This window comes from Staurois parvus, unplaced genomic scaffold, assembly GCF_062004578.1.
Source record: "Staurois parvus isolate SC_StPar_1 unplaced genomic scaffold, SC_StPar_1.0 ptg000969l, whole genome shotgun sequence".
Classification (NCBI taxonomy): domain Eukaryota; kingdom Metazoa; phylum Chordata; class Amphibia; order Anura; family Ranidae; genus Staurois; species Staurois parvus.
This window is the reverse complement of record NW_028318765.1, coordinates 33,888-105,976: the sequence shown is the minus strand read 5'-3', so window position 1 is coordinate 105,976 and position 72,089 is coordinate 33,888.

Here is a 72,089-nt window from a genome sequence, read left to right as displayed (position 1 = left end):
TTCTCCATCCTTCTCTCGGAGGACTCCTCCCCCTTAGATCTCTCTCTAAAAAATCCCCTTGTGGATACTCAGACCTCAATGGGTCAAACCTATTGAACATTGGGATGGGACTCCTTTCTTCATGTCGCTGATAATCCCACCTCCCATCAGGGTAATGCCCCTCATACATATTTGCATTAGGCATCCTAGGATAATATGGTCTGGGAAGGGGATATTGATTAGGTGGTGGATAATAATTAGGCCTATAGTTCTGAAAATATGGCCTCTGATTGTATGGTGGACCCTTCCCTTGAGCTTTCCTATAACCTTTGTTCCCATTCTTAGGTTGCCATCCATTTTTAGGTGTATAGTGTGTCTGTGAATGATAATTAACTGTCTGGTTGTGTCCTCTAGCATTTTCTTTATGGATAGGTGAATTATTACTGTCCCTCTCCTCTTTACTTTTGACTGGAGTCGTATTAGTGGAGGCTGTTTCAACTTCATTTATGGAAGACTGCCACTTAAAACTTTGGTTCTTTTTCATGTCATTCAAATCACGTTGGTATTTTTTTGACTTCCTATATTTGATCTCCTGATCAACCTTATCCAAATCCTTATTCAGACGTTTGGTCAAATTTTGCATTTCTACGGTGTCTTTCAATGGTTCAATGGCATACAATCGGTCCTGGCTAGAATGGGGCAATACATTGATGAGTTTTTGCAACCAGTAGTAAAGCAAATGAAATCATATTTGAGAGACACGAAGCAACTCATTCAAATATTGAAGGACTTTAAAGGTGGACAGAAGCTTTTTCTGGCCAGTGCGGACGTATCCTCACTGTACACTATCATTAGCCATGATGATGCAATGGAAGCAGTAACTTGGGGGCTCAGGACTTACAGTGAATTATCCTGGACCCAGAGAAAATATATATTAGATTGCCTGGAGTTTTGTCTGAGTCACAATTATTTCTGGCATGACAACAAATATTACAAACAGATAAAAGGAGTAGCGATGGGTGCAAGATATGCGCCAAGTGTTGCAAATATTTTTATGGGTTATTGGGAAAGTAAGGACTTATACCAAGATTACCCAGAGGAGTTGAAAGTATATAAAAAGGTACATCGATGATGTGATCATAATTTGGGAGGGGGAGGAAACCACCTTATCTACTTTTTTGAGTAAACTTAATGATAACGGTAAAAATATTAGATTCACGTGGGAAATTAGTACTAACGATATAAATTTTTTGGATCTTAATATTAGGTTAAGTAATGGCCATATTACCACTACAACTCACTTTAAAACGGTTGACCGTAATGGTTATATCCCTAGGGGGAGTTGCCATTACCCACCTTGGATTTTTAATATCCCTAAAGGTCAGTTTGTTAGAATTAGAAGGAACTGTACCTATGCACACGATTACTTTCAGCAAGCTGAAATATTGGGGTCCAGATTTATTGAAAAAGGATATTTGAAAGAAGATATTGACTATAAAATTAAGGAAGTAGGTAATATGGACAGGGAGAATTTTTTGGTAGACAGGAACAAGGATAAACAGATAGAATCACAGATTGCAGTTATCCTTGATTTCAATACGCATTATAAAAAGATAGAAAGCATTTATAAAAAGTACTGGAATATTCTTAAATTGGATCCTGTCATAGGAGAGTTGTTACCAGATGGTCCCAGATTTATCTATAGGAAAGCACCCAATATTAGGTCAAAGGTGGTCAGGAATGTATTAGACCCCCCCAAAACTAATCACATCACTTTCCTCAATGAAAAAGGTTTTTTTTCCGTGCAGGAATTGTTTTACTTGTGTTGCTACAAAACGACAGAATAAACGAAGGAATAATTTTACTGCCACTGCTACTGGTCAGGCTTATCAGATCAATGAATTTATAACGTGCAAAACCGAGGGGGTTGTGTATTGCCTGGAGTGTGATTGTGGACTCCAATACATAGGCAGAACTAAGAGGCCTCTGTGGAAAAGACTCAGAGAGCACGTCCAGAACATCAATAAGGGATTCCCGAAACACAGTGTCTCTAGACATTTTGCCAAGTATCACAATAAGGACCCCAGTACATTAAAATTTTGGGGGATTGAAAAATTTAAGAGGCAATGGAGAGGGAATAATAAAATAAAATCCCTAAGTAAGGCAGAGTCTAGGTGGATTTATCATATGAATACTCAGGTCCCTAAAGGGTTAAATGTCGAATTTGATTTGAATTGCTTCATTAGTGATTTTTGAAGTCATAGCAACATTAATTACTGATTTTAGACATTTTTATGAACATGTATATTGGTACATAGAGATGGTACTTGTTTGAGTTCTTTATCTGATTTTATCTGATATTTCTTTTTTGTTTTATATTCTATATGAAATATTCTGTATTGATTGTTATCAAGGCCATTGATTATTATGTTATATGAGATTTTTAATAAAGGGAGATTTTACTCTGTAAATGTGTGGGTAGATTACATGTAGAAGGGATATTATATTAGTAATTTATTATTCAATATATATTTTTTAATTAATTAAAAATGAGTGTTGATTTTATAGGATATTCCCCCTTTTGGAATTTTTATATGGATTTTTGTCATAATTAATTTTTAATATACATTTGTCAAAAGTTTTTTTTTTTTTTTTTAAAGGGATCAGATGATTGAGATACATTAAAGGTTGTCATCCCCTTTTTTATTATTATTTAATATTTTTTATTTAATATTATAGTAATAAAATTATTAGGGCTCCATGGTTTGTGGGTTATCTCAGGTAGTTTTTTCATGTGAGTAACGAGGTTTTATAATTATGTCCCCATTTAATATTGGTATAGGATGACACCAATAAAATGGCCGCGGTCAGAATGAGATTAGTCCTCTAAAAAATGGCGCGGGCACCGCCGAGTGTGTAAGAGGCGGGCCGCGATTGATGAGGGTGGAGTTGTCCAGTATATAGGGAGGAACTGCGTCTGATATGTGATACCCCGAGGAAGTCACGAGTTGTCAGTGACGTAACGCGTAGGTTTACGAGTCCGCAGTCTCCGGTGCGCGGTGACGCACTTCCGGCGTACGACGCCATCTTGCTATACCCAGGAAGTCCCAATTCACATGCAGTGTACCCACACATCGGTGAGGAGGGAGGACTGCTGAGCTATGTGAGTTTTGCCACTTTTCATTTGAAAATAAAGGAGTCTTTAATACTACACTTAGAGGGTGTTTTCTTCTTTGACTCACTGGATTGGTGAGCCACTGTTCTTCAGAGGCACCTTGGCTGAATAAGGGAAATAGGAGGCCCACCAGGAAATACAAAGAAGGAAGAAAAAGTTGTTGGCCCATTTGATTTTAGGATCCAGGTTGATCCTACAAGCCTGTTGGCCCTTAGGGGTCGCAGGGAGGAGGTGAGGAGGAAATTTAGCCACTGTTTGGAGAAGATTTTGGCACAAATCACTTATTGAGCATCACCGTATATTGCATGAATTGATGTATCACTTAAAGAACATTCTATATATTGATTTGTAGAAGGATCAGACATATATATATATTTTTTGCACTATCTTTTGGCACTTTAACACTGTTTGATCTATATATAAGTTGTTACAACTTTTTGGTCACTATTATGTCAATTATGAGCACGTGATTTATTTAAAACACCTGATCCATTTAGAGTGTGATCACTTGAGTTATTTATTGATGCACTAATTTATTGATTAAATGATTCAAGTGTCTCAAATAAATAACTAGAGTGTGATCACTTGAGGTATTATTGCACTTATTTATTTATTGATTATTCATTTTAGTTGATATTAGTCATGATTTTTATATTTTGTATATGAATTGATCACTTATTTACATTTATTTATTTATTTATTTTGAGCGCCACACTATACATTTATTCATGTACTACACTAGGTATTAGTAGGAGAGTGTTGGCAGCTTTGTATTAGTAGTTTACCATTTCTAGCGCAAGAGGATTCTCTAGATCATTTCAAAGATTCTTTCAAATAGCCCCTACGCTTACCCCCCCTTCTCCCCCAGCAAGTGTAGTGTCAGTAGGTCACTGTCACTTGATACATTGCACACAAAACCGCAGTGGTCGCAGAATCAGGCCTGATCTCTGTTAGCTCTTGCCGGTAAACTTTGATGACTCTCATATGCAGCAGAGTGCCAGTACTAGTGCCGCTCTACCTTTTGGTGAACTGTCGAGTACCAGCGGTCTAGTACATCCTTGTCTTTCACATACCTCCTTGATTTTTGGAGCTGTTTTTCACGGAATATCTGTATGCGTTGATTGTGGATCAAAGAAGTTTATATGCATAACAATTTATTGCCGCCAACCCAAAGTCAAACTTTTGTCAGACCATTCGCATGGAAACTCATTACGGTTTTCAAATTTACATTTTTTTTGGGCCTAACCCTCAACATGGGCATTACTAAAAGAAATGAATTGCGGTTGTATTGGTCCGCAGACCCGATTCATCATATGCCGTGTTCTCTGCTGCCATGGCCAGGCATAGATATGAGAGTATAATGTGTTTTATGCATTTCAGCGACAATACACTGTCATCCTCGGGGTAACCCTGAATTTGACCGACTCCACAAAATTCAGCCCCTTGTAAATCACCTTAACCAAAAATTTGCAGATGTCTATACTCCCCAGCAAAACATCTGCGTTGATGAGTCTCTTATTAATTTTTTCTGGCCGCCTTGCATTCAAACAATTTCTCCCCAGCAAGCGTGCCAGATATGGGGTCAAGATGTAGAAGACCTGTGAGAGGACAACAGGCTATACTTTTTGGATTTACGAGGGAAAAGATAGTCACGTGGAGCCCGCCCGGATGCCCAGACTACATGGGGAGTAGTGGCAAGATAGTTTGGGACTTGGTGTCATCATTTCTCCATATGGGGTACCACTTATACGTGGACAATTTTTATTCAAGCGTGCCACTATTTAGACATTTGTACAATCTTGGAACTGGCACTTGTGGCAAAGTGTGACCTAATGTGTGCCCACCATTAGAAATGGGTGGATGCAGGGTGGTATATTCTAATGGTGGGCATACCACAAACTTTTTCTGGCAGAGATTTCTTATTTTTTCATTCAGTCCACTGGCTGGATACAAAAAAAAAAAAAGAACATAGCATGTATAACCAACAAGAACCAGCGATGTACTGGTACATCACTGGATTTGAATGGTTATACCAGGATGATGCCTATAGCTGCAGGCATCATCCTGGTGTAGTTTTTTTCAGCCGGCTTTCATGTAAAAGCAATCCTAGTGGCTAATTAGCTGCAAGATTGCTTTTACAAGCAGTGGGAGATGATGTCCCCCCTCCCCCGCTGCCTTCCACGGCCTTCTCGGGCAGTCCCGTGCCATCGGGAACCTGAGAATGCAGCCGGTGTTTCTGCCAGCTTACCATAGAGCTGATTGGAGATCAGAATGGTGCCAATCATCTCTATAGTCTAAGAATTCGGAAGCTACAAGCATTTCATCACTTCAGTTTCGCAGGATATAAACAGCGCCATTTGTAAATTGGGAAAGCATCTAATCACACCGATTTTGGTTTGATTAGATAATGTAAGGGCAGAGGAGATATCTAGAGTCTGATAGACCCCAGATTTCTGAAAAAAGAATATGACAATGCCCATTGACGTTATAGGGGTTATTTGCATTCCCTGTTATAGCATTAAAAGTGCTAAAAAAAAAAAAAAAAAAATGAAAGGTACAATGTAAGAAAAAAAAATTGCCCCTCCCATGCGCGCACACCTGTGTGCACAAGCCTTGACCCTGTGCCGTTATGTAAACAGCGGTTGCACCATGCATGTGAGGTATTGCCGTGAACGTCAGATCAAGGGCAGTAATTCTAACACTAGACCTCCTCTGTAAATCTAAAATGGTGGCTTTTAAAGCGCTGCCTATGGATATTAAAAATGTTTGCAGTTTGTCACCATTGAACGGGGCATGCGCAGTTTTAAAGCATGTCATGTTTGGTATCTATTTACTCGGCATACCATTATCTTTTATATTTTACCAAACAATTGGCCAATATATTGTGTTTTTGTGCATTAAAAGTAAAAAAAGTGTATTTTTTTTTTTAAAAATTGCTTTTGAAAAATCGCTGCGCCAGTACTATGTGCCATAAAAAATTGTAGTTCCCACCATTTTATTCACTAGGGTGTCTGCTTTAAAAAAAATATATAATGTTTGGGGGTTTAAATTAATTTCCTAGCAAAAAATACTGATTTTTTTTTTCATGTGAACAAAAAGGCTTAGTCTTCAGGTGGTTAGAAGAGTGAGTGATGTGTGGCATAAACTTCTAATGCTGGGCATAAAACGCCTCCACCCCCCAAAATGACCCCTTCACCCCAAACTATTTGCTGAGAGGAATGTTGAATCAATAGAAGAATTTATTTTTTTACCACAAGTTTTTGGAAAATGACAAAAATAAATATATATATATTTTTTTTTTACACAAAATTGTCACTTAAATGATTTACTGCTCACACATGCCATGGTTATATGTGGAATTACTCCCCAAAATACATTTTGCTAGTTCTCCAGAGTATGGGGGTACCACATGTGAGAGACTTTTTGGCAGTCTAGCCAAGTACAGGACCCCAAAATCCAATAAGCACCTTCAGGCTTTTAAAGGGCTTTATTTTCTCATTACACTTCCAGACTACCTATCACAGTTTCGGAGGCCATGAAATGCCAGGATAGCACCTAACCCCCCCAAATTACCCCTTTTTGGAAAGTAGATGCCCCAAGGATAAAAAGCACGGTAAGTATTTTGCAGATCTCATTTGTTGCCACAAGTTTTTGGAAAATGAAGAAAAAAAACAAACATATTTTTTCTATTTTCTTTTATATTTCAAAACCTTGTGAGAAAAAAATGAGATCTGCAAAATACTCACCATGCCTCTTTTTAAATTCCTTGAGGTGTCTACTTTCTAGAAAGGGGTCATTTGGGGGGGGGTTTGGGGCTATCCCGGCATGTCAGGGCCTTCGAAACTGTGATGGGTAGTGAGGAAGTGTAATGAGGAAGTTACGCACCTTCAGGCTTTCAAAGTGGTCATTGGATTTCAGGCTCCTGTATGTGGCTAGGCTCCCAAAAAGTCTCACATGTGGTATCCCCATACTCAGAAGTAGCAGAATGTGTTGTGGGGTGTAATTCCACATATACCCATGGCTTGTGCGAGAAATAAATCATTTAAATGACAACTTTGTGTAAAAAAAAAAAAAAAAAAAAAAAAAAATGTTTTTGTCATTTTCCAGAAACTTGTGGAAAAAAATAAATCTTCCATGGACTCAATATGCCTCTCAGCAGATAGCTTAGGGTGTCTAATTTCCAAAAAGGGGTCATTTGAGGGTGTTTGTACTATTCTGGTATTTTAGCACCTCAAGAAATGTGATGGGCAGTCAGAAAGTAAAAGCTATGTAAATTCCATTATCTATACCATAGTTTGTAGACGCTATAACTTTCACACAAAGCAATCAATATACACTTATTGGGATTTTTTTTACCAAAGACATGTAGCAGGATACATTTTGGCCTAAATTTTATGAATAACTTTGACTATTCTATATATTTGTTATAGCCAAAAGTAAAAAATATAGTTTTTTTTCAAAAATTTTGTTGTTTTTTTTGTTTATATTGTGAGAAATAAAAAGCTCACAGGTGATCAAATACCATCAAAAGAAAGCTCTATTTGTGTGAAAAAAGGACATAAATTTAGTTTATGTACAGCCTAAATTTATGACAAAATTTTAGTTTTTTTAGATATTTTTTATGACCAAAATGAGAATGTTTTTTTTCAAAAAAAAACTTTTTTTCTTCAAACTTTTTTCTGATTATAGCGCCAAAAATAAAATAAAAAGTGCACAGGTGATCAAATACCACCAAAAGAATGCTCTATTTGTGTTAAAAAAAGGACATAAATTTCATTTATGTACCGTATTGCATGACCGCGCAATTGTCCGTTAAACTAGCGTAGCGCTGTATAGCAAAAAAATGTCGTAAATTGCAGTATCTATACCATAGTTTGTAGACGCTATAACTTTCACACAAAGCAATCAATATACACTTATTGGGATTTTTTTTGCTAAAAACATGTAGCAGAATACATTTTGGCCATTTTTTTTTTGTTTATAGCGTGAAAAATAAAAAGCGCACAGGTGATCAAATACCACCGAAAGAAAGCTCTATTTGTGTGAAAAAAAGGACATAAATTTCGTTTAGGTGCAGCATTGCATGACCGCGCAATTATCAGTTGAATTAGTGCAGTGCCGAGCAGCAAAAAAGAGGCCTGGTCATTAAGGGGGGTAAATCCTCAGGAGCTCAAGTGGTTAATCAATGTATTATATATTTCCAAATGCACCCTGCTGCATTTCCTTCAGAGAAATAGACTTCTGACTGGGGAAGCTATAGGTTGGGCCTCCCCTTATATAGAACAAGACTGTGGCACTTTGAATAATTTTGAGATCCTTTTGACCGCGTTGAATCAGGTTTTTGATGATCCCAACCAATGTGCTACTGCCGAAGCAAAGTTGCATAGTCTACAGCAGGGTAAATGCTCTGTCTTGGTATACACTTCAGATGTTGGATCACAGATACCACTTGGAACCCTGCAGCACAAAAAAGTCAGTTCCACCAAGGGCTTTCTGAACAGGTAAAGGATGAGCTTGCCAGAGTAGATACTCCAAATGATCTTGAGGCCTTCATCCAATTATGTATCCGAATTGATCAAAGACCTACAGAAAGGAGGAAAGAGGCTGGGAATTTTTGGAAATAATGGCATGCATCTCTCTGCTACTCCAGCAGGACTCAAAAGTCTCGCTGGGTTCTAACACTCCCGAGCCTGTGCAGGTTGATGCTATCAAAAGATCCATTTCCATTCAGGAGAGGGAGATAAGACGTTCAGAGAACCTATGTCTATATTGTGGGGACTCTGGTCATTATGCAGTTAATTGTCCTAGCAAAGTTAGAAGAACAATTGCTATGGCTGATGTGATTGTGCCTGAACAAATAAACTCTATTAGCCAGTCTGCCTCCCCACTGTCTCATTTTGTCATCCCCATTAAACTTGTCTCTGAAGGCCGTGAAATCTCCTGCTCAGCTATAGTGGACTCCGGGGCTGGGGGGAACTCTATGGATATATAATTTGCCCACAGCAATAATATTCAAGCAAGAAATGCATTTATCCCTATCTATATGGAGACAGTTGATGGTTCACCCTTGTCTTCAGGACCTGTTACCCATAAAACAGTTCCCCTGGTACTGCAGTTTGAGGCTGACCATTGTGAGACCATCAGCTTTCAGCTGATTACGTCACCCAAGTTTCCTATCATCCTGGGCATTCCTTGGTTCTCCACTCACAATCCCTCCATCAACTGGGGAGCACGGACTATAGATTTTACGTTTACCCCCACCCCTCCCCCCCCACTGTGAAAAATACTGTAGGGAACTTTGTCGACCAAGTTCTTCACCAGTCAAGGAATCGCAAAGTGATATGGTACCTATCCGGTCATTTGACAACTTGCCTCCACAATACCATGAGTTTCGGAATGTCTGTGACAAGAAAAATGCCGATCAATTACCTCCTCATCGCCTTTATGATTGTCCCATTGAGCTGTTCCCAGGGGAAGAAATACCTTTTGGCCGCCTTTTCAATCTGTTGGAACCTGAATTCAAGGTGCTCAGGGAGTGGCTTGATGAGAATTTAGAGAAGGGCTTTATTAGACACTCAGCATCTCCTGCAGGAGCAGTCCTGTTCTTCGTTGAAAGGAAAGAGTCCACCTTGCGTCCATGCATTGACTACAGAGACATGCATAAAATCACTATTAAAACCACTATCCACTACCCTTGATATCTAAAATGTTGGAAGGACTTTGTTCTGCCAAAATCTACATAACTTGATTTACGAGGGGCATATAACCTTGTCATTCATCAAGGAGATGAATGGAAAACCACCTTTTGAACCAGCTATGGGCATTTTGAGTACTTGGTTATGCTGTTTGGACTTTGCAACGCCTCTGCAACTTTTCAGCATTTCATCAACGATGTTATTGTGATCTGTTGGACCAATTTGTAATTGCTTATCTGGATGATATTCTTATTTTTTGTGATAATCAAGAGGAGCACCGAAAACATGTTTGTACTGTCTTTGAAAGCTTAAGGAAGAATAGACTTTATATTCAATTGGAGAAATGCGAGCTTGAACAAACCCAGATCCATTTCTTAAGCTATATCATTTCTCCAGAGGGAGTGAGCATGGATCCTGAGAAGATCAAAGCAGTGGTAGATTGGTCAGCCCCTGGAAATGTTAAGGTAATTCAACGTTTTGTCGGGTTTGCCAACTTCTACAGAAAATTTCCAAGAAACTTTTCTAAGGTGATAGCTCCAATTACACAGCTGACAAAGAAATGCTTTTGGAAAGCTAAAAACTCTTTTCACTTCTACACCAATTTTGGTACATCCCAATCCTGAACTACCCTTTATAGTGGAAGTGGATGCTTCTGACTCTGCCGTGGGAGCTATCCTGTCTCAACGAAGTGATGAAAAAATGCAGCTTCATCCTTGTGTCTACTTCTCGCATTTGATGTCCTCAGCCAAAAGGAATTACGACATTGGGAATAAAGAGTTATTGGCTACTTGCCTTTTCTGAATGGAGGCATCTGCTGAAAGGGGCTAATCATCCTGTAATTGTTTTCACTGATCATAAAAATCTGAAATTCATTCACTCGGCTAAGAGATTGTCTTCTATTCTTTTTCAGATTCAATTTTATTATATTGTATCAACCTGGATTGAGGAATGGTAAGGCTGATGCCTTATCAAGGATGTTGTCTGAGCCACCCCAGAAAGGCAACTCTGAATGTTCAATCCTAACTCAAAACTTACTAGTGCCCAACTGAACTCTCCACCGTGGGTGACTATGATAGAACTCCCGGATTAGCCTGGGGGCATGAACATTTTGGGCTGGTTCCCATGAGTTCTCCTCGGGACCATAACCCTTCCATTTGATCAGGAACTGAGTCTGGCCCCCCCTTTTCCGGCAGTTCAGGATTGCTTCCACCTCAAATTCCTCCTGTTCCTCTGGAGGTCTGGACTCCCGATCCGGGAAGGAGTCTGGCACAGCTGGCTTCAGAAGTGACACATGAAAAACTGGGTGGATTTTGAAAGTCTCCGGAAGAACAAGTTCATACGCCACCTTGTTAATCATTCGCTTCACTCAGAATGGACCCACAAACTTCAGTCCCAGTTTCTTCGATGGACAAGATTTTTTTCAGATTTGTTGTTGCCAACCAGACCTGATCCCCAGGTTGCAACACTAGTTCCCCCCCTTCGCTTCCTATCGAAGGCTTTCTTGTTTTCTTGAGCTCTTGTAATAGCTTCCTGAAGCACCTTGTTGTTGGTAGAAAAAAAATTGAGCGTGCTTTGAGTGGCAGGAACTGAACTTTCAGCAACCAGATCGGGCAGGAATGTGGGATGGAACCCATAGTTCGCAAGAAACAGAGATTGCCCCGTGGCTGAATGGTTCGCGTTATTGTAGGCAAATTCTGCCAGTGGTAGGAGTGCCAGCCAATCATCCTGCAGGAAGGACGTGTAGCATCTCAAATACTGCTCCAATGTCTGGTTTGTCCTCTCCGTCTGCCCATTAGTCTGTGGGTGGTAAGCGGAGGAGAGGGACAATCTGATACCCAATACTTCACATAACGCCCTCTAGAACTTCGAGGTAAACTGGACTCCTCGATCGGAGACGATGTCTTCAGGAACTCCATGCAGCCTCACTACTTCTCGTATGAAGATTTGCACGGTTTCAAGAGCTGATGGCGTATTCTTCAAAGGTAGAAAGTGGGCCATTTTTGACAAACGGTCCACAATCACGAAGATCGCGGTGTGGCCCTGGGATGGAGGAAGCTCGACTATAAAGTCGATCGCAATCATTTGCCACGGTCGATCGGGTATAGGTAGTGGGCGTAGCAAAACCCAGGCCTTGCTCCTGGACGGCTTGTTCCTCTGACAAATGGCGCAGGACTTAACATAGAGTTCACAATCCTTGATCATGCTTGGCCACCAGAACGTGCGCTGAAGCAATTAGAGAGTCTTCGCCAGCCCGAAATGACCTGCCATCGGATGATCATGGCAGTGTCCCAGGACCAATGTTGGGACATCTTCTGGCACCACGATTAGTCCTTCCTTCCATACGAGCCCTCCCTTGCTTTGGAGGGACACCCCAGGTAGGGTTGGCATGCCCACAGATGCATCCTGCAGCCTAGAACGTACCTCTGTCTGGAGGGCAAGAAAGTTTCCCAAGGACAAGATGGTATCTGGCTTCGGAACTTCCTCAGCATCCTCAAACATGCGTGAAAGGGCATCGGGCCTTGTGTTTTTGGAGCCTGGTCTGTACGTAATGTGGAAGGAGAACCGGGAGAAAAAGAGTGCCCACCTCGCTTGGCGTGGTCGTAAGCGTTTTGCCGTTCTCAAATACTCTAGATTTTTGTGGTCGGTGAAAATCAGAATAGGATGCGTGGCTCCTTCCAGCAGGTATCTCCACTCCTCTACTGCGGTCTTTATGGCCAACAGTTCTCGATCTCCAATTTTGTAGTTCCTTTCTGCCGGTGAAAGTTTCCTCGAGAAGAACGCCACTGGGTGCAGAAGTTCTTTGGTGCCCTTTCTCTGGGACAGGACGGCCCCTACTGCATTTTCTGAGGCGTCCACTTCCAGAACATAAGGCAGAGAGGAATCAGGATAACTGAGAATGGGAGCGGTGGTGAATAATTTCTTTAGAGACTCGAATGCTGCTTGAGTCTCGGGCGTCCATTTGAAGCGGACCCCTTGTTTGGTCAACTGGGTAATGGGGGAAACCAGACCAGAGAAGTTCCTGATAAACTTTCTATAAAAGTTAGCAAACCCAATAAAGCGTTGTATGCCCTTCTTATCTGTGGGTACTGGCCAGTCCAAGATTACCGAGACCTTCTGAGGACCCATCGCGACCCCCTTGGTGGAGATGATCAGCCCCAGGAATGCAATACTGTGCTGCTCAAAGTTGTACTTGTCAGCTTTGGCATACAGACCGTGTTGGCGTAATCGTTCCAATACACTTCTCACATGACCCCTATGAGCTTCGAGTGAGGAAGAGAATATTAATATGTCTGGACGACATATTTGGACAATAGACAACCACGAAAACATCAAGATAATCTCTGAATACATCATTAATGAAATGTTGGAACGTGGCCGGGGCATTGCAGAGTCCGAATGGCATGACCAAATACTCGAAATGGCCAAATCGAGTACGAAACGCCGTTTTCCACTCATACCCGTCCCTTATACGGACCAGAATATATGCACCCCTCAAATCTAGTTTTGTAAAGATGGCTGCAGATTTCAGTCTCTGGAAGAGTTCTGGGACCAGGGGCAGTGGGTAGTGATTTTTTTATCGTGACCTTGTTTAGCTTGCGATAATCTATGCAGGGTCTTAGGGACTTATCCTTTTTTTCTACAAAGAAGATTCCGGCCCCTGCTGGTGATGTGGAGGGGCGAATGAACCCTTTTTGGAGGTTCTCGTCAATGTACTCCTTGAGAACCCCTAATTCTAGCTCTGACAGAGGAAAAATCCAACCGAATGGAATCTCTGAGCCAGGTAGAAGGTCAATGGGGCAGTCATATGTTCGGTTTGGAGGAAGGATGTCTGCCCCCCGTTTGCTGAAGACATCCAAGAAACTGTGGTAGGCCGGAGGGACGACCTGCCTTAGAATGGAGTCTCCATCCGAGCATGGGAGGAATTGGGGAGCTGTGGGGCCTGAAGCGTGGCAGTGTTCCTGACAATATGGGGATAGGAACTGAACGGAACCGGTTTCCCAATCAATCTGGGGGTTATGGGCCCGCAACCAAGGAAGCCCCAGAATGACTGGGAAAAGAGGGGAGGCTATAGCGTCTAGTCGGAGAAACTCCCGATTGATGACCCGCTAAACATAGGAGGAGTTTCCTGATCCACCAACCCCGACTTAATTAGTGACACGTCAGCCAAAAATATGTTAAGGCCCTGTTCTCTAGTCTGGAGGGGAATTTTCTGCCGATGAGGAAAGTTTAAGTCCACGAAGCAACTGCATGCTCCGGAATCAATTATAGCCGTCACCTCCACGGTTCTTCCTGGCAGCTGGAAGGAAATGGGTAGGGCTAAGTAATTGGACTGTTTAATACTTTCAGCAGATATAGAAGAAAAAATAGAGACAGACTTACTCGCTTTCAGTGGACAGGAACGCACCATATGACCGGCTTCTCCACAGTACAGGCAGAGGTTTCTGGACCGCCTCCTCTGGCGTTCCTCGGACGATAGTGACAGCCGAGCCAGTCCCAGCTGCATGGGCTCGTGGGTATCTTCAGGTTCTGGAGTCCGGTTTCCCTCTAGCGTAGGTTGGACTGCTCCCCGGGGGGGTACCCATGTTCTTCTCTGACCCTGGCTGGTTCTTTCAAACCTGCGTTCCCGCAGCCTGCAGTCTATCTGAATAGCCAAGGCAATAAGATCCTCCCAAGGACTCGGGTAGACCTAGCTAGCTCGTCTTTAAGAGCCTCGGAGAGCCCTACGTGGAATTGGTGGCGTAGGGCGGCATCGTTCCACCGGGTATCTCCCATCCACCGTCTAAATTCCGACGCATATTCCTCCGCTGCCCGGCGGCCCTGTCTAAGGAAGTATAGGGCAGATTCTGCGGAGGCTGCCCGCTGCGGGTCATCATATAGTATGGCCATTGCCTCAAAAAGATCTGTTACTGTTTCTAGGTGGAAATCGTGGTTCTCCATCAATTGGTAAGCCCAATCCTGGGGTTCATCCTGGAGCAGGGATACTATGAATCCCACCTTGACTGACTCCGTGGAAAACGTGCCTGGCTGCAGGTTGAAATAAAGGAGGCATGCATTCCCGGAAGGCCCTGAAGCATGCTCGGTCCCCGCGGAAGCGTTCTGGTAGCGGAACGTGGGGTTCGGGAGTAGGCGGTGCGGCTAAAGCTCCTGTAGATGGTCCTGGAGATTCCCCGGAAGGGGCAGGGGAGGCCGGACCCTGGGAGGTGGTGACAGGTGCAGTCAACGTCTGGATGCGGCTTTCCAGATGGGTGTATCCATCTTGCAGGGTCTTGGCGGCTTGGGTCAGGGCCACCAGGTGCTGGCATATGTCCTCCAGTGGGGATGGTCCTCTTCCAGACTCTGTCATGGCCGTTTAGTACTGTAATGAACTGCCTGGCGGTACCTCTAGCAATCCACCGGTTAGGATTCCCCAGAGCACGTAGTCTAAGTCCCGGTCTGCTTGTTCACCAGGACCCCTGATGGTGGGGATGGACTTGGAGCGAACCAAGAACAGGTCGCGGCCCCTGAGTACACCTACCCGTCACGAGAATCACGAGTATGGAGGATCAGGAACACAAAGTGACCAAACGGCAATTCATGTCAGCGCAGGGCGGATTTAAATACCATGCCCTGCGCTGTCATTAATGCCAGGTGCGCACCCGCGGCTCTGAGTGTGCATGCGCGGGTTCCGTTTCCGCCGCGGCCGGCCAGGACCTAGTGCCCGTACACCAGTGTGAACGGGCACACTGCACCTGCGCCGAGCCGTGTGTCACGGTGGCTCCTGACACTTACCTCCTGCTGGGGTGATCCTGAGGACCGCGACCTGGTGCTAACACGCAGCAAAATCCATCTCCACCATCAGGAGCTCTGGTGAACGCCGGTTGGTACTTAGACTCCGCACCTCGGGTGAGCCCACTCCTCTGCCACAGTGACCTGCCTGTGTACCTATCCTGATGGTTTCAGGAGAGCCTTTCCACTGCCATAGCAACTGTTTTTTTAGCCTGAGCCTGACGGGTGAACTTATCCTGTGGATACTATTGAGGCTAAAGACTTCTTGTTCAGGAATACCAACCTTAATGACACATGTATTACCCATTTAGGGCACAAGATGGCCCTATTTAAACATTCATAAAGATCAAATTAACAATGTATATTATTTATAGATTCAATATTCCACAAAGAACAAAAGTAGGGGAACACAAATCCATCCCCTCACTAATCCACCCCCCCCCCAACCCCACCACTCTCCCCAATCACACATCCCTGCTTGCAATATATAACATATAAACACATACAAAAGTGCAAAGATATCTGTCGGAAGATATATTTTAATTTTAACTTTTGTATTTTTCCATATAAGGTGAAAACCTCTTAGTGTAATTATAGCCTCCATTCTGAATCTAAGAGAAAAAAATGTATATTCATATTTCTGCTTTAAATTATATCAAAAAGGGAGAAAAACATATAATCATTGAGGCTGGGTGGTCTGGTTACACTCAGCTCCCGGATCCACCAGGTCTCATGCTGTAAAAGTAGTTTATCGAAGTCATCCCCCTCTCCCACCCCGATTATTCTGGGGAACAACCTTGACTACCCAGTATTTAACTTAGAATAGATCCCGATCATGTTCCAGGTTACATAGCGTGCTAAGGGAGCTCTTAGATGGTATCAACATCATAGAGATAGTCTTGGAACAGTCTCCATGTTGACCGTCAGGTCTTGCCAACATAGAAGGACCCACAGGCGCAAGTAATGATGTAAATAACTCCAGTAGTATCACATGTAACCCTCTGATTGCACCTGAAGGTCCTCCCACTGGGCAAGACCAGCCAGTCACCTTCCACCATATACATACAGTAATCATATCCACATCTGAATAGGAGGAGAATGTAATGTCACTGTGAACCAAGAGATTTCCTTTGTGATGTATGAATTTGGGTTTGGTAGATAACAGCTTACCCACTAGGGGGTCCTCTGACAATAGGTGCCAATGTCTGGCACATGTCTTCTACTCCATGTGTTAATTCCATATATTGAAAGCACAGTTTAACTCCACTTGTCCTGTCCATATCTTTAGGCTTCTTTTGGCCAAACAGTAAGCTGTCTCGGTCACTGTCTTTGGCCTATTTATAGGCAGTGGTTAACCATTTATATTTATATCCTCTCCTATGGAATCTATTTTGTAACTCCTTCGCCTCAGTTTCAAAGTCAGTCAAATCCGAACAGTTCCTTTGAACTCTTAAATGTTGGCGAACAGGAATACCACTCACTAAGGAGCGTGGATGAAAACTTTTTACATATAATAAACTGATTTTCTATACAAGGTGGTTGTAATTGTTAATTGTCGTGTTATTTCTATTGACAAATCCAAAAACATAACCCTGTGAAGGTTATAGGGGTTCACCAAAAGTTGTTCTACGAATTCCCCTATTTCTTCCACGGTATCGGTCCAAAGAATGAGGACGTTGTTGATGTGTCTGTACCAGGACATATTTCTGGACGGGCAAACTGAAGACCCCCCCTCCGCAAACAACTGGGAACAGTCTCTCAAGATAAAGGTTGGCATAGGTCGGGGCACATTTATTGCCCATAGTGGTGCCTTGGGCCTGGCAATAATATTTGTCAGGGAGCGAGGAGCCAGACACACAAGGAGGTGCAATTAAAGGTAGGTTTATTAATATAAAAATAAGACAAGAGTCTATGCAAGTCCAACAGCGGAAATCGTAGCCAAAGCCGGGGTCAAGAGCCAGGAAGAATCGTCACCAGAGCCGGGATCAGAAGCCAGGAAGAATTGTCGCCAGAGCCGGGATCAGGAGCCAGGAAGAATGGTCACCAGAGCCGGGGTCAGAAGCCAGGAGGAGTCTTGGCTAAAGCCGAGTCGGTATCCAGGAAAGCAATAAGTAGCTAAACAGGAGCTTGCTGTTGTGCAACAGACAGGACACAAATGCAATGGACAGCCACAAACAGCAGACTTTTATATGTGATAAGCTGCCGACTCCTGGGGGAGGAGCCACAGAGGGCTGAAAGCATAAAGGATCCCACAATGCTTTGCAGACACCTAAGATGGATGCCAGCACATGCATCAGCACAAGGTCTGAGGAAAGGTAGGACCTTGACAGTAACCTCCTCAAGGACCCCTCCGCGGCTCAACATAAGGCTTCTGTGGAAAGCGGGCGTGAAAAGCGCGGAGGAGGGCAGGAGCATGAACATCCACGGAAGGAACCCAGGAACGCTCCTCGGAACCATAACCACGCCAATGGACCAGGAACTGCACCCGACCGCGGACCAACCAAGAATCCAGGATGCGGCTCACCTCATGCTCATAACCGTCGACCCAGATAGGACGAGGCCAAGGCGGAGAGGCAGTAAAGCGATTACAGACCAGAGGCTTCAACAGGGATACGTGGAAGACATTGGAGATACGCATCCCAGGAGGAAGAGCAAGGGCATAGGCAACCGGGTTCACCCTGCAAAGAATGCAGAAAGGACCAACAAAACGGGGAGCCAGTTTCGGTGCGGGCACCCGAAGATTGAGGTTATGAGTGGACAACCACATCCGATCTCCGACCTGGTATGAAGGAGCGGGCAACTGTTTGGAGCTTCTGGCGCTGAGCTGAGTCCTTCAAGGACCTCTGGATCTGCCCCGATGAGGAACGCAGGGCAGCAAGATGGTCCTGTGGTGAAAACAACTCAGGCAATACAGCGGGTTGGAACCCATAGTTGGCCATGAAGGGAGACATCCCAGAGGAAGAGTTGACAGCCGAGTTCCTCGCAAATTCTGCCCATGGCAGGAGATCGACCCAATTGTCTTGATGGTCAGAGATATAGCAGCGAAGGAATTGTTCCAGGGCCTGGTTGGAACGCTCTGCGGGTGGTAGGCCGAAGAGAAGGAGAGCTTGATACCCAACTGGGAGCAGAAGGCGCGCCAGAACCTGGACACAAACTGGCTCCCACGGTCCGAGACAATCACCTTAGGCAACCCATGCAAGCGAAAGATCTCCCTGAACCGTAGCCAGTTCTTGCGCAGTCAGAAATTTCTTGAACGGAACACAATGGCACATCTTGGAGAAACTATCAATGACCATAAGAATGACCTATGGCCTTGAGACGCAGGGTGGTCTACAATAAAATCCATGCCCAGGTGTGACCAGGGATGCTCCCCGTTGGGAATGGGTTGCAGAAGGCCCAATGGATGATGCCGAGGAAATTTATTCTGGGCACAGACAGAACATGCCGCTACATATGAGGCGATGTCAGAACGGAGAGATGGCCACCAGAATAAACGAGAAACGACCCAGGACAACTGGTTCCTACCTGGATGACCAGCGGTCTTGGAATTATGGTAGGCCAGCAGCAAATGGATGCGCAATCCCTCAGGTACGAAACATCTACCAGCCGGTCTCTCAGAGGGAGCATCAGTTTGAGCCGTCAAAATCTGCTCCCCAAGGGGAGAAGTCAGGCTGGTACGAATGGCAGCCAGGATCTGATCCGGATGTATGACCGAGGTCGGCTCAGAGTCCTCCCTGGACAGCTCAGAGTATTGCCGCGACAAGGCATCAGCCCTGACATTCTTGGAGACAGGCAAATAGGAGACCACATAGTTAAAACACGACAAGAACAGAGCCCATCTGGCCTGACGGGGCGTCAACCTCTTAGCTTCCGAGAGATACGTCAGGTTCTTGTGGTCAGTGAGAATGAGAACCCTCGTGCAGGTGCCTCCATTCCTTGAGAGCCTGAATAATGGCCAACAACTCCCTGTCTCCAATCTGGTAGTTGCATTCTGCGGAAGAAAGCTTCCTGGAGTAGAACCCACAGGGAAGTAGAGGTCCATCGGGCAAACGACGCTGAGACAGGAGGGCGCCTACTCCCGTCTCAGATACTTCAACCTCGAGGACAAAAGGCAACCCAGGATTAGGATGAGACAGTATCGGAGCCAAAGCGAAGGCGGATTTCAGAGCTTCAAAAGCTAAGATGGCCTCGGATGACCACTCATGGGGATTACTGCCTTTCTTGGTAAGATCTGAGAGAGGCTTGGCCAGCGTGGAGAAGTACCTGATAAACTTCCGATAATAGTTGGCGAATCCCAAAAAGCGCTGAATGGACCGAAGACCACTGGGAAGAGGCCACTGCAGAACCGCCAAAACCTTCTGAGGGTTCATGGAAAATCCCACAGCGGAAATGATGTAGCCCAAAAAGGCAACCTGGGGATTGGTGAAATTCACACTTCTCGAGCTTACAGAAAAGCTTGTTCTCACGTAATCGTTGCAGCACTCGCTTAACATCCTGGATATGAGACTCCATGGACGCAGAGTAAACCAGGATGTCGTCCAAGTAAACCACCACGCACTGCTGCAACAAGTCATGAAAGACATCATCAATGAACTCCTGAAAGATCGCGGGCGCGTTACACAACCCGAAGGGCATAACCAGGGATTCATAGTGGCTGGTTCTGGTGTTTGAACGCGGTCTTCCACTCGTCGCCCTCCTTGATCTGTACAAGGTTGTACGCAGCCCTAAAGTCAAGTTTTGTAAAGACCATTGCTCCCTTGAGGCGGTCGAACAACTCGGTTATCAACGGAATTTGGTAAGCATTCTTAATCGTGATTCGATTGAGACCCCTAAAATCAATGCAAGGCCTCAATTCACCGCCCTTCTTTTTCACAAAGAAAAAGCCAGCTCCTGCTGGAGAAGTAGACTTGCGAATGTGCCCCCGGAAAGCGCATCTGCAACGTACTCCTCCATGGCCTGATTCTCCGCAACCGAAAGAGGATACACCCTGCTACGGGGAGGAGTGGCACCGGGTTGTAAGGTTATGGCACAATCGTATGGACGATGAGGCAGAGCACCGGCGTGCACCTTGTCAAACACGTCCAGGCACTCCCCATAGTCAGTGGGCAACACAGAGTCCGAGGAGGCACACAACACCTTAACAGGTCCACGGATGCAACCGGCCCCACACTGTGGAGACCACAAGAGAATCTCGGCTGACCGCCAATCAAAGGTCGGATTGTGCTTCTGAAGCCAGGGATATCCCAAAACCACGGAGTAGTGCGGGGAAGGAATTACCTGGAAACAGGCCAACTCCCTGTGAACAGCCCCAATAGCTATTTCCACCGGCAGGGTCTTGTGGGTAACCTGCGGTGGTTGAAGGGGCCTGCCATCTATCGCCTCGAGGACCAATGGAGTAACTCGAGCCTGCAGAGGAATGGAGTACTGGGCAGCAAACGAACTGTCCATAAACAACCCTCCAGCAACTGAGTCTACCAACGCCTGGGCCGTCACCGAGCCTTCTGCCCAAGAGAAGACAACGGTGATTAGTGGGAAACCGGGGATGAGGAAACTCCACCCAAGATCTGCCCCCCACAGGATCTCAGGTGCGAGCGTTTCCCGGACGGACCGGACAGGACTGCCGAAAATGCCCACTGAGACCACAGTACAGGCAGCGACCCTCCTGACGCCGAGAGGCCCACTCCCCCTCGGAAAGGCGAGCAAACCCCAGCTGCATGGGCTCACCGCCAGACAAGCCATCCCCAGGAGGAGAGGGAGGAACGGGTGGGACAGAAAACGTAGGCGCCATGCGGTTAGGAGGCCTCCGCAGACGCTCCTTAAGTGAAGGCCTCTCCCTGAGCCTGGTGTCAATCAGGATTAGGAAGGAAAGGAGTGCTTCGAGCTCCACAGGCAGTTCTTTGCCTGCAATCTCATCCTTCAACGCATCTGAGAGACCATGAGAGAAAGCAGCCACCAGAGCCTCATTGTTCCAACCCACTTCTGCCGCCAGGGTACGAAATTCTATGGCGTGCTCGGCAACGGTTCATGAAACCTGATGCATGGACATGAGCAGTTTAGCAGCAGAGGCGGAGCGAACAGGCACATCAAATACTGTACGGAAGGAGGCAACAAAACCGGCAAACTCGTGAATCACAGGGTTATTGTTCTCCCATAAGGGATTGGCCAAGGCCTTGTCCGAGAGCAGCGAGATTAGGAAGCCCACCTTTGACATCTCAGTAGGAAAAGTGTGGGGTATTAATTAAAAATATATGCCCACTTTGTTAAGGAAACCCTGACACTGACTCGGTTCACCCCCAAAGCGCTGTGGAAGGGGGGCTGAACCAGTCATACCTCTGGGCACTGCAGGTGCAGCAGCAGATGCGGAGGTAGGCGCAACAACCAGAGCAACAACGGGAGCGACCACAGGAGTGACAACCGGCCTAATAGCACCAGGAGCAAGGTGCGCTGTGCATACAAGCAGCGTCTGCAATGCCTGAGCGAACTGAGCCAACAAGAGAACCTGCTGATAAAGTCTGGCAACCAACATAGGGAGCGGGGGCGTACCTGCACCGTCAGGATTCATGGCATTCGTGTAGTGTCAGGGAGCGAGGAGCCAGACACACAAGGAGGTGCAATTAAAGGTAGGTTTATTAATATAAAAATAAGACAAGAGTCTATGCAAGTCCAACAGCGGAAATCGTAGCCAAAGTCGGGGCCAAGAGCCAGGAAGAATCGTCGCCAGAGCTGGGATCAGGAGCCAGGAAGAATCGTCGCCACAGTCGGGATCAGGAGCCAGGAAGAATGGTCGCCAGAGCCGGGGTCAGAAGCCAGGAGGAGTCTTAGCCAAAGCCGAGTTGGTATCCAGGAAAGCAATGAGTAGCTAAACAGGAGCTTGCTGTTGTGCAACAGACAGGACACAAATGCAATGGACAGCCACAAACAGCAGACTTATATGTGATAAGCCGCCACCTCCTGGGGGAGGAGCCGCAGAGGGCTGAAAGCATAAAGGATCCCATAATGCTTTGCAGACACCTAAGATGGATGCCAGCACATGGAGCAACACAAGGTCTGAGGAAAGGTAGGACCTTGACACCATTGAATTGAAATTTGTTGTGTCAGCAAAAATCTCAAGTGTTACTATAAATTCACTGTGTCCTTTTTTTACTAATAGGTCTACTCCCGTAGGGCCTTCACAATTACCTGCAGGTCTTTACAGTAGGGTATTGAAGAGTACAGTGCTTCAATATCGAGTGTAAGCAACAGTGAACCAGGTAGTATTGTCACGTCATGCAAAAGGGTCAGCAAGTGAAGGGTATCCCTTACATAAGAGAATTGGTTAAAGACAAATGGTTTTAATATCTTGTCCACATACCTACTAATGGATTCTGTCAAAGACCCATTCCCCGAAATAATGGGTCTTCCTAGGAGGTTCAGTTGCCTACTTGTGCACCTTTGGTAGTGCGTAGAAGATTGGTACCTTTGGGTATTCAACTTTCAAATCTGCTGTTTCCTTATCTCTGGCCAAAGTGATAGGTGGAATGGTGTATACCACTCAGGATTACTAAGAATAAGTTTACACATTGTGATATATTTATCCCTGTCCATAAGGACAATGTTTCTGCCTTTATCTGCGGTCTTAATCACTATCTCCGAGTTCAAACATAATTCTTGCAAAGCAATTCTTTCCAGCTCCGTAAGATTGTCATGTATATCTTTCCTGAGATGTTTAATTGACTTCACATGCCTGATGAAGGGGTCCTGCGAGACTCTGAAACGTTGCCTTGCTGTAACTATGTGATCGTTCATTAAAACTTTTGGACCCATATTGGGATCCTTGGTGTGCTGGTGACATTCTTCCTTGCCGATTCTGTTCAGTTCCAGTCGACGGTCGCTGTAGCACCCAGTTATACACACAGCCATTTTTAACTCAGGAATGTGGGTGTTTGTATTGTACACTTGCTCCCTAAAAGGCACAGTCTCCACCGATTAATCTGGATTCTCAAAAGATTCTATTTTTTCTATACTCACTTCCAATGCTAAATCCAGCATATGTCTGGTGAAATTGTCCTCGTCATTTAGTCTGATCAACATGTCCCTCATCCCAAAAGTCAATAAGATCATGCAGGGATGTCCAATTTATATCGCCCGACGCCCAGGACATGTAGTTCCTGGTGCCAGGCAGGTAATTTTTTTTAAACTCATCTGTCGCTCTGCCGCCCGATTGCTTCCACAGAGCCGACTATGGTGCCAGCCTCCGCCCCCCTTGCCCCCTATGTCTCCCAGGTTCATCTTGCCCATCTGCAGGCCCGGGACCAGTTCAGTGGGTGCCGGCAGGTATAGGGGAGGGAGGAGAGCAGACATATCTGCTCCCCTTCCCTTCTTTTCCAGACTTAGATGTGATGTGACGTCACTTCCGGGTCCCCATTGACAGATTTCCCGGCCATTGAGGTTGGGAAAGAATGTAATGCAGTGTGATGTGTACTTAGCAGATGGAACATGAACAAATTTTTGGTAGCTAACCAAACTCTCACCCATGTGAAAGGTAGGGAGTGATCTACAGTGTCTGTCAGCTATGTTTCTGTAATAATCCTGAGCCGCCTTTAAAATATCAATCATTTTGCTTCTGAATCTCCTGTATTGTAGTTATCTGTTGGTAACAGCAGGGAATGGAGTTTAGATAGGGAGATCAGTTTGATATAAAAACTGGATGATATCTAGTATTTAAGAAAAAAGGGCTTTGGAAAGTAGAGCTATGTTTAGAATTGGAATAAGCAGAAAGAAGAAAGTTAAACCACTCATGCTGAAGATAACTGACAAAATATTGAACGTACTGGTCCAAAGTTTGATTGGTACTCTGACCATTAGACTGAGGATGAAAATCAGAGCATAGATTTACACCTAAAGTTGAACAAGTTTTTCCAAAATGTCAAAGTAAATTGTGCTCCTCTCTCAAACCAACTCTGCAGTTTATTCTGCAGTGGGTACCTTCTTAATTGGTATAAAATGAGCCATCTTAGTGAGATGGTCGATGACTACCAATATAGTGATAATTTCTTTAAAGAGAGGAAGATCAACCATGAAGCCCATAGAAAGTAACCCCCTTGGTCTTGATGGATATGGGAATGGTTGGAGTAACCCAAAGTAGAATATTAGGTGTATGGGTCAGATACAAGGCCACATAGCTCTTGACATCTCTTTTTAACCAGGCCACCAAAAGGAACATGATATAAGTTCCTCTGTCTTCAAAACCTCAAAATGTCCAGCAATTTTAAAGCCATGCACCAACCTGAGGGCTTCTATCTGAACCAATTCAGTTACATAGAGATGAGCCAAAAGCTGTTTTTGTATTCAAGGTTAAAGTCCTTAGGAGGATGACTGAGAAGTTAGCCCTTTTGAGGAGCCTCAAGAATATCTTGTAGTTCATTTCTCAGTTCTTTTGAGGCAGGATTGTACTTTCACAGTTGCTATCCTGGAGAGGGCCAGACGACATCCTCGATAAGACATAGGCCTTACCATTCCTTGATACATAATAACAAAATTGAACCTATAACCCAGATGGTCCAAGATGTCTAGAAGATAATCATAGTTACATCGCTACATAGTTGGAAAGGTTGAATAAAGACACCAGCCCAGCATGTGTATATCTACCACTTCCCATATCCCTGTATATCATGGCTAAAATGCCCATCTAAAAGTTTTTTGGGTTTTTTTTTGTTTTAAATTATCAAGCACTTTCTGCTGACACCACCACCTGTAATGGTAAGAAAAAACCCTACGCAGTTTAAAGTTAAACTGCTTCTCATCCAACTTCAAGTGGCCACGTGTCTTCTTGAGTGACCTGTGACTGAATAGTTTCCTCCCACGGCTAGTAAATATTACTATGGTGTTGGATAGTGCCATCATCCACAAATATAGAATATAGGAGACGACCCTCTTTGGTTGGGAATTTAACGGCACATGTTAGACACAAATTGTAAAAGTAGTAAAATAAATTTTATTATACAAAATTAGTTAAAATCACAAGGCAAAGAATAGGCGGTAGAATATTTTTACATAAATCATAGTTCACATTAGGTACAAGCTCAAAAAAGAATTGCATCAATAAATCTATCAACTGGCACATTTCGAGACAGAAATGAAATCTCTTCTTCAGAGGTGCCTAGATACAGAGCATGATAAACTGCAGTGATAACACATTCATAAATATATTATTTCATCAGACATATAAATCATTATTATGGACTGCATGCAATATTCTAAACTGACCCTGTATAGACTGATGGGGAATAACCACCATAGTTTAAAACCGAGAAATATTTACTGTTGCCCGATGGGGCCACAGAAAATATTCACTGCTCCAGACCACTCCCAAAAGTGGCCAGAGGGGACACAACTGGAGGGTTCTCATATATGGATCCGATGTATACTGCCAAGATTGCAACAGAAAATATATATTTATATATGTATAGATAAATATATGGAAATTAATATACCAATGCCGGTATCAAGGCAAAAGACTTACTTGTACAATCGTAAATGTGGGTCGGAAGCTGAACAGGTGCCAAACTGGGTTTAAGGTGCCTTTTATATGCAGGTCTGGTGATAATTTGTTCAAAACCAAGCATATGGCTTGTGCTTATGGCATTCGCTGTAAAAGAAGCATGTACTACCTCCATAGAGATTTATTAATATCTAAAAAGAAAAGACTGCAGGCTAAATAAAACAGTCGAGAGTGTCAAAAAGGCATAATCTGCAAAAACCAATGCACCAAGCAGCATGCAGAAGTGAAGTGGGTGGGCAGACTGAGCAGCAGGCACAGCAGCATCAGAGGCAGGCTGGGCAGCAGGCAGAGGAGCATCAGAGGTAGGCTGGTGGGCAGCAGAGGACCAAGAGGCTGGGCAGAAGAAGACCAGGCAGGCAGGCTGTTGGGCACAGGACCACCAGGGGCAGACGGATCATCAGGCATAGGACCTTCAGAGGCAAGCAGATTGTTGGACACAGGACTGTCAGAGGCAGGTGGGTCATCGAGCACATGGTTGGGCATCAGGAACAAGACCAAGGCCCTCAGGCTGGGCATCAGGACCCTCCGACTGGGCATCTGGAACAGGATCATCTGGCTGGGAAACAGGCAAAGGAGCATGAGAGACAAGCTTGGCAGAGGATAGCAGCTCACCAGAGGCAGATTTGGCAGCGGACATCAGGGCACAAGCGGCAGACCGAATCCTTTTGGCAAGCATAGAGGCAGGTTGAACCCCATCAGCAGGCAATATGGAGGGGAACTAGATCCCATTAGTAGGCAGCATGCCAATAGGCTGGGCAATGGTTAGGGGGATCGGTGAGGACAGTTTGATTAGCCATCAAAGTGTCTATGGAGCCAAACTGGATGGTGGACAGGGAACCAGTAGTACGGATAGCAGGTGACATATAGTTGAGGGTAAGCTGGGCCGCTGGAACACAGGCTGGATGCAGGATGGTGCTGCACTGCACTATCAATAAATATATAAACTTCTTAAATCATCCAACAAATGATCTATTATATAAGTGTATATGCAAGATCTGTGGTTATTTTGCGTCCACTGTTATGTACACGTATTGCTTTTGAATATATCACATGAGGTGAACTGAGGAGCATTTCATTTCTACATAACAGTGGGTGCAAAATAACCACAGATCTTGCATGAACACTTATACAATAGATCATTTGTGGGATGATTTAAGTAGTTTATATATTTATTGATAGTGGAGCACGGCACCACAATGCTATTTAAAAATAACACATCTGTATGGGTATGTGTATGGTGTGAGCAATTCACAATTATTTATACATGATTATTATTTGCACTTAGAATAGCAGCTCACAAGATTTTTCTATTTACTGGATGCAGGGTGGCTTGGAGAAAAAGACGAGGAACCGGCTTATTTGAATGAGGCAGTTTGTCCAAAGGAGGGATGATATTTCTAAGACAGGCTTGAGCAGATGGAATACCGTAGGATGATGCCTGGTTGCTGAGAATCCCAGATATGAAGAGCCAGAAGGCAAGACTGAGGATAAGCGAGGAGTGGACTGGCCCACAGTTGAGGTAATAATAGGCAAGTCTGAAGCAGAAGGCTCAATTATCATGGGCTGGACCAGAATGACAGGTAAGGTGGCAGGCTTGATTGGAACAACTGGCATGGTGGCAGGCTTGACCAGAGCAGGTGGTGTTGTAGCAGGCTTGACTGGAGCAGGTGGAATTGCAGCAGGCTGGACTAGAGTAGCTGGCATTGTGGCAGGCAGGAACAGAGCAGTTAGCATTGTGGCAGATGGGACCAGAGCAGCTGGCATTGTGGCAGGCGGGAACAGAGCAGCTGGCATCTTGGTAGTGATTTGGCGGTTTTCTCTACCCACACTTATTTACCTGGTTCTATACAGATTATAAATGTAATAAGTGATTATAACCTTTTGTCTATACCTGAATTTAGCCAATCCTCAGGTGGCTAATACCAACAATGTTAATAGCAAAGGAAAAACTGTGCAAAAATAAAGATCTAATTTATTTATACAGCAAACAAGCTGTCTACTAATCAAATACAACAAAAATATAATACAGAATGTTACCAATACAAAGACTACAAGAAAGAGATAGTTACAAGAAAAAGACAGAGCAATGGTGATACATTACAGCCATCCTGATGTTCCGAGGTCTGGGCCCTGGAAGGCACATGGCACAAAAGGGGGGTGCCTCTTTTGTTTTTGCTGTTTTATACACTTTCCAAAAGACCATCCCCAGACCAACCCACCCAAGTAAATTCACACCTCAAATGGGTGGGCTTCAGAGCAATGGTCAGTTCAGTTCAGCCTTCCATCCCCCTCAACTCCATTGAGTCTTTTTAAGTGTAATCCCCCCCCCCCCTTCCACAGTCACAACAACCATCATGGAGGTGTGTTGAGGTGATACAACAGATGATAAATATGTTACATAAATTGAGACCCCGAACAGAAGTTCACAATAATATTAAAATTTTTATAGGCCCAAAATAGCCACCACAGTAGGCAGGAACAGAGCAGCTGGCGTCGTGGCAGACTGGACCGGAGCAGCTGGCATCGTGGCAGATGGGAGCCTGCGTGGAGGCAGAAGAGGACAGAGGTAGAATTGTACATGTTGTAAAAAACGTCCTTTTCTTTTTAGGTTTAGACACAGGAGTCCTGCAAGTGTGTCAGGGAATGAGAAGATTGCCACGACGCATGAATCTGCACATGCGTAGGATTCCGTCAAGACATAGAGGCACGCGGGCACTAGGACCCAGGCGCGCCTGTCACCAATGATAGTGCTGGCAGGCACTAGGACCCAGGAGCGCCTGTCAGTGCCGGGCGGGCTATTTAAACCAGCTCTTGCAATGTTCACATTGCCGTATGGTCTTATTCCTGTGTTCCTGTTCCTAGTACCTGAGATTGCCTTTGTTGCCGAACCTGCCTGACCCAGATTATCATGACTCTCTCCTGCCCTAATCCCTGGCTTGTCTGACCATTCTTCTGCTTTCTCCTGTTTACCTGACCTCCTGTTGCAGAACCTGGCCTGTGACCCATTTATCCTTTTGCCTGCTGATCTGTACTGTCTGCCTCTGCTGTTACCAACCTGGCCTGTCTGACTACGTTACACACTACCTCTTCACATCTGGCTCTCACTTGTTACCTACCACTGGCAAATCCACCTCTACCACAGCTGGTTGAACTCGGGGGTCGCGACCTGGTCTCAGGCTGCTTCAAGTCCATCCCCACCATCAGGGGCTCTTATGAAACAGCAGACTGAGGCTTAGATTCCACGCCCTGAGGGATTCCGGCCTGTGTGTCGCTAGAGGCTACTGCCAGTCGGTCCTTAACGAAGTGGCTGCAGGGCTATAACAGATTATGCAGTAGATGGAGTATCAGCAGTACTGGGAGATGGTAGAAAAAGAGGAGCAGTTGCGGAGGAGGATTTCTGAGGGGGACAATGTAGTAATAGAGGGAGTTTTTACTGGATTAAATGCAGGAGATGTGCAGAAAGTGGATACTGACATACAGTTGGAAGCAAAGTATACTGAACTGCAGCAGTGGGTGCTATGGGTAATGGAGAGGGGGGGGTCTCTGAGCAAACTGGTGTCTAGAAGCAGAAGTGAATTGGTGCATGTTAGCTAAAGCTGAGTAGGATATATCTGACCAGGCTTGGAGTACAGGCTGAACAAAACTCAATTTATAATTCCCGTGTCTGACCAAAGAGTGTACTGCATTGATATGATTCAGCAGAGACTCTCGTGAATATACTGAGTAATGTTAAAAAAAAAAAAAAAAAAAAAAGTAGGGCTTGTCATCTTCAAGTAGCCGCACCAGAGATTATATCTGAGGCACACTAAAAGGAGGAGAATAATCATTACCACCTTTAGGGACATAAGGCAAAGTCAGCTCTGTGCAAAACCCGGATTAGGGGCTGAACTTTACCAAACAAACCTCTGCCTTGACCGACAAGAGAATGAGCCAGAAGGATGCATTCGAACAAATGTTCCCTTGTCTGCTCCTTCAATATTTGGTGGCAATATTCCCCGTCCCCTAGTCTGCTCCTTCAATATTTGGCTGTAATATTCCCTGTCCTCTGTTACAAGCAGTGCACAATACAAAACATCCTCTGAGTGCATCTTTCACCAATCAACAAATGCTGAGACCTAATTCCCAGGTGCAGCCGATCTGATTGTTAATGGCTTCAATATTATGTCAGGGATACCACAGGCAACTAGCAAGGATGACCAAATCAGGAAGCAGGCTGAGTAAGGTTAAATGAAGTTTATTAACATAAATATCACTTTTGCAATACCAGCACCAATAAAACATAACAATGTAAAGTGACAAAATAAACGTGAAAGTGCAGCAAACCAAACGATAACCTAACTATATACAAATGGAGGGAGCACACATAAGCAGGGCAAGGTCAGGACTAAGACAGGAAAGAAGAGGAGCAGGGAGAAATGTACTGGGAGAGCTGGATGCAAGGTATAGAGAGCAGGTGATAGGAACAGGTCTCAGAGTCAGGTGCGGGTATAGGAACAATGATCAGGCTCAGGCACAGACCTGGCTTGCAGGAGGAATACTGAAGCACTGAACCTTAGTTATGGGCGGGATTATATATGCCCACATCAGGTTCAGCCTAATTACTGGAACAGCCAAGCTGCTGGGAGAGTCCCCCTGGAACTGCGCCCTTTGACTCTGGGAACCACCGTGACACAAGCAGGTGACCCAGGTTGATGTCCTTAGGCCCTGATTTACTAATGTGCCTAGACACATTTCCGTGGGATAAAGTCTACTTTTCAATAGAGTCCGTCTACTTTTAGACGGCAAAAACATTTACTAAAGAGAGTCTAACAAGTACACTCGAAAGCGAATTTACTAACTAGGCACAATACAGGAATCAATCTAAGAAAGCAGACGTGCTACAAGCACGTCTAATACAATGAAAAATCACTGAAGAAACAAGTTCACATTGAAATTTGCTTTCCCAAATATCTGAACTTCACTTTAAATAATATCTTACATTTTAAAAAATGTTTTCAATGGGTAAAAAATAGTTTTTTTAAGGGAATTCATGACAGCGAAGAACTAGATGCTTTTCCAACGTCTATGCAGGGATAGAAATGCGCATGTGCAGGACACAATTTAGCCGTCTGCTGTGGGCACTTTCTTTTTAGACACTGTTTAATAGTGAATCTCTGTGTGGAGTCCTCTGCAAGAAAGCACTCGATCGCGTCTACTATGTTTTAACAAACAGCACTAATTGTAGCTAGGCATGTCCTTATGTATTCTAATTTGATTTCCTTAGTTCTATTAATTCTGTTTTTGTTTCTTATCCTTTATAATTATTTCTGTAATGGTTTTACATATTTTGAAGGTCAAGATAATATATATTTTGACAGCTGAATCTAAAAATAAAGGTCGGCAATTAAAAAGTAATTTTAAAAAACGGAGTGGGGTCCCCCCTCCCATCCATACCAAGTCCTTCGGGTCTGGTATGGATTTTAAGGGGTAACCCCATGCCAAAATAAAAAAAATGGTGTGGGGTCCCCCCCAAATCCGTACCAGACCCTTATCCGAGCATGCAATCCGGCAGGTCAGGAAAGGGGGGGGGATGAGCGAGCGCACCCCCCCTCCTGAACCACACCAGGCCACATGCCCTCAACATGGGGGGTGCTTTGGGGCAGGGGGGCTCCTCCCAAAGCACGTTGTCCAAATGTTGATGGGGACAAGGGCCTCTTCACAACCCTGGCTGGTGGTTGTGGGGGTCTGCAGGCGTGGGGCTTATCAGAATCTACATGGTACTGCTACTCCATTCACAAAAAAACAAAAAGTGTAGTGTAAAAAAAGACAGGACACAGTCTTTGACAAGTCCTTTAATAAAAGAAAAATCTAAAAGAATGTCCCCCGAAGTACATCCAACATCAATCACGATGTAAGCCACCGGCGACCCGAAAAAAGAAAAAAAGAAAACAAAGGTTCCGTTCCCAAAAAAAAGGTTCCGTTGGGATACCATATACCCCATACTCATTCACATAGGGGGAGCCAGGATCTGGAGGCCCCCTTGTTAAAGGGGGCTTCCAGATTATGATAAGCCCCCTGCCCGCAGACCCCCACAACCACCGTCCAGGGTTGTGGGGAAGAGGCCCTTGTCCCCATCAACATGGGGACAAGGTGCTTTTAGGGGGGAGCCCCCCTGTCCCAAAGCACCCCCCCCCATGTTGAGTGCATGTGGTCTGGTAATTGCATTTAAAAATCAGCACCGACATATACTTTGTATTATGAAAAAAAATTATTAAAAAATGTGTAAACTGAGGCATTATTTTCATACGTAAACCGAAAATTACGTTAACCGAGGCGTTGGTAAACCGAGGTATGCCTGTATTAGTGTTGCAATCCTTTGTATTGGGATACATAGAACCAACATACATCTGCATTGGCAAAATAGCACAACATTTGTGTCACATTTGAGATATCTGGCTAGTTACACTGACCTTGACCAGGGACTTAGGGTTGATTCACACCACAGAAATACAGGCAGGATTAGTGTCACAGCTCAGTGGATAAGTGATTAGCACTGCTGCCTCAAAGCACTAGGGTCGTCTGTTAGAATCCCAACCACGGCAATGAAGTTGCATGTTCTCCCTGGGCGGCTGCCCTAAAATAGATGTGCTTGTCTAAATGATCCCTAGAATGTGAATTAGAATGAGGCCTTGTCTGTTCAAACACCTTCAAAGCTGCACCTTATGTGAATGTCAAAGGATGGGGTGAGATAAGGGCCTGGACTAATGATTGATTTGATAATGCTGGTTTGCACTCCTCCCCCTTTTGGGAAGGGTTTGTCAAGCCAAGCGCTGAGAGAGCGAGAGAGAGAAAAGGATTTTAAACATTTTTTAAATAAAATAATGGCATGGAGTCCCCCCCCCCCCCCCCAATCCATAACAGACCCTTATCCGAGCATGCAGATAGCGCATGCCTTCAAAGATTTATTTCCTTTGTTGAATTGCCTGCTTGGTTCACACTAGATGCGATTTAAAATTGCTCTTTTTGTTGGCAATTTCACCGTGTTTTCTGTAGATTTACCAACAAGTTATTGCGTTTTCAATTGTGCTTTGCATTGCGATTTCTAATATAGTCTATATGTGAAATCGCTGCAAAATGCAGAAAAAGTTAGCCAAGAGCTACTTTTTGAAATTGTGCTGCAGCAAATCGCGTATGTTAAGACATTCACGTTCATTAGATCCGATATCAGGTATAACTTCAATTCCCAAATCGCACCTGAAATCGCGCACCCTGGATGCGACTTGGCATGAGATTTGTATGCCCTACGACTTGCAAATCACATGTCAAATTGCACCCGATGTGACCGGGGGCTAACGCCACAGTCACATCTAATCCGATTTGGAAATCGGGCAACTTACAGTGAAGTCGTACTATTTCAAATTCAGATTGGATGTGAACGGAGCCTATAGTGGACAATAGGGTGCGACTTTTAGGGCCTACAATTTGCAAGTCGCCTGTCATGAAAATCGCATGCCAAACCACACCCGATGGGACTGGAGGCCACCCCAGTCGCATCAAAGCAGATTTTGAAGTGGTGCAACTTACACTGCGGTCACATCATGTGACTTACAGTGAAGTCACATGATTTCAAAGTCGGGGGACATGCTGATTTAAAGTGCATTTTGCAAGACATCTGACACAGATCTATCTGCAAATCGTATGAAAAGTAGTGTATATATTACTTTATAAATCGTTGCGGCTCTGACCAAATTTGAACCACATCAATATGAACGCTCTAATAGCGGTCACATTGAGTGCGACTTGGCATATGATTTGCATGACACGCGACTTGCAAATCATATGCCAAGTCGCACCCTATTGTCCGCTATTAGAGCGGTCACATGGGTGCGTTTCCGACACTGATTTCTAAAGTAGTACATGTACTACTTTTGTGTCAATTTGCATAGATATCTGTGTCCGATGTCTTGCAAATCGCAAGGACAACGGCAACTTCACTGTAAGTCGCACGATTTCTAAATCGGCTTTGATGTGACCAGGGTGTGAGATCTTTTTATGTTTGATTTCCGGAGTGTTTTTCCGATTTTATGGTAAATTCCGCATACTAGCAAATGTGAATTGACATTTTCAGTATTGCATGCGAGATGTGATCATATGACTGCCTTAACTCATGCGATAATCTGGAGTGAATTGTGCCTATAGTGCCAATAAATGTTGCTATGGGGTTCCCCTTCACATCCCTGTTCAATTTTCTGTTGTATGCTGCACAGGTACACTTCACTGTGCATTTTTTTCTGACTCTGATTTGTGGGGCCTGTATACCAAGGGTTAATGCAGGTGAGAAGAGGATTGGTGCTGGATAATCCGGTGCAAACACTTTCTCTGAACAAATGAATGACAGTGGTGGGTGTGGCCTTCATTGGGGGTGGGGCCTTGTTTGGTGTGCTCCAATTCCAACCTATGTTCTATAAAGACCTGCAGTAGGGGGTGATTTTTCGTTGTTACTAGGTCAGGTTATTTTCAGCAAGTCTGTGCTTGTGGTGGTTTGGGGAGGAAGAGATATTGTGCTGAATTGCCCCCAGACCCCACTCAGACTGTGTTTTGATGTGGGTTGTAAATGTTTTGCATTGTTTTCCTTCTAAAGTGTATTATTGTACAATGATTGTGTGTTTATTATCTTTGCATTGTAATCCTAACACATGTCAATTGCTCTGCTCTTCCAACTCTGCATTTGGCTGTAGTTTGCTTATTTAAACTGAAATGCAGTTTTAGGACAAACCTGATGAGAAATGTATGTGTGGGGGATTTGGGGAGGTGGGAAGCGTTTGGTATTTTGGCACTGGTTTATGTATTTTTATATTGATATTTTGATCTGCAGCCTGTTTTGTGGATAGATAATCCTACTAATGGTAGGTGTGTGTTAATTTTATGACCCTGAAAATGTTCCTTGATTCATATTAACCGTTTATTTCCTGCTGTAACCTGTGAAAGCACAGTTCATTAGAAGTGTAATCTTTAGATTGTAAGCTCTTATGAGCAGGACCGTTCTATTTTAGCAATCCTGCTTTTCTTTTCTTTTCCCACCAAGAAGTTGACTATACCTATTTGTTGCTGCTGTCCAAATAAATGTGCAATATGTATTTGATCAATAAATGTTTGGACTATGTATTTTTTGGGGGGTTATTTCATGTTCAATATATTAGCACCCCTAACCGTTATATTTTGCGAGCTATATAATATGCCCAAATCTAGCTTGTTAGAGCGCACATCTGCAAGTATGTCCAAACTAACAAACCAAAAGCCCCCTATTGCACCACAAGACCATATTATGTACCAATGAATAGGTCGTGTTCAATGTGCAGCTAGCTATTCTTTTTCTACAATCCTCTTAACAGTAATAAATTAGGCCCCCAATTTATGTTGACTTTTGGCCTTTACCAGCAAACATATATTCACCAATGCCAAATACACAATAGAACTGAAAACATATATTCACCAATGCCAAATACACAATAGAGCTGCAAACATATATTCGCCAATGCCAAATACACAATAGAACTGCAAACATATATTTGAGAATGTCATATACACAATGGAGCTGCGTGGAAAATTGCACAAATAAACGCCAAGATGGCTGTTGGAGGAGGCGCTTGAGCAGCTGTCATACCGGAAGTACGTCATCACGTTTGCAGAAGGACGTTCGCAGGTACCCGGAATAGGAAGTGGGGAGTGTTGGTGGATGGGAGTGTAGTTAGGAGAATTTAGTGGTAATTTGCAAATCTATTTTTTGGATTTGTGAATTGTGCTTTTGTGGAATTCCAGACCACATCTGGACATGGCGAGATCGCTGTTCTCGACCAAGCTGATCCTCATTTGCAGGGGAAACATTACTAATAATTGTTGTATTTTCAGTTGAAAACATGTCCGATTCCTAGATACATTGAGGTACATAGCAGAGGTTCAAAGTATTCCATAGAAAAAGTTATTGTTCTTCCTAACTATACAGGTGGCACAGACACAAGCATACACCCAGGGCCACTGTTAGATATCACGGGGCCCTGTACAGCATACCTGACAGCCTCCCACCACCAGAGAAAATATCCAAATTATATTTTTGGTAAAAATACACTAAAAACATTATTAATGGACACAATCCCAACCAAATTCCTGTAAAATCTAAATGATAAAACTGTACTGAGTTCATAAATAGAGCTGTGTGTGTAATTGAGGTCTTGGGGCTCATTCACATGGGTGCTGTGGCCTGTAGAGTGTGAATCAGTGGTTTGTTTTTGTGGCTGTCACCGTTTGCAGGCAACCTATGTTACACTATGGAAATGCTGCAGGTCCTAACTTCACAAGCATTTTGGTGCAGGTGTACAGCCCTGTATATGTGAATGTACAGTGAGCATTCAGGGCCACTTCCCCACGCCTGCACACCTGTCAGATTAAAACCTGTGTTCATACAGCTGCTGTGTCCCCAAAGGTGTAACAGGTGGCTCCAGCCACATGAACAACCCACTCATTCATGCTGTACAGGACAGAGGACCTGTGTGAATGTGGCACTTTTTACTTTTTTTTTTTTCCTCAGCTCATTAATTTCAATGGGCTGCCTAATGTGTGGGAACATACAAAAAAACTGCAGGCATATTATTTTACTACCGCATAGTAGTGTGGTGCCATGTGTTTTGGTGGCTGTGAATGCGTCTGTGTTTACTAGACGTGTGGAGGTGAAATTAAGTTTTCATCATGGTGCCTGCACACATCTGCAAAGGGCATTGCATTTCTTTGCTGTGCAGGAAAATGTGCTGTGCACCACAAATATTGTGAACAAGTCCTAAGGGCCATTTCACACTATAGAAACACAGTCTAGATGTGTTCCAGATGCGTTTTTGCATGCACTTTTTTGATGCATGTTTAGTATGTTCCAGTGCATTTTGGATGCGTTTTTGATGTGTTCCAGTGCATTTTTTATGCATTCAGTTTATTTTTTCCCCTTTTTCTTCAATTTAGTTAGGGGCCTGTGCGTTTTAGTGCGTTCCAGGGCATTTTACCACATTCCAGTACAGTTCTATGCATAAACAATGCAGCCTGTTTGACTTTTTTGGCAGCACCTGCAATGCACTGGAACTGCAAGCACTGATGTTAACTATGACATTGACAACCATCTAACCTTCTTTCTGTACGTTTTGGATGCAGAAAAAGCAACTGAAACGCATATAGTGTGAACTGGCCCTAAAGGTTATTATAAGTAAGGGAACGGGACTGACCATGAATTGTGAATTCAATCAGACTAGTGGTGAGATACAATTAGGAATCTTATAATAATGCTAGATCTGAGCTGTAGCTGATAGGAAATGAGACACATTAACTTGAGCAGTAAATAAATAGTTAAATAAAAAGAGTGGGGTGGTGATACATAGATTTGCAGATGGAACAGGTGATGACAAGGGGGGTGGGGGAGGGGGTCAAGTTGTATAAGAAGAGAGGTTTAAGGGCTCGTTCACACATGACTTTATTTCTTGGCAAATGACCCTATAGAGTTTGGGAAGTGTTTTTAACGCTCCTCAAATGCTCCCCATATGCCCTATGCACGGTTTTGAGGCATTTGATAGGCGTTTGCCAAGCGTTAAAACTGCACCACAAATGCCTATAATGAAATTAAATGGTATTAACGCTCCGCAAACGCCTCACAACCGCATCGCAACTGCACCCCAAACACCTGCCAGGCGTTTGAGGAGTGGCACCATAGACTTGAATGGAAGGCTTCAACTCCTCCTGACTGGACATGAGGCGCCAGTTTTGCCACGACGTAACACTAATGCTTCAGTGTGAACAGCACTGTGTGCTGCCATGTGCAGAATTTTCATAGGCATTTGAGAAGTATTAAAAATTCTTCCCAAACGCCTGTCTGACGCCTGCTGACAAAGCTAGTGTGAACGTAGCCTAAGGGAAGAGAAATAAAGCTTCAATGAAATATAAACAGAAGAAAAATTGAAAGTTTCAAACTTGTCAGAAGGGCGCAGGTAAGATTCACTCCCTTTCCACTTTCTAGTTAGTAGCTAAAATCTTAATTGTTTGATCAATATTCCTGGCACTGACAGAACCCTGAAAATTGATCTCCATATTTTGGGTTTTTACAAATGCCAAGGAGCTTACAATCTATGGTAAGAAACTCAGACATATACTAAGCCCAATTAACCTAACAGCATGTCTTTGGACTTGGCAGAAACACACCCATGCAGCGAAAGCATGCAAACTCCAGACAGGTGCGGCCATCACTGGGATTAGAACCCATGACCCAAGTGCTGCAAGTTCTGAGTTCTAACCACTAAGCCACTGTAGGAGACAGAATTTGAGCAGGAATGTAGAATAGTTACATGATTAAAGAGAATGAAGATGTCATGGTTTCACATCAGCTCTTGCAGTTCCAGTGCGTTAAAGGTGCTGCCAAAAAAGTCGAACAGGCTGCATTGTTTATGCATAGCACTGTACTGGAACGCAGTAAAACGCCCTGGAACGCACTAAAACGTACATGTCCCTAGTTAAATTGAAGAAAAAGAGAGGAGAAAAAATGTAACTGGAATACATAAAAAAATGCACTGGAACACGGTAAACATGCATCGAAATAGTGCATGCAAAAACGCATCTGGAACACATTTAGACTGCGTTTCTATAGTGTGAACTGGCCCTTAGGACTTGTTCACACCATTTGTGGTGCAGAAATGCATGCAAGAGCAGATATTTTCCTGCACAGCAAAGAAATGCAATGTCCTTTGCAGATGTGCGTATTTCTGGTATGACAGCCACTCTAGCACCTCCTCCAACAGCTGTCTTGGTGTTTATTTGTGCACCATAGCAATTATCCACGTGACTCCATTGTGTATATGACATTCACGAATATATGTTTGCAGCTCTATTGTGTATTTGGCATTGACCGGTAAAGGCCTAAAGTCAGCATAAATTGGGGGCCTAATTTTTTACTGTTAAGAGGACTGTAGAAAAAGAATAGCTAGCTGTACGTTGAACACAACCTATTCATTGATACATAACATTGTCTTGTGGCGCAATAGGGGGCCTTTGGTTTGTTAGCTTGGACAGACTTGCATATGTGCACTCTAACAAGCTAGATTTGGGCATATTATATAGCTTGCAAAATATAAGTGTTAGGGGTGCTAGTATATTGAACTTGAACATGAAATAACTCCCCCAAAAACACAGGTTACAGCAGGAAACAAACAGTTAATATGAATCAAGCAACATTTTCAGGGCCATAAAATTAACACACTTAGTAGGGTTATCTATCCACAAAACAGGCTCCAGATCAAAATATCAATATAAAAATACATAAAGTACCAAAAAAAACAAATGCCTCCCACCTCCCCAAATCCCCCACACATACATTTCTCATCAAGTTTGTCCTAAAACTGCATTTCAGTCTAAATAAGTAAGCAAACTATAGCCAAGTGCAGATTTGGAAGAGCAGAGCAATTGACATGTGTTATGATTACAATGCAAAGATAATAAACACACAATCACACTTTAGAAGGAAAAAATTGCAAAACATTTACAGCCCACTTCAAAATACAGCCTGAGTGGGGTCTGGGGCAATTCAGCACAATATCTATTCTTTCAAACCACCATAGGCACAGACTTACTGAAAATAACCTGGCCTATTACCAGGCCAAACCACCCACTAGGTACAACATAGGTTGTATTTGGAGCATGCCAAACAAGGCCCCACCCCCAGTGAAGGCCACACCCACCACTGTCATTCATTTGGTCAGAGAAAGTGATTGCACCTGATTAGCCAGCACAAATCCTCTTTTCACCTGCATTAACCCTTGGTTACATGTCCATGTGCATCAATTCTGGTCTACAGGCCCCACAAATCAGAGTCATTAGCATAGCTAGAAAGAAAGCAACAGTAAAACAAGTGTCCCTGTGCAGCATACAACAGAAAATTGAATGGGGATGTGAAGGGGAACCCCATGGCAACATTTATTGGCACTATGGGCACAATTCACTCCAGATTATCGCATGAGTTAAGGCAGTCACATGACCACATCTCGCATGCAATACTGAAAATGTCAATTCACTTTTGCTAGTATGCGGGATTTCCCATAAATCGGCGAAACACTCAGGAAATCAAACATAAAAAGACCTTACACCAAAGACGATTTGGAAATCGATTTGGACTGATTTGGGCCTCACATCAAAGCCGATTTGGAAATCGTGTGACTTACAGTGAAGTTGACGATTTCCTTGTGATTTGCAAGACATTTAACATAGATATCTATGCAAATCGCCAAAAAAGTAGTACATGTACTACTTTAGAAATTGGTGTCAGAAACGCACCCATGTGACCGCTCTAATAGCGGACAATAGGGTGCGACTTGGCATACGATTTGCAAGTTGCATGTCATGCTGCACTCGATCTGACCGCTATTAGAGCGTTCATAATGGTGTGGTTCAAACTTGGTTGGAGCCGCAACGATTTATAAAGTAGTGAATGCACTACTTTTGGTGCGATTTGCAGAGAGATCTGTGTCAGATGTCTTGCAAATTGCACTTGAAATCATGCGACTTCACTGGAAGTCACATGTTTTAAAAGTTGGGCTTGATGTGACTGTGGTGTAAGTCGCACAATTTAAAATTCCGCTTTGATGTGACCAGGGTGGCCCCCAGTTACATCAGGTGCGATTTGGCATGCGATTTGCATGCCAGGTGACTTGCAAATCATAGGCCAAGTCGCAACCTATTGTCCGCTATAGGCTCCGTTCACATCCGATCTAATTTTGAAATCATGTGACTTCACTGTAAATTGCCTGATTTCCAAATCGGATTAGATGTGACTGTGGTGTTCGCTCCCGATCACATCAGGTGCATGCAATTTGCAAGTCATAGGGCATGCAAATTGCATGCCAAGTCGCATCCAGGGTGCGCGATTTCAGGTGCGATTTGGGAATAGAAATCGTACCTGATATCGGATCTAGTGAATGTGAGTGTCTTAACATACGTGATTTGCTGCAGCACAATTTCAAAAGTAGTTCTAGTCTAACTTTTTCTGCATTTTGTAGCGATTTCACATATAGGCTACCATAGAAATTGCAATGCAGAACAGAATTGAAACCGCAATCTCTCTCCACCCCCTCTCTGTCTCTCTCCCCCCAATATCAAATGAATCATTAGTCCAAGCAAAGCAAAGATGCCAGATCTATGTTAGGGCAACTGCCCAGGGAGAACATGCAACATCATTGCTGTGGTTGGGATTCAAACCAACGACCCTAGTGCTGTGAGGCAGCAGTGCTAATCACTGAGCTGTGACACCCATCCAGCCTGCATTTCTGTGGTGTGAATCAACCCTAAGTCCCTGGGTAAGGTCAGTGAAACTAGCCATATATCTCAAATGTGACAAATGTTGTGCTATGTTGCCAGTTGAGATGTATGTTGGTTCTATGTATCCCAATACAAAGGATTGCAACACTAATACAGGTGTACCTTGGTTTGCGAACGCCTCGGTTAACGTAATTTTTGGTTTACTAATGAAATCCATTGAAAATAATGCCTCGGTTTACACATTTTTTAATAATTTTTTTTCACAATACAAAGTGTATGTCACTTTAGTTCACAAGATTAGCTGTCACTTTCCACGGAGTTACAGGAAACTTTATTTCTTTTAAGAAACTAAAAGTAAACATTGTTTCCTTTAGGGAAATAAACTCAAAGAAAACTTTCTCTTTTAGCTGGGGGAAAGTTACAGCTGAATTTCTGAGCTATAGTGAAGAAAAAAAAGCGATAATTACATTTAAAAACCAGCACCATAATAAATTAAAAAATGGCATGGGGTCCCCCCTCCCATCCATACCAATCCCTTCGGGTCTGGTATGGATTTAGAGAGGAAGCCCCATGCCAAAATTAAAAAAAAAAAAATGGCGTGGGGTCCCCCCCAAAATCCATACCAGCCCCTTATCCGAGCATGCAGCCCAGCAGGTCATGTTTCAGGAGGGGGGGGGGGGCACGCTGATCCCCCCCCTTGCCTGACCTGCCAGGCTGCATGCTCGGATAAGGGTCTGGTATGGATTTGGGGGGGGGCCCCACACCATTTGTTTTTTAATTTTGGTGTGGGGCTTCCCATCTAAATCCATACCAGGCCTGAAGGGCTTGGTATGGATGGGAGGGGGGACCCTACTCCATTTTTTTTTTTTTTTTTTTTTTTTTTTTTTTAATTGCCAGTAATTTTTATACATTCAGCTGTCAGTGGGGAATCCTGCTGTCAAGGTCCTACGTTTTTACCAGAGGTTAGGTTACTCCATGTGCTGGCATCCATCTTGGATTTCTGCAGAGCATGGTGGGAATCTTTTATGCCTTCAGGTCTCTGAGGTCCATCCCCCAGAGGGGTGTGGCTGATGACATATAAGCCTGTGTTCCGCACATGCTCTTTGCACTTGTGTCTTGTGTTGCTGTTACTCTGTTCTGACTCTCGTGACTCTCCTGGAATCTGACTCGGCTTGTGACCTGACCATTCTTTGTAAAACATAAGGAATGCTGCGCTACATTCAAATCAAACAAATTGTGAATGTGGGATCCCAAAATAACAAATCAAGAAATGTGACAATGTTATCAATAAAGTCTATACGTGCTCACTGATAATAACATAAATCAAATAAATAGCTCAAAAATATGTGGAAACACAAAAACCATATCTATATATATGTGCATGAACCAAAAATACACATACATATAATGTAATCACACGTGCCTATTGTGAAGTGAAAAAATACCATAATAATGGTACACACAAACTTATATCTCAAAGTCCAAAAATAAATATTGTTGGTGAACAACACAGTAAACGGTGCTTTCAAATTATACTGTTAGTGACCACAGGTGAAAACTCGTGCAGGTTTCTGGGTGTATACAGATCTACGAATCCAACCACCTTCTGGATTAGCCTCTCACTTCATCCCTTCGACCCTTGCGGATCAAAGAGCAGTAGTGGATCCCTCTCACAGATCCTCCAGGCACCAAAACACTCCAAAGACAGTTTTCTCAGAGTATAATATTCCCACTATGGCTCTTCTCCAGGAAAAGTTGTAATATCAATCTCTCAAAATGGGACCAAGGAATCCTCCCATAGTGTAGTATATTTAATTATACCATAGGAACATGTAGCATATTTACAGTTGTGTCCAAAATTATTCAACCCCCAATGCTGTAAAGGGGTTTAGGGACTATAGTGTACATTTGGAATTGTATTCAGAATCAAATCCTACAAGGACGTTGTAACTACCCAAATGCAACTAAAATGACATCAATTGTTTATGTAATACAGTAGTAAATGGTTCTTATGTGGTTTCTTCATTGCCACAATTATTCAACCCCTTAAAGACTACCACTCTGAAGAACAGAGGTTCATACAGGTGCTTTCCATCAGGTATTGAAAACACCTGTGGATGTCACCGAGCAGCAATCAAGCATAATAAGCACCAATTAGGCAGCTTTAAAATGACTGTGATACTCAGCTCCTTCTAGACATTTACTGGTGTGGTTACAAACATGGTGAAGGCAAGAGAATGGTCCAGGAAGACAAGAGAAGAGGTGATTTCTCTTCACAGGAAGGGCAATGGCTATAAGAAGATTGCAAAGATGTTAAACATACCAAGAGACACCTTAGGAAGCATCATTCGCAAATTCAAGGCAAAGGGCACTGTTGAAACGCTACCTGGTCGTGGCAGAAAGAAGATGCTGACTTCGACTGCTGTGCGCTACCTGAAGCGTAGAGTGGAGAGAAGTCCCCGTGTGACTGCTGAGGAACTGAGAAAAGATTTGTCAGATGTGGGTACAGAAGTTTCAGCCCAGACAATAAGACGCACACTGCGTAATGAAGGCCTCCGTGCCAGAACTCCCAGGCGTACCCCCTTGCTGTCTCCAAAGAATAAGAAGAGTCGACTGCAGTATGCCAAAAGCCATGTGGACAAACCACAAAAGTTGTGGGATAGTGTTCTGTGGACTGATGAAACAAAATTAGAACTGTTTGGGCCCATGGATCAACGCTATGTTTGGAGGAGGAAGAACAAGGCCTATGATGAAAAGAACACCTTGCCTACTGTGAAGCATGGTGGAGGGTCAATCATGCTTTGGGGCTGTTTTGCTTCTGCAGGTACAGGGAAGCTTCAGCGTGTGCAAGGTACCATGAATTCTCTTCAGTACCAGGAGATATTGGATGGAAACGTGATGCAGTCCGTCACACACCTGAGGCTTGGGAGACGTTGGACCTTTCAACAGGACAATGATCCCAAGCATACCTCCAAGTCCACTAGAGCATGGTTGCAGAGGAAAGGCTGGAACATTTTGGAGTGGCCATCGCAGTCACCAGACTTAAATCCGATTGAGAACCTCTGGTGGGACTTAAAGAAAGCAGTTGCAGTGCGCAAGCCTAAGAATGTGACTGAACTGGAGGCCTTTGCCCATGAAGAATGGGCGAAGATACCCGTAGATCGCTGCAAGACACTTGTGTCAAGCTATGCTTCACGTTTAAAAGCTGTTATAACTGTAAAAGGATGCTGTACTAAGTACTAAGATTGAATGTCACTTGGGGGTTGAATAAAACTGATAATGCTGTGAGCACAGAAAAGACATTTGTGGTTATTTCATTATAACTGTTATGTTATATTTGTCTGACCTACAAGTGCCTCTTTAATGTAAATGTAAGCAAGATGACTGAATGATCAAAAGCAATGTCAAACTGGCCAAAACACTCAATTTCAGTGGGGGTTGAATAATTTTGGACACAACTGTACATAGAAACTTACGTAGCAGCCAGTCCAAGCAAAAACCTCATGCTTTCGGATGAGGATAGATCTGTTGGGTGTACAGCTGGATGCACAGGTGTACCAAGATGGCCGCCACGCCGGAAATACGTCACCGCGTTAAGCCGACGCGTTGCGTCACAGTGTCATGTGACTTCATCAGGGCTGTCAATCACAGTGACGGTCACTCTTTAAATACCCAGCTTGTTAGAAAGAACCACCCACATAGGAGGGGTTTTCTTCAGCCTAATCCCATCAATACTTCCTGCGGCCATTACACTGAAGACCACTGGGGACTCTTATGTAAAAAATACATGCTAATGACTACAGCAGGCGCATCTATACAGGGATCGTCCGAGGACTGTATAATGATGCACCAACTACAATTAATATACCTAATCTTTAAAAACAACAAAACGCCCTTATATCAAATTCCCATTTTAATTAAATTTAATTAAAAAGCGAAAAAATGTGTATTATTTATTAAATATAAAAGTTAAAATATAAAATTAAAATACAATTAAAATAAATAAAATGGACCATCTCTCACATAATTATACATGCTATTATCAATCCTAGTTATGGTAAATATCAGCGTATGATCTCTAATTATATATACCAAACCTACAACCAATTATTTTATATAATTAACTGGAAATATATATATACCTGTGCACATAAGGACGCACACATATATACACAATCCAAACCTCAATCTAATCAAAATTATTGTATATTGGCTTTAAAAATAATAAAATAATCTAAAAATTATTATTTATTAATGGAAATTATTTTATTAAAAATTATTTTATTTAAAATATTTATAATATCCCATCCCTTCACCAGCTCACAAAGGACCTACTTCGAAAAAAACTCACACACACATATTCTATCCGAAAGCATGAGTTTACATATCAATGCATAAAATTATTACATAGTAAGATAATATATATGTATATATATATGTATATCCATAGCACCATCTCAATTAACCTCAAATCAGAAATAAAACAATTTAAATCAAACTCAATGTTCAAACCATTGGGGAAATACGTGTGCATATTATAAATCCACTTTGACTCTATTTGGCTCAAAGTACGCACCTTATGGCTGCCTCGCCAATGTCTCTTATATTTAGTGATACCCCAAAATTTTAATTCACTAGGGTCTTTATTATGAAATTTGGCGAAATGCTTTGAAACACTGTGCTTCGGGAACCCCTTCTTTATGTTTTGCACATGTTCCCGGAGCCTGACCCAAAGAGGTCGTTTAGTTCTCCCTATATATTGCATTCCGCAACTGCATTGCAGCGCGTACACAACTCCCTCTGTCCTACAAGTAATAAATTCTTCGATCTTAAATTCTTTCTTACTTACAGATGAAGTAAAACTCATCAGTTTCTTATTCCTTCCTTTTGTTGATTTGCACGCATAACATGCCCTGCATGGAAAGAACCCATTTATATCCAAAAAAAAGTGACACTTTTTAGTGGGTGGATCAAGAACATTTTTGACAATTTTATCTCTTAATGATGGGGCTTTTCTATATCTGAAAGTGGGGAATTCTGATATTATCTCTTTAAGGGCAGGATCAGCTTTCAATAGTGGCCAGTATCTTCTAAAAATAGTCTCCACTTTCTTGTAATGGACATTGAAATCTAGGCACATCACAAGTTGGTCTTTCTGTTCCTCATTTTTCTCACGATCTACCAAAAGTAAATCTTTTTGTATTCCCAACTTCCTGGATCGTTTTACTAATTAAATTTTGCTGATAACCTTTGGCTTCAAACCTCTGGCCTATATTTTTTGCTTGGCTAAAAAAATCTTCCTGCATAGTGCAATTCCTTCTGAGTCTAATCATTTGACCTTTTGGTATGTTCAATAGCCACGGTGGGAAGTGGCAGCTGTCTTGAGGAATATACCCATTCCTGTCGACACTCTTAAAGAATGTCTTTGTGATAATTTTATCTTGTATGATATTAATATCTAAATCTAGGAAACTAATCTGCTCACGACTATGTTCCCAAGTAAGAACAATGTTTTTACTATTCCTATTCAGATTTTCACAGAAATATAATAAATCCTCTTCTCTTCCTTTCCATAATACTATAATATCATCTATATATCTTTTAAACAGTATTAATTCTTTCGGGGGCCTCAAATATACTGCCTTCTCTTCCCAGTATGCCATGAACATGTTTGCCACACTGGGAGCAAAACGAGCTCCCATGGCTACACCCTTGATTTGATTATAAAAAACATTCTTATGCCAAAAATAATTATGTTTTAAGCAAAATTCTAAACAATCCAAAATATATTTTCTCTGCCCTCTTTTCAGATTCCCATATTCTCTTAAGCCCCATTCAGTAGCTTCCACACCTTCTGTGTGGCCAATAATTGTGTATAACGATGAGACGTCAGCTGTTGCCAAAATTACATCATTACCATCTACTTTATCCAACATTTGTATTAGGTGCTTGGTGTCTCTCAGATAAGACCTAGTTTCTCTCACCAATGGTTGGAGAAACATATCCACGTATTGCCCCAATCGTGCCACTAGAGATCCAATCCCATTAACTATAGGACGTCCCGGAGGATGAGTATTGTTTTTATGAATTTTCGGGATGGTATAGATAATGGGAATTCTGCACATTTCAGGAACAAGATATCTAGCTTCTTTTTTATTCAGATACTCTTTCTCACATCCTCTTTTAATCAACTTTTCTAGATCCTTCTTATATTTGACTGTAGGGTCCTTTTTAATCATCTCATAGGTACTATCATCACTTAATTGAGTACCTAGTTCTTCTAAATAGTATTCTTTTGACATGACCACTATTCCCCCTCCCTTATCGGCCGGCCTGACCACTATGTCATTTCTTTGTGTTAGCATCTTAATTCCTTTTTGCATATCTATATTAGGCCGAAACCTTGGGAGTTTAAGGGATTCCAAATCTTGACTCGCCATTTTTTTAAAAGATTCGATTTGGCAATTATTACTAATCTGAGGGTTAAATAAAGATTTATTCCTTAATCGGGTATATTGAATGTTGCTGGCTGGTGCATTATTAATCATATTTCTGGTACTAGATAAACCCATAAAATACTTTTTAATGTTAATCTTTCTAATAAATTTCTGTAGGTCTATAAAAATATCAAATTTATTTGCTGGTTTGGGTGGGGCAAACTTCAATCCTTTGTCCAACACAAAGATTTCTTCCTTAGTGAGTGTAGTACCGCTGATATTAAAAATACCCTCTCCTACTACTCTCTTTTTCGCTTGGACCTTCCGTCCTGCTCTGCACCCTCTTGTCTTCCGGGACTTCTGTTGGCACATCCTTCTCTCCGGGGACTTCTTTCCCCACCCTCCTTCCCTAAAAAGTCCTCTGCTGGTAATCGTAATCTAATGGTTCATACCTATTAAATAACGGGATAGGACTCCTCCCTTCATAACGCGGTCCTTGCCATCCCAGCTGTTCATGTCTGGGACTTCTGGGGTAAAAAGGCCTATTATCCTGTCTCGGACTTCTAGGATAAAAAGGTCTAAATTCCTGCCTAGGGAAATATGGAGGTCCATAAGGCTGCTGATAATATTGATTAGGTTTGGGATAATAAGGTCTATAAGGTGGACGATAGGATTTACCATATCCATTGTTTTTCCCTGGTGGTTTATTATGAAAAGAACCGCCATTCTTTGGTCTCCATCCATTATGTGGTGTATGGTATCCCTTATCTCCTTTGGGATAGTTCATTTGGGAATTCCCTTTACCTTGACTTCTAGATTCTTTTGGGTATTCATTCGTATGTCCCTTAATAGTTTCTAAACGTACTTCTTTAACGGGAGTAGTATTAGCTGAACTACATTCTGATTCTGCACCTGAAGATTGCCATTTAAAAACTTGATCCTTACTAAAATCATTTATATCCCTTAGAAGTGAAAAATAAAAAAATGAAAAAATATCAAAGTCAACCTTCTCTAGATCTTTATTTAATCTTTTGGCGAGATTAACCATTTCTGGAGATTCCTTGTATGGTTCCATCTTTTCTTTAATCTCTAAAATTTGTGTTTCTAAAATCCTCAATTTTCTCTGTTTGTGTTTCAATATAAATCTCATTAATTCTAGACCCCTCTCATGAAAGAAATCAAACCATTCATTTTTAGATTCCTGGTCTATTAGTCCATCACTGATGGGCACATCCCATCTTAATCTTCTTGGGACTAATCTCTCCTTAAGGTATTTTTCATGGGTAATCATGTTCCACCATAATTTAACCTTTTTCTCCATCACATGACCCAATCTTCTGTATAGGGTGTTTAAATCACCTGTGGGTTCATGAGGAGTTTTACTGAAAACTCCTATGGGTTTATCTAGTACCAGAAATATGATTAATAATGCACCAGCCAGCAACATTCAATATACCCGATTAAGGAATAAATCTTTATTTAACCCTCAGATTAGTAATAATTGCCAAATCGAATCTTTTAAAAAAATGGCGAGTCAAGATTTGGAATCCCTTAAACTCCCAAGGTTTCGGCCTAATATAGATATGCAAAAAGGAATTAAGATGCTAACACAAAGAAATGACATAGTGGTCAGGCCGGCCGATAAGGGAGGGGGAATAGTGGTCATGTCAAAAGAATACTATTTAGAAGAACTAGGTACTCAATTAAGTGATGATAGTACCTATGAGATGATTAAAAAGGACCCTACAGTCAAATATAAGAAGGATCTAGAAAAGTTGATTAAAAGAGGATGTGAGAAAGAGTATCTGAATAAAAAAGAAGCTAGATATCTTGTTCCTGAAATGTGCAGAATTCCCATTATCTATACCATCCCGAAAATTCATAAAAACAATACTCATCCTCCGGGACGTCCTATAGTTAATGGGATTGGATCTCTAGTGGCACGATTGGGGCAATACGTGGATATGTTTCTCCAACCATTGGTGAGAGAAACTAGGTCTTATCTGAGAGACACCAAGCACCTAATACAAATGTTGGATAAAGTAGATGGTAATGATGTAATTTTGGCAACAGCTGACGTCTCATCGTTATACACAATTATTGGCCACACAGAAGGTGTGGAAGCTACTGAATGGGGCTTAAGAGAATATGGGAATCTGAAAAGAGGGCAGAGAAAATATATTTTGGATTGTTTAGAATTTTGCTTAAAACATAATTATTTTTGGCATAAGAATGTTTTTTATAATCAAATCAAGGGTGTAGCCATGGGAGCTCGTTTTGCTCCCAGTGTGGCAAACATGTTCATGGCATACTGGGAAGAGAAGGCAGTATATTTGAGGCCCCCGAAAGAATTAATACTGTTTAAAAGATATATAGATGATATTATAGTATTATGGAAAGGAAGAGAAGAGGATTTATTATATTTCTGTGAAAATCTGAATAGGAATAGTAAAAACATTGTTCTTACTTGGGAACATAGTCGTGAGCAGATTAGTTTCCTAGATTTAGATATTAATATCATACAAGATAAAATTATCACAAAGACATTCTTTAAGAGTGTCGACAGGAATGGGTATATTCCTCAAGACAGCTGCCACTTCCCACCGTGGCTATTGAACATACCAAAAGGTCAAATGATTAGACTCAGAAGGAATTGCACTATGCAGGAAGATTTTTTTAGCCAAGCAAAAAATATAGGCCAGAGGTTTGAAGCCAAAGGTTATCAGCAAAATTTAATTAGTAAAACGATCCAGGAAGTTGGGAATACAAAAAGATTTACTTTTGGTAGATCGTGAGAAAAATGAGGAACAGAAAGACCAACTTGTGATGTGCCTAGATTTCAATGTCCATTACAAGAAAGTGGAGACTATTTTTAGAAGATACTGGCCACTATTGAAAGCTGATCCTGCCCTTAAAGAGATAATATCAGAATTCCCCACTTTCAGATATAGAAAAGCCCCATCATTAAGAGATAAAATTGTCAAAAATGTTCTTGATCCACCCACTAAAAAGTGTCACTTTTTTTTGGATATAAATGGGTTCTTTCCATGCAGGGCATGTTATGCGTGCAAATCAACAAAAGGAAGGAATAAGAAACTGATGAGTTTTACTTCATCTGTAAGTAAGAAAGAATTTAAGATCGAAGAATTTATTACTTGTAGGACAGAGGGAGTTGTGTACGCGCTGCAATGCAGTTGCGGAATGCAATATATAGGGAGAACTAAACGACCTCTTTGGGTCAGGCTCCGGGAACATGTGCAAAACATAAAGAAGGGGTTCCCGAAGCACAGTGTTTCAAAGCATTTCGCCAAATTTCATAATAAAGACCCTAGTGAATTAAAATTTTGGGGTATCACTAAATATAAGAGACATTGGCGAGGCAGCCATAAGGTGCGTACTTTGAGCCAAATAGAGTCAAAGTGGATTTATAATATGCACACGTATTTCCCCAATGGTTTGAACATTGAGTTTGATTTAAATTGTTTTATTTCTGATTTTTGAGGTTAATTGAGATGGTGCTATGGATATACATATATATATACATATATATTATCTTACTATGTAATAATTTTATGCATTGATATGTAAACTCATGCTTTCGGATAGAATATGTGTGTGTGAGTTTTTTTCGGAGTAGGTCCTTTGTGAGCTGGTGAAGGGATGGGATATTATAAATATTTTAAATAAAATAATTTTTAATAAAATAATAATTTCCATTAATAAATAATAATTTTTAGATTATTTTATTATTTTTAAAGCTAATATACAATAATTTTGATTAGATTGAGGTTTGGATTGTGTATATATGTGTGCGTCCTTATGTGCACAGGTATATATATATTTCCAGTTAATTATATAAAATAATTGGTTGTAGGTTTGGTATATATAATTAGAGATCATACGCTGATATTTACCATAACTAGGATTGATAATAGCATGTATAATTATGTGAGAGATGGTCCATTTTATTTATTTTAATTGTATTTTAATTTTATATTTTAACTTTTATATTTAATAAATACACATTTTTTCGCTTTTTAATTAAATTTAATTAAAATGGGAATTTGATATAAGGGCGTTTTGTTGTTTTTAAAGATTAGGTATATTAATTGTAGTTGGTGCATCATTATACAGTCCTCGGACGATCCCTGTATAGATGCGCCTGCTGTAGTCATTAGCATGTATTTTTTACATAAGAGTCCCCAGTGGTCTTCAGTGTAATGGCCGCAGGAAGTATTGATGGGATTAGGCTGAAGAAAACCCCTCCTATGTGGGTGGTTCTTTCTAACAAGCTGGGTATTTAAAGAGTGACCGTCACTGTGATTGACAGCCCTGATGAAGTCACATGACACTGTGACGCAACGCGTCGGCTTAACGCGGTGACGTATCTCCGGCGTGGCGGCCATCTTGGTACACCTGTGCATCCAGCTGTACACCCAACAGATCTATCCTCATCCGAAAGCATGAGGTTTTTGCTTGGACTGGCTGCTACGTAAGTTTCTATGTAAATATGCTACATGTTCCTATGGTATAATTAAATATACTACACTATGGGAGGATTCCTTGGTCCCATTTTGAGAGATTGATATTACAACTTTTCCTGGAGAAGAGCCATAGTGGGAATATTATACTCTGAGAAAACTGTCTTTGGAGTGTTTTGGTGCCTGGAGGATCTGTGAGAGGGATCCACTACTGCTCTTTGATCCGCAAGGGTCGAAGGGATGAAGTGAGAGGCTAATCCAGAAGGTGGTTGGATTCGTAGATCTGTATACACCCAGAAACCTGCACGAGTTTTCACCTGTGGTCACTAACAGTATAATTTGAAAGCACCGTTTACTGTGTTGTTCACCAACAATATTTATTTTTGGACTTTGAGATATAAGTTTGTGTGTACCATTATTATGGTATTTTTTCACTTCACAATAGGCACGTGTGATTACATTATATGTGTATTTTTGGTTCATGCACATATATATAGATATGGTTTTTGTGTTTCCACATATTTTTGAGCTATTTATTTGATTTATGTTATTATCAGTGAGCACGTATAGACTTTATTGATAACATTGTCACATTTCTTGATTTGTTATTTTGGGATCCCACATTCACAATTTGTTTGATTTGAATGTAGCGCAGTATTCCTTATGTTTTATATTTACTTAATCACTGGTATATGATTTAATGCTAGCAGCTTCCTTTGGGATTTACACACACATTTATTTGATTTAATATATATTTTTTAGTTTTTTGAATATACACTTGGAGCGCAGAAGGGTCACACCATCACTGTGACCATTCTTTGTGTTCTCCTTTGATCTGACCCTCTGTTGCTGAACCCGGCTCGTGACCTGTAATTCTCGTCTGCTGTCCTGTACCGTTTTGTCTCATTGTTGTTGACCCGGCCTGCCCGACTACTCTATTGTCTTTACCACTAGCTACACGCCATTGGCGGTGGCCATTACCGCAGCTGGGGTGCCTCGGGGGCCGCGACCTGGTTCCTGGCTGCGTCAAGTCCATCCCCACCATCAGGGGCCCTGGTGAAGGGCAGCCTGGGACTTAGACTCCGCGCCCTGAGGGACTTCGGTCTGTGGGTGGTGGTTGTCGTCAGCCTGTGCGTTACATTATTATTAGACCTGCCTGTCCGTTTCCCAGCTCCTGCCCTGACATTACACAAGTGCCATGAATCCTGACGGTGCAGGTATGCCTTCGCTCCCAACGTTAGTCGCCAGACTCGATCAACAGGATCACCTGTTGGATCAGTTCGCTCAGGCGTTGCAAACTCTGCTTGCACGCACTGAGCACCTTGCTCCTGGTGCTATTAGGCCGGTAGTCACTCCGGTGGTCGCTCCCGCTGCGACTCCACTTGTTGCGCCCACCACCTCGGCTGCTGCGTCATCGGCGGCACCCAGAGGTATGACTGGTTCTGCCCCTCTTCCACAGCGCTTTGGGGGTGAGCCGAGTCAGTGTCGCGTGTTCCTCAACCAGGTGGGCATTTATTTTGAGCTAATAACCTACGCCTTTCCGTCTGAGAGGTCAAAGGTAGGGTTCCTAATATCGCTGCTCTCAGACAAGGTCTTGGCCTGGGCAAATCCCTTATGGGAGAGGAACGACCCAGTGATTCAAAATTTTTCCGGTTTTGTCGATGCCTTCCGCAGTGTATTCGACGTACCGGCTCGTTCCGCCTCAGCGGCCAAGCTGCTCATGACCATGCATCAGGGTTCACGGACCGTGGCCAAGTACGCTATTGAGTTTCGTACCCTGGCGGCAGAGGTGGATTGGAACAATGAGGCTCTGGTGGCTGCGTTTCCCATGGTCTTTCTGACACATTGAAGGACGAGATTGCAGCTAAGGAACTGCCTGCGGAGTTAGAGGAGCTCATCTCTTACCTGATCCTGATTGACACCAGGCTCAGGGAGAGGCCTTCACTCAAAGAACGCCTGTGGAGGCCTTCCAATCGACTGGCACCTGCATTTTCTGTCCCACCTATTCCTCCCTCTCCTCCCACGCCTCCTGGGGATAGCTTGTCTGGAGGTGAGCCCATGCAGCTGGGGTTTGCTCGCCTTTCCGAGGGAGAGCGGGTCGCTCGGCGTCGGGAGGGTCGCTGCCTGTACTGTGGCCTCGATGGGCACTTTCGTCGGTCTTGTCCGGTCCGTCCGGGAAACGCTCGCACCTGAGATCCTGTCGGGGACAGATCTTGGGTGGAGTTTCGTCGTCCCCGGCATGCTGCAAGGATAAACCACTGATCACCGTTGTCCTCTCTTGGAAGGAGGGCTCGGTGACGGCCCAGGCGTTGGTAGATTCTGGGGCCGGTGGGTTGTTCTTGGACAGCTCGTTTGCTGCGCAGCACTCCATTCCCCTGCAGGCTCGTGCTACCTCATTGGTTCTTGAAGCAATAGATGGCAGGCCCCTGCAACCGCTGCAGGTTACCCACGAGACTCTGCCAATTGAGGTAGCTATTGGGGCTGTTCACAGGGAGTTGGCCTGTTTTCAGGTGATTTCTTCCCCACACTATTCGGTGGTTTTGGGGTATCCTTTGCTCCAGAGGCACAATCCAACCTTCAATTGGCGAACAGCCGAGATCCTCTCATGGTCTCACAGTGTGGGGCCGGCTGCATCCGGGGGCCGGTTAAGGTGTTGTGTGCCTCCTCGAACTCTGCGTTGCCCACCAACTATGGGGAGTACCTGGACGTCTTTGATAAGGTACGCGCTGGTGCCTTACCTCCGCATCGTCCTATCAACCCGGTGCCACTCCTCCGCGTGGCAGGGTGTATCCTCTCTCGGTTGCGGAGAATAAGGCCATGGAGGAGTACGTTATGGATGCGCTTTCTCGGGGGCACATTCGTAAGTCTACCTCTCCAGTAGGAGCAGGTTTTTTTTTTGTAAAGAAGGGTGGGGAATTGAGGCCTCGCATCGATTATAGGGGTCTCAATCGGATCACCATCAAGAATGCCTACCCAATTCCTTTGATTTCTGAGTTGTTCGACCGCCTTAAAGGAGCAACAGTCTTTACCAAACTCGACCTCAGGGCGGCGTACAACCTCGTACGGATCAAACGGGGGGATGAGTGGAAGACCGCGTTTAACACCAGAACCGGGCACTATGAATACCTGGTGATGCCCTTCGGGTTGTGTAACGCGCCTGCGGTTTTTCAGGACTTCATAAATGATGTCCTTCGTGACTTGTTGCAGCAGTGCGTGGTGGTTTACCTGGATGACATCCTGGTTTACTCTACCTCCATGGAGTCCCATATCCAGGATGTCAAGCGGGTGCTGCAACGATTATGGGAGAACGAACTCTTTTGTAAGCTCAAGAAGTGCGAGTTCCATCGATCCCAAGTTGCCTTTTTGAGCTACATCATCTCCGCGGAGGGATTCTCCATGGACCCTCAGAAGGTTGCGGTGGTTCTGCAGTGGCCTCGTCCCAATGGTCTTCGGCCCATTCAGCGCTTTCTGGATTTTGCCAACTACTATCGGAAGTTCATCAGGAACTTCTCCACGTTGGCGAAACCCCTCTCTGATTTAACCAAGAAGGGGAGTAACCCTCACGAGTGGCCACCCGAGGCCATCTCAGCCTTCGAGGCCCTGAAGTCCACCTTCGTTTCGGCCCCGATTCTGTCTCATCCCAATCCTGGGTTGCCTTTTGTCCTCAAGGTTGATGCATCTGAGACGGGAGTGGGAGCCCTCTTGTCTCAGCGTCGGTCACCCGAGGGACCCCTGCTTCCTTGTGGGTTCTACACCAAGAAGCTTTCCTCCACAGAGTGCAACTACCAGATTGGAGACAGGGAGTTGTTGGCCATTATTCTGGCTCTCAAGGAATGGAGGCATCTGTTTGAGGGTTCTGTGGTTCCGGTCCCAGTTCTCACTGACCACAAGAACCTCACATATCTCTCGGAGGCTAAGAGGTTGACGCCTCGTCAGGCCAGATGGGCCTTGTTCTTGTCACGCTTCAACTATGTGGTGTCCTATTTGCCTGGTTCCAAGAATGTCAGGGCTGATGCGTTATCACGGCAATACTCGGAGTTGTCCAGGGAGGACTCTGAGCCAACCTCGGTTATACCTCCGGATCGGATCCTGGCTGCCATTCGCACCAGTCTGACTTCTCCTCTTGGGGAGCAGATCTTGGCGGCTCAAACTGACGCTCCTCCCGAGAGACTGGAGGGTTGATGCTTCGTACCTGAGGAATTGCGCACCCGCCTGCTGCGTACATACCATAACTCCAAAACGGCCGGGCATCCGGGGAGGAACCAGTTGTTCTGGGTCGTCTCTCGCTTATTCTGGTGGCCAACTTTCCGTGCCGACATTGCTTCGTATGTAGCGGCATGTTCGATCTGCACCCAGAATAAATCTCCACGGCATCTCCCATTGGGTCTCCTGCAACCCATTCCCAATGGGAAGCGTCCTTGGTCACACCTGGGTATGGACTTTATTGTAGAGCTCCCGGTGTCTCCGGGTCATACAGTCATTCTCATGGTAGTCGATCGTTTTTCCAAAATGTGCCGTTGCATTCCACTCAAGAAATTAGCAACAGCGCAAGAACTAGCCACAGTCTTTTCCAGGGAGATTTTTCGCCTGCATGGGTAGCCCAAGGTGATTGTCTCGGATCGCGGGAGTCAGTTCGTGTCCAGATTCTGGCGCGCCTTCTGATCCCAGTTGGGTATTAGGCTCTCCTTTTCTTCAGCCTACCACCTGCAGTCTAATGGGGCTGCGGAGCGTTCCAATCAGGCCCTAGAGCAATTCTTTCGTTGTTACATCTCGGACCATCAGGACGATTGGGCTGATCTCCTGCCTTGGGCAGAGTTTGCCAGGAACTCGGCGGTCAACTCCTCCTCCGGGATGTCTCCCTTCATGGCCAACTATGGGTTCCAACCCGTAGTATTACCTGAGAGGTTCTCACCTCAGGACATTCCGGCTGTGGAGAACCATCTTGCTGCTCTGTGTTCTTCATGGGGGCAGATCCAGAGGGCCTTGAGGGACTCAGCTCAACGCCAGAAGTTCCAGGCTGATCGCAGACGGCTGCCTGCCCCTTCATATCAGGTCGGCGATCGGGTGTGGTTGTCTACTCGCAACCTCAATCTTCGGGTGCCCACACCCAAACTAGCCCCCCGTTTTGTTGGTCCTTTTCGCATTCTCCGCAAGGTGAATCCGGTGGCCTATGCCCTAGCCCTTGCTCCTGGGATGCGGATCTCCAATACCTTCCATGTATCCCTGTTGAAACCTCTGGCCTGCAATCGCTTCACTACCTCTCTGCCTCGGCCCCTTCCCATCCGAGTTGACTGTCATGAGGAGTATGAGGTATGCCGGATCCTGGACTCTCGATTGGTGCATGGTTGGTTGCAGTTCCTGGTCCATTGGCGTGGTTATGGTCCCGAGGAACGTTCCTGGGTTCCTTCCGCGGATGTCCATGCTCCTGCCCTCCTCTGCACTTTTCATACCCGCTTTCCTCAGAAACCTTTTGTTGAGCCGCGGAGGGGGAGGGGCCCTTGAGGAGGAGGTACTGTCAAGGTCCTACCTTTTTACCAGAGGTTAGGTTACTCCATGTGCTGGCATCCATCTTGGATTTCTGCAGAGCATGGTGGGAATCTTTTATGCCGTCAGGTCTCTGAGGTCCATCCCCCAGAGGGGTGTGGCTGATGACATAAGCTTGTGTTCTGCACATGCTCTTTGCACTTGTGTCTTGTGTCCTTGTGTTGCTTTTACTCTGTTCTGACTCTCGTGACTCTCCTGGAATCTGACTCGGCTTGTGACCTGACCATTCTTTGTGTTCTCCTTTGATCTGACTCTCTGTTGCTGAACCCGGCTCGTGACCTGTAATTCTCGTCTGCTGTCCTGTACCGTTTTGTCTCATTGTTGTTGACCCGGCCTGCCCGACTACTCTATTGTCTTTACCACTAGCTACACGCCATTGGCGGCGGCCATTACCGCAGCTGGGGTGCCTCGGGGGCCGCGACCTGGTTCCTGGCTGCGTCAAGTCCATCCCCACCATCAGGGGCCCTGGTGAAGGGCAGCCTGGGACTTAGACTCCGCGCCCTGAGGGACTTCGGTCTGTGGGTGGTGGTTGTCGTCAGCCTGTGCGTTACATTGTTATTAGGCCTGCCTGTCCGTTTCCCAGCTCCTGCCCTGACACCTGCTGACAGCTGAAACATTAACACATGGTTGTCCCTACTAAAATACTGCATGAGTTATTTTACCAAGTCATGCGGCCTTTTAGTAGTGAAAACCAATGCAGCATTCATGTTTCAGCTGTCAGCAGAGTTCCCCACTGACAGCTGAATGTGAAAGAATTGCCGGCAATTAAAAAAATTATTTAAAAAACGGTGTGGGGTCCCCCCTCCCATCCATACCAAGCCCTTCGGGTCTGGTATGGATTTAGAGGGGGAACTTCCATGCCAAAATTTAAAAAAAAAATGGCGTGGGGTCCCACCCAAAATCCATACCAGACCCTTATCAGAGCATGCAGCCCGGCAGGTCAGGAAAGGGGGAGAGAGCAAGCACCCCTCCTCCTCCTGAACCATACCAGGCCACATGCCCCCAAAGCACCTTGTCACCCTGTTGATGGGGACAAGGGCCTCTTCCACACAACCCTAGCTGGGGGTTGTGGGGATCTGTGGGCTGGGGGCTTATCGGAATTTGGAAGCCCCCTTTAACAAGGGGGCCCCCAGATCCCGTCCCCCCATGTGCATGAGTATGAGGTACATGGTACCACTACTCATTCACAAAAAAACAAACAGTTTAGTGTACAAAAAGACACGACACGGTCTTTGACAAGTCCTTTATTAAAAGAAAATTCTAAAAGAATGTCCCCCGAAGTAGATCCAATGTCAATCACGATGTGTGCCACCCGAAAAAAGAAAAAAAAGGTTCCGTTCTCTACTATGGCTGCCAGCCCTCTGCTCTGAGCTGGGTTGACAGTTCTTAAATATGTAAGGAGCAGAGCCACCCGGGGACATCATCCGAGTGACCCTTGCCCCATGTGACATCATTGATGGGTGGGGTCACATGGTCAATATATATTATCTAGATCTTCGAAATATGTAAAACCATTACAGAAATAATTATAAAGGATAAGAAACAAAAACAGAATTAATAGAACTAAGGAAATCAAATTAGAATACATAAAGATATGCCTAGCTACAAATAGTGCTGTTTGTTAAACACAGTAGACGCGATCGATTGCCGACTTGCAGAGGACTCCACACAGAGATTTACTATTAAACAGCGTCTAAAAAGAAAGCGCCCACGGAAGACGGCTAAATTGTGTCCTGCATATGCTCATTTTTATCCCTGCATAAACATTGGAAAAGCGTCTAGTTCTTGACTGTCATGTAAAAAACTATTTTTTACCCATTGAAAAAAAATTTTGAAATGTAATAATATATTGTTTAAAGTGAAGTTCAGATATTTGGGAAAGCAAATTTCAATGTGAACATGTTTCTGCAGTGATTTTTCATTTTGTTAGACGTGCTTCTAGGACTTCTGCTTTTTTAGACCGATTCCTGTATTGTGCCTAGTTAGTAAATTCGCTTTCGAGTCTACTTGTTAGACTCTTTCTTTAGTAAATGGTCTTTGCCATCTAAAAGTGGACATTATCCCACAGAAATGTGTCTATGCACATTAGTAAATCAGGGCCCGTACGTCTAAAAGTAAAAGCAGGAATTTTTGGTATAAAGGTATTGACATTGGGATCAATTGTGAGAAGATGCCAGTATTTCTGTACATTTTTTTTTTAAACTGAATATGTTCGTTAGAAAATGTTGTTATAATCCATATGAGATTTTTATCAAACCTGCTTTTTTCAAAATAAAGTAATTCCTGCCTGGTTTTACTGTGTGCCCGTCCAAATGATTTTTTTTAAGGCAAGTGGAAGATTACCCTCTAGATAAAAGATGTTTGCTTTAATTTGTCTGCAACCATTTTAAAAGAATCATCATAACAATTGCGCCTAAGGCACAAATATTGACTGTAGGGGATAGAATTTACAAGTGAACTTGGATGGAAACTGCCTGCAGTGGGTTTGCTATAAAGGCTACTGCCTATTACTCCATCGATATTTTTGTGAATTTGTACATCTAAAAATATGACTTTGGCATCAAAGGTCATAGTAAATTTAAGATTTAAATTGTTCATGTGGAGGGGCGTGATCTCGGCATGGCTGTGTAAAGACGTGCTTCACCAAAGGCTCCTTCACCCCAAGCTCCTCCCTGCCTGATGAAAGAGCGCACCTGGACTCATCTCGTCCTGCACATGCTCAGAAACTCGTTGCATTTGATGACATCAGACGCCACATGTGCTGATCCCGGACATCTTGGAGACTCTGCCAGGCTCCAAAATCCATGCTGCATATGCACAGCACCATCTGCTGGCAGACACCTTGGAGATTCCACCAGGTTTACTATCCATGTTGCAAATGCACAGCACCACCTGCTGATGGACTCAATCGATCTCCTCCCTGGATCAGACACACAACATCTGGCTACAGACGTCTCACCCTCTTACCCATGAGCCTGTTTTTATATTCTAAGATATGACTTACTACTTATCTTTCTATTAAATACCTTCACAGTACACACTTGGAGGCGCCGTGTTTCTTTGTTTCACCAGAGCTGCCTGCCACCGGCTTATCTGCAGCTTATCAGCAGCAAACACCCCACATTGCGAGCCTTCTCTAGCTCCCTGGAGCCTCCAGGACAGCAAGCAGAGTTTCAGCAGGCTGAATCCATTGACATGGAGCGCTATTTGAAACCGCTTCAGTCGGTGGTCTCCACTCCGGACCCAGCCAAGCTGGCACCTACCAGTGACTCCAGCGGCAGCTGCGGCCTCAGTCCTGGCAGAGCAGGCTACACAGCAGGAGGACCCACATCTAATGCCTCCTTTCACAATGCTGAGTGATTTCTCCCCCTGTCTCCCTGGCTCACTCTCCCTGACACCTAACAGGGATTTATGCACACTTAGCCTGGCCCTACATGGCTCTGCAGCGGGCCCAGCTTCTCCAGGGGATTATAGCCTCAGGCAGGCTTCGACATCTGCCCAGGGCTATCTCCTCAGGACACTGTGAGTACCTTAATGCCCAATATATTTGACATGCAGTCTATGACAGCTTCACCCTCAGAGCAGACACTGTGGTCTCTCCTTCAGCAGCTGCCCACTAGGGCTGATTTTGAGACACTTGCAAGCAGGGTGGAGACTGCTCTGAGGGGTGAGGTACAGGGACTTAAACAGGAAGTATCTGCTCTTGACTCTGGGTTTTTGGTAATAGAACAAGAATGCAACACTACGTTCCACTTCATACAGACCCTGCAATCCTCACACATGAACCTTTCAGAGCAAATTGTTCACCTCCAACTATTACTTGATGACCTGGAGAATTGCAGCAGACGACAAAACATCTGACTGAGGGATCCCTCAGTCAACACCTCAGGGAGAGCTCTGATCTACAGTAATGGCCATTTTCAATACTTAGACTGTCCACAGGATACGGAGATTATTGACAGAGTCCACAGGACCCTTGGGCCTCAAGCTCACCTACTAGACAGGCCAAGACATGTGCTGTGCCTTTACATTCTTATACCCTCAAGGAGGAAATATTACAGTGAGCTTGGCATGTAGGCGTCTTAGAATTTGACAATGCAGCTGTCTATCTCCTGCTAGATGTTTCAAAATGGACTCTGTTAATGCGCAAGATGCTTAAACCTCTACTTGAATGGCTTGCTGAATTGGGTCTAACGTACAAATGGGGCCATCCATTCCATGTGATCGTTAGGTACGTTCTCCCTCCGTCAACCTTCTAAATTACCTCATTTTTTGCTTTCGCAGAAATGGACCCGATCCATGTGCCAAACTGGCTGACCATTGCCGCCTCACCAAATCCTGAACCCAGAGTTCTGAGGAGCCAACCCCAAAGGGAAAGATCCAGCTGGTGTTCCCACAGAGGATGACAATGGAACTCTCAACAAAATGCATAATGAAGATGTAGTCTCACACATGGCCTTTCATCATAGTTCATCTGAGACTACTACTCTGGTTCTCCTCTATAGTTTCCAGTAGTTACTGTAATTTCTGTGGCACCGACAGCCCTTCAAGTCTCTCCTCATTGTTGGACCCGATTCTGGGGCCTCAAACCATCCTAGATGAACACTGTTCAATCCGAGCAGGACACTGAACACTTGTTTCCTTATGATGTACATACGATATGGAGGTGATGCCTCTACCCTGGATGGTCCCTCGTTAAGGGGCCTGACAGGAGACAGGGTACATCCTCCTTTTACATATGCTATGCCTACAGAGCTACAGTGACTATTATTTGACCCGTGTAATCAACATATAACTTTTCCTGTAATGGCAGAAATGATGGCCTCCTCCTTACTTCCCTAGTGCCCCTCCTTATCCCTCCCTACCCTTCCCTCCCCCCCCCACCCTTAGGGTTGTTTCCCTATTACACTTAGGTTATCTGAATACCATACCTTTCCTAGGAAGAGACATTTGTTTAATCGTATTATACATGTTGATACATTTTCATTTTACGGTTTGTGTTTGTTGGATTAGCTACCAGCAAGTCTGTTAGTTTTCTTACCGGGATGGCCTAGCCTGGTTCACTAAGATCCCCCTTATATGCTGTGAAGTGGGTGTGTGTGTGTTATGGGAATATAGCCAGGGCTCTGTAACTAGTAGTGGCTTACCACCTCCCACTTTAGGTCTTCTCTGCCCTGGTGGCAGTAGAACCTCTGCGGAAATTACATTGTAGGTTATCTTTTTCCTGTTATCTTACTCCATTCCTTTCTGTCTGCTCTTTCTTCCCCCCCACCCACCCTGTGGAAGGAGGATTGACGTATTGTGACAAGTGTAAGCATGGCATTGAAGATCCTCTCCTGGAACATTAAGGGCCTGAAATCTCCAGAGAAACAAACTGCTTAGCGGAACTCTGGAGGCATATAGCGCATATAGTTTTCCTTCAGGAAACTCACTTTAAAATAGACAAGATTCCTAAACTATACAACAAACATTTCCCAACAGTCTATCATAGTCCATATCCATCCTCTAAACCCAAAGGTACCAGTATTTTAATATTGAACTCCCTTCCCTGACAACTCCTTGATGTCCGCACGGACCATGAGGGCAGGTTCCTACTGCTTAAACGGATATATACACGTACATTTACCCTTGCAAACATTTGCCCAACAGTGATCCGCTTCCAACCCAATTTCTCTCTACACTCGACTCCTCCTTAGAAGGGACTGTAATATTGGGAGGTGATTTTTAACCTGACCCTGGACCCTTGCTGAGATTCCTCTAAGGGCACCTAGGAAGGTTAGGCACCATCTTCAGGACCTTTTCCATTCCCATCAGCTTATTGATATTTGGAGGATATTACAGCCACAGGAAAAAGATTTTACCTTCTATTCCTCCATGCATGGCTCCTATTCCAGGATCAATTTCTTCCTACTCAAACACTTAAGCATTCCGCAGGTCTCTAAGGTGGAAATTGGTCACATTGCGCTCTCGGACCATGCACCAATCTCCTTGGAATTATCGGTACACGCGATCCAGCCTAAACCATCAACATGGCGACTCAATGAGTTCTTTTTGAAAGACCCTATATCATGTACCTGGTGATGGAGGCCAATGAAGAGAGGGCTTCCCTTGCGGCTAAGTTCCGGACTCCCCTGAGAGTGGGACAGTGGGAATCAGGCCCAAAGTTGCACAGGTCACCTGTAGGAGTGCTGGTTGGTGGTCCACTCAGAAGCACAGCTGGTGCACGGAGATAGGTCTGCAGACAGGAGGAGCCTGTGTTTGGTATGCAAGCCCTTCCGGGATTTAGATGTTTACTGGGTAGTCGGTTCAAGCCAAGGTCAGGTACCAGGTGGGAATCAGAGCAGACGTAGTCAGATGGGATAGCCGAGGTCATACACAGAGGAGCGAGAGAGAGAGAGAGTATCCGTAAGCCAGGCCGAGGTCATTTCCAAATCAGTAAGTGTTGGAAGGTTTGATTCCCAGATGTAATGGCGCATATCCATGAGCATTGTTGAGCTCAGAGGACTCGTCGAGGCTGGGCCCAGATTGTAAAGTGTGGAGTAAAAGTCTCCAACAGCTTAGCTAGATATGGAGTAGAGGGAATCTTCGGGCCAGACAGAGGTTACAGGGCAGATACAAAAATATGAGATTGTTTGGCTCGCAGGGCATTGGCCAATAAGCGGCCACATTTGTCCCAGTTAAACTGCGAAAAGCTTTCTTCCACTCTCTGCACTCTGCCTTCACTCGATTTATTTGGCATGGTAAACATCCATGCTTAAGCAGAAATTTGTTACGCAGACCCAAACTGAGAGGTGGCATAGGCTTCCCAGACCCAGCGCTATACTATACAGCTGTTCAAATGACCAGAGTGGTGGACTGCTGCTGACACCAGAAGCACAAATTATGGGTCACACTGGAACAGGAAATGGCAGGACTTCCATGGGCAGGAAAGCAACACGTATCCCAACTTACTACTCACCCACTGATGGGTCCCATGCTGGCCAAACTGAACAGGTTTTTCACATTGGCATCTTTGGAGAGCTTCCCCTCACCCATAAAGCCAATAATAGGCCACCCAGGATTTCTACGTGGGCTTACTGATTATAGCTTCTGATCCCTGTCACCTCAGGGTCTAATGCGTGCATCTCACTTTCTATGTACCACTGGGTGGGTCTTGCTGTGTACCTTGTTCCCCAGCCCGTCTACCTCTATCACAGATTGTTGTAAGACCCTCCAGCTATCTCAATTCCTGTATTCTCTACCTACCTAAACATTCTCTTTTCCCTAGAAAGTTATACGCATTCGAGGAGATGTGCTTGGGAGAAGGCCCGATCCAAAGCTCTCTTTCTATCTCTTACAAATACCTTCTAGAACTCAATATTCAGTCTGACCCCTCTACTTGGCTAAATGGAAACGAGACTTACAGGTCACTTCCTCTGACTCCCAGAAGGAATGAATACTTCTCACTGCACATAAATTGTCCCTGTGCAACAAGAGACCACTTACAAAATAGTGACATTGTTGTTGGAGATGTGGTTTGTCTGTAGGTACATATATTTTGGGAATGTCCTAAACTTCAAACCTTTTGGCAACCTGTGCTCCACCTCATTCAAAAATTTACAGACATATCCCTACGAGATGATCCTGCTGCGATTTTGCTCAATCTAACTCCCCCCTCTCAGAAATGGTATCACAAATCTTTACTAAAACACCTGTTGAATGCGGCACGGGCCTACATTCCTAGCTTATGGAAGCAACAATCCCCCCAAACAGTTGCCTAATGGCTTGCAAGGGTGAATTATATAGAACGGGAGGACCTGACCTCAATCATACTGAGGCAAGACTGAGGAACATAAGACCAGGTGGTTCTGTTGGAATATCTTTGGTTTCTCTGATGAATATATGCAATATGTGTGAATAGCATAGTCTCCTTCTGACTGCACTCTAAATGGATGGAGGTAGACACACCTCCCTCGAGTTCCCTCAGAGGCGATCCCCTCCACCTCCCTCCCCCTCCTCCTTTTTTTGTTGTTGTTGTTGTTGTTGTTGTTGTTGTTTCTTCTTTTCATTCTCTTTTTTCTTACTTTCTCTCTCTGTCTTAGAAAAATTTTAAAAAATGTGTTTGGGATATGCACGTCCCCAGTTGTCTATGTACATATTTGACTCAAAAGCACTGCTACATATTTAATACAGAAAAGGTTTTTTCCTATTAGATTTCAAAGTCTATGTATATCTGTATCTATGCATAGTAGGTTTTTATCCATATATTTTTTCTACTTGTCCTCTGCAATGTACCTTACAAAGCCCTAAATCTTATGTCGGACATGGGTATGAAGTCGATACATTTCTTGTTATCTGTTGCAATCCTTTAAATAAAGATATTTAAAAAAAAAAAAATAAGATAAATTGTTCATGTTGATCTTATCTAGGTATTCCTTAAGTCGATTAACCAAGCCCATACATCATCTATGTATCTATACCATAGGAAAATGGACCCAGCATATGGGGTCAGTTGCTCTGAATCCATCAGTATTCATTCCCACTCCTCCAGGTACAGATTGGTTGTGCCCACGATGGGGCACAACATGTGCCCAGGATTGGGCACATGTCCCCATCACTACGCCCTGTACCTGGAGGAAGTGGGAACTATTGAAAGCAAAATAGTTATGATGGAGAATTAAATATAGAGATTCCCCACTAAATTAATTGAATCGCCAGTCATCACAGGCTTGTTGGGAAAGGATGTGTGTAATGCCAAGTCCTTTTGTGGTATAGAACTGTATAATGCTTCAATATCAATTGCCACTAATAAAGCTGATGAAGATATTTGCAACCCATCATTAATTTGTACTACATGAAAGTTCAGCGAAGGAAGTTTGTTGGACTTTTTTTTTATATTTATTACCAGCGGATACCAATTGCAATTTCCTGCTGGTTTGGTCAAGATCCTGAATCTGTCTCATATAAGCCTTTCCTTGAGGGATTTGTTTCTGGAGGATGTGAAAAGGAATAACATGTTCCCAGTTTTGGGGATCCCTACTAGAGATGAGCGAATCGAACCAGGCGAACCGGAATTCGAGTCGAATTTCAGGAAATATTCGATTCGCGTCGAATCCGAAATTTTGCCTACTTCGGGTGCGCGAATCGAACATTTCCCGATCAGCCGGCAAAAGTGTCCCTGCAGTGAGCTCCGCTATTTCTGACAGTTCTCTGACAGAAGGAACACATGTTTAGCGGTTGAAACATTGTATCTATTAGTTTCCATTTAGGATACAGATGTTTCAACCGCTGTACATGTGAAGAAGCTGTCAGAGAACTGTCAGAAATAGAGGAACTCTGCACATACACTTTTTGCCGGCTTGGAATTATTCTTCTTTTCATCCTACTTCTTCTTCTTCTTCTTCATCCTCATCCTCATCCTCTTCTTCTGAGGATGAGGATGAAGAAGAAGAAGAAGAGGAAGTAGGATGAAAAGAAGAATAATTCCAAGCCGGCAAAAAGTGTATGTGCAGAGTTCCTCTATTCTGCAGATACACTTAGAGGAGCTCTGCAGATACACTTAGAGGAGCTCTGCACATACACTTTTTGCCGGCTTGGAATTAATCTTATTTTCATCCTACTTCTTCTTCTTCATCCTCATCCTCAGAAGAAGAAGAAGAGGATGAGGATGAAGAAGAAGAAGAAGAAGTAGGATGAAAATAAGAATAATTCCAAGCCGGCAAAAAGTGTATGTGCAGAGTTCCTCTATTCTGCACATACACTTAGAGGAGCTCTGCACATACACTTAGAGGAGCTCTGCACATACACTTAGAGGAGCTCTGCACATACACTTTTTGCCGGCTTGGAATTAATCTTATTTTCATCCTACTTCTTCTTCATCCTCATCCTCAGAAGAAGAAGAAGAGGATGAGGATGAAGAAGAAGTAGGATGAAAATAAGAATAATTCCAAGCCGGCAAAAAGTGTATGTGCAGAGCTCCTCTAAGTGTATCTGCAGAGCTCCTCTAAGTGTATCTGCAGAATAGAGGAACTCTGCACATACACTTTTTGCCGGAAACCGCTGTATGGAGGGAATGTCCCATAACTGTCAGAAATAGACTATTTCTGACAGTTCTGGGACATTCACTCCATACAGCGGTTTCAACCGCTGTATGGAGGGAATGTCATAGAACTGTCAGAAATAGACTATTTATGACAGTTCTGGGACATTCACTCCATACAGCGGTTGAAACATTGTATCTATTTTTTTCCATAAATGACATTTATCTTATTTTCATCCTACTTCTTCTTCATCCTCATCCTCATAAGAAGAAGAAGAAGAAGTAGGATGAAAATAAGAATAATTCCAAGCCGGCAAAAAGTGTATCTGCAGCGCTCCTCTAAGTGTATCTGCAGAATGTCATTTATGGAAAAGAATAGATACAATGTTTCAACCGCTGTATGGAGTGAATGTCCAAGAACTGTCAGAAATAGACTATTTATAACAGTTCTGGGACATTCACTCCATACAGCGGTTTCAACTGCTGTATGGAGGGAATGTCATAGAACTGTCAGAAATAGACTATTAATGACAGTTCTGGGACTGTCCTTCCATACAGCGGTTGAAACATTGTATCTATTTGTTTCCATAAATGACATTCTGCAGATACACTTAGAGGAGCGCTGCAGATACACTTTTTGCCTACTTCTTCTTCTTCTTCTTCATCCTCATCCTCTTCTTCTTCTTATAAGGATGAGGATGAAGAAGAAGAAGAAGAAGTAGGATGAAAATAAGAATAATTCCAAGCCGGCAAAAAGTGTATCTGCAGCGCTCCTCTAAGTGTATATGCAGAATGTCATTTATGGAAAAAAATAGATACAATGTTTCAACCGCTGTATGGAGTGAATGTCCCAGAACTGTTAGAAATAGACTATTTATGACAGTTCTGGGACATTCACTCCATACAGCGGTTGAAACCGCTGTATGGAGGGAATGTCATAGAACTGTCAGAAATAGACTATTAATGACAGTTCTGGGACATTCCTTTCATACAGCGGTTGAAACATTGTATCTATTTGTTTCCATAAATGAAACCGCTGTATGGAGGGAATGTCATAGAACTGTCAGAAATAGACAGAAACTGTCACAGAACTGTCCCCTTCTCCTTCTTCTCATCCTTCTCCTTCTTCTCATCCTTCTTCTTCTCATCCTTCTTCTCATCCCTCTTCTCATCCTTCTCCTTCTTCTCATCCTTCTCCTTCTCCTTCTTCTCATCCTTCTCCTTCTCCTCCTTCTCCTTCTTCTCATCCTTCTCCTTCTCCTTCTTCTCATCCTTCTCCTTCTCCTTCTTCTCATCCTTCTCCTTCTCCATCTTCTCATCCTTCTCCTTCTCCATCTTCTCATCCTCATCCTTCTCCTTCTTCTCATCCTTCTCCTTCTGCTTCTCCTTCTTCTCATCCTTCTCTTTCTTCTCATCCTTCTCCTTCTTCTCATCCTTCTCCTTCTTCTCATCCTTCTCCTTCTTCTCCTCCTTCTCCTTCTTCTCCTCCTTCTCCTTCTTCTCATCCTTCTCCTTCTTCTCATCCTTCTCCTTCTCCTTCTTCTCATCCTTCTCCTTCTCCTTCTTCTCATCCTTCTCCTACTCCATCTTCTCATCCTTCTCCTTCTTCTCATCCTTCTCCTTCTCCTTCTCCTTCTTCTCATCCTTCTCCTTCTGCTTCTCCTTCTCCTTCTTCTCATCCTTCTCCTTCTTCTCATCCTTCTCCTTCTTCTCATCCTTCTCCATCTTCTCATCCTTCTCCTTCTTCTCATCCTTCTCCTTCTTCTCCTTCTTCTCATCCTTCTCCTTCTTCTCATCCTTCTCCTTCTTCTCATCCTTCTCCTTCTTCTCATCCTTCTCCTTCTTCTCATCCTTCTCCTTCTTCTCAGCCTTCTCCTTCTTCTCAGCCTTCTCCTTCTTCTCAGCCTTCTCCTTCTTCTCATCCTTCTCCTTCTTCTCATCCTTCTCCTTCTTCTCATCCTTCTCCTTCTCCTCATCCTTCTCCTTCTCCTTCTTCTCAGCCTTCTCCTTCTTCTCATCCTTCTCCTTCTCCGCCTTCTCATCCTTCTCCTTCTTCTCATCCTTCTCCATCTTCTCATCCTTCTCCTTCTCCTTCTTCTCATCCTTCTCCTTCTTCTCATCCTTCTCCTTCTTCTCATCCTTCTCCTTCTCCTTCTCATCCTTCTCCTTCTTCTCCATCTTCTCCTTCTTCTCCATCTTCTCAGCCTTCTCCATCTTCTCATCCTTCTCCATCTTCTCATCCTTCTCCTTCTTCTCATCCTTCTCCTTCTTCTCATCCTTCTCCTTCTCATCCTTCTCCTTCTCCTCATCCTTCTCCTTCTCCTCATCCTTCTCCTTCTCCTCATCCTTCTCCTTCTTCTTCTCCTTCTCCTCATCCTTCTCCTTCTCCTTCTCATCCTTCTCCTTCTCATCCTTCTCCTTCTCCTTCTCATCCTTCTCCTTCTTCTCATCCTTCTCCTTCTCATCCTTCTCCTTCTTCTCATCCTTCTCCTTCTTCTCATCCTTCTCCTTCTCCTTCTTCTCATCCTTCTCCTTCTCCATCTTCTCATCCTTCTCCTTCTCCATCTTCTCATCCTTCTCATCCTTCTCCATCTTCTCATCCTTCTCATCCTTCTCCATCTTCTCATCCTTCTCCTTCTCCATCTTCTCATCCTTCTCATCCTTCTCCATCTTCTCATCCTTCTCATCCTTCTCCTTCTCCTTCTTCTCATCCTTCTCCTTCTCCTTCTCCATCTTCTCATCCTTCTCCTTCTCCATCTTCTCATCCTTCTCCTTCTCCATCTTCTCATCCTTCTCCTTCTCCATCTTCTCATCCTTCTCCTTCTCCATCTTCTCATCCTTCTCATCCTTCTCCTTCTCCTTCTTCTCATCCTTCTCCTTCTCCTTCTTCTCATCCTTCTCCTTCTCCTCATCCTTCTCCTTCTTCTCATCCTTCTCCTTCTTCTCATCCTTCTCCTTCTTCTCATCCTTCTCCTTCTTCTCATCCTTCTCCTTCTTCTCATCCTTCTCCTTCTCCTTCTTCTCATCCTTCTCCTTCTCCTTCTTCTCATCCTTCTCCTTCTCCTTCTTCTCATCCTTCTCCTTCTTCTCATCCTTCTCCTTCTTCTCATCCTTCTCCTTCTCCATCTTCTCATCCTTCTCCTTCTCCTTCTTCTCATCCTTCTCATCCTTCTCCTTCTCCTTCTCCTTCCTGATCTCCAAGGGCATTTAAATTAAAGGTACAGTGTTCTGCACTAATTTAAAGGCTCTCTGAAGCCTAGAAACCCTTTTTATAAGCCATCTTTGTAGCGAAGAAATTCGCATCGAATCGAATTTCATACTGGAATTCGCCGAATCAGCCGAATCGAATTTTTCAATACTTCGCTCATCTCTGATCCCTACTGTTTTTTTTTCCTTTGCATTCACCCTTTTCAATATGTTTTCCCCTTTTTTATCGCCACCCTTTTTATCCCCCTTTTATGGTTTCCTCTGTCTTTCTTTGGTTGCTTCACACTGTAATGCATATGATTTATGTACATTAGATTGCCTAAATGTCATGGTTTATGCTATATATATTGTAATTTTTGTGCATGACACTCTATTATACTGTACATTGAGAGTTATACATATTTCTTTAGATTTTCATCCATTTTGTAATGCTGTTGCTATCTTTTTTTTTTTTCTCTCTAGGTGGGGTGCCGGTTCCCTTTCCTTTGCTGTCTTGGTCTGTGCTCCCCCAGTACATGGGGCCGCTGTCCTGCTATTTAGCAGTAACTTGCAGCGTTTTGGACCCGCATGTCGTGGGTGTCTGGTGTGTCTTTAACTACTTGCCGACCGCAGATAGCCGAATGACAGCTGCACTGCGGCCGGCCAGTTCTGGGTGGACGTCATATGACGTCCTCCCAGAACGCACTCTCCCGGTGATCTCCGTGATCGCTGTGTCCTACGGACACAGCTGATCATGTGACGTGGTAAAAGGCCAATCACAGCGGCCTTTTACCACGTGATCAGCTGTGTCCAATGACGCGCTGATCACCGGGAAATGCAAATGCCGGTTCTCGGCTGCACTTTCCTCACGCTGTCAGATCGTGAGAAAAGTACTGCCGAGGACCGGCAGTTGTCAGAGCGGGGATCGGCACCGATCATCAGGGTCACTGATCATC